At 37.8% G+C, this 72,089-nt stretch overlaps 1 protein-coding gene across 5 annotated transcripts; it reads left to right on the top strand.

The window, feature by feature from the left end:
* The first annotated feature begins 37,875 nt into the window (after positions 1-37,875).
* On the top strand, positions 37,876-63,647 carry LOC100712949 (phospholipid scramblase 1). Of its 5 annotated transcripts, XM_063249153.1 has the most exons (9): positions 37,906-38,043; positions 38,164-38,384; positions 48,049-48,129; positions 53,397-53,662; positions 55,010-55,052; positions 57,704-57,924; positions 58,043-58,204; positions 59,169-59,330; positions 62,512-63,647. In XM_063249153.1, exons 3-9 carry the CDS (start codon positions 48,057-48,059, stop codon positions 62,566-62,568), a joined length of 984 nt encoding a protein of 327 aa, XP_063105223.1. In that variant the 5' UTR covers positions 37,906-38,043; positions 38,164-38,384; positions 48,049-48,056; the 3' UTR covers positions 62,569-63,647. The 5 variants fall into 5 exon arrangements, with proteins under 5 accessions (XP_063105222.1, XP_063105225.1, XP_063105223.1 ...); XM_063249152.1 differs by lacking the exon at positions 38,164-38,384 and having other exon boundaries at positions 37,876-38,043; XM_063249154.1 differs by lacking the exons at positions 37,906-38,043; positions 38,164-38,384 and adding an exon at positions 46,841-47,039.
* Positions 63,648-72,089: the final 8,442 nt, after the last annotated feature.

Below are 72,089 nucleotides of genomic sequence, written 5' to 3'. Positions count from 1 at the left end.
CTTGCCTTTTCCGCACAACCTTCCATAAACCACATGTGCCACTGTAAATATTTTGGCTCCTTTAAAAGAATTTTGGCCAAGGCTTTCCAATCATAAGGAGCAAGATTACCATAGTGATCTGCTACCGATGTTATTAATTCTCTAGTGTAATGAGCCTGAGGGCCATAAAGGGTTACAGCCTTTTTTAATTTTGCTAAATCATCCATATTAAATGCTTCCCATCTAGGGGGAACTGCCTCTCCATCTATTGGCTGTGGCCTGATTACAGGGAAAGCAAAGGCAGGCTTTTTCTCATCAGAATCCCCTAATTTTGGTAGATCAGCCAAAGCTAGCTTGGCTTTACTCCAATTAGGGTTAGATGGAGGAGGTGCAGAGGGAGCTACAGGCGGGTTTTGCTTAACGGAGAGTTGTTTCACCTCTTGTGTTAAATGTTGTATAGCCTGTAAAATTGGGCGATTGTCATAATTTGATATTGTTGCGGCAGCTAAAGCTGAGTCGGCTGTAGTGGATTTTACTTTTAGTTTGGACGCCTTTTCACTACTTAAAGCGATAGCGTCATTTTGAACTACATTCTGCTCCTCCTCTGTGAGGGGCAATTCCTGAATAACTGGCTTAATTTCTAGTTGAAGATTTTCTATAATATGTTCATCTTCCATAGCTTTTAATAAAGAGTACACAACCGACCAAATAGCCCAAAAACATAAAGGAATCTTTTCCTCCTGTTGCATAGCCCTTTCTATACTAACCCTTGCCTTCCTCCATACTTCTACATCCAAAGTTCCTTCATCTGGAAACCAAGGATTATATTCTTTAATTGTATCAATACACATATCCAAGTCAGCTGACCTGAGCGATATGCCATATATAGATAATAAATGTTTAAGAATTTTTAAGAAAGGAGAAGAAGCAGATTGTCCCATTTCCCCGTAATAAAATTATACTTACCTTCCTAAGCGACCTTCGGAGTCCCTGAATTCGGGCGCCACTTGTCGTGAGTGTCTAGGGCACTCTGAACTCCGGGCAAGGTAAACACACACGCACGCCTTGTCGGGACACGGGGGGTACAGCGCTTGGAAAAGAAAGACAGGAGAGACACCTTTGCTGTCTGCACCGCGTTACACTGCACTGCACTGCACGCACAATCTTTATTTTAGGATTCATATATAGTAAACCCGATCAGTTCACAGAGCCCAGATAATTAAGTAGTGAAAAGGCATTCTTTGTGGCAAGCTACAACGTGACAGACTACAATGTTTATTCTAAAGCTATCTAAGTGAGGTAAATAATCACAACCAGTTCTCATAACCTCTCTAGCCCAGAAAGAAATTCATTAGCTCAAGAATGTTGTTAATTTGTCTGCTGTTAGTGTCACAAAGGGTGGCCAGCCACTTCCTCAAGACTTCTGCAAAACAAAGCCAGCTCACAGTATGGATTCCAGAGGGTGAGGGCTCACTAAAAACAGGCATTCCTATTCTACCTCCTTCTCGCATACCAGGGCGGCTATTGTAAATTACAGGTTAGAGGGGGTTGGGCCTACAAAGTGACACCTCATCCCCCACAGTTTTGTGAACCCAAAGATCTACATTTGGAGCCAGCAGCTCCAAGATATTTGAGGAGTTTTTTTCTTATAATCAGTTTCTTCCAGATATTGCAGGGCTTTTGTGCCTTTCCAGCAAGGAGCGTGGATTAATTCATTAGAAGTGCAGTGTTATTTTGTACTGGGAAACTAGCAAGGTCAGCTATGAGGACTTCTTCAAAGAGGGTAAACAAGTTTTTGAACCTCTGGGAGACTGGTCCAAGTCGGTTAACTTTTGAGTCTATCTTGGTTACTTTTCTTCACTGATGACACAAAATACCCAACACCCAAATGAAAGAAGAGATTTATTTAGCTCATGGTTTGTAGAGGTTTCAGTCGGTAATCAATTGGCTGCAAGGCAGATTGGCATGGCAGCAAGACAACACTTCAAGGCAGCAACCAGCAAAAGCAGCCAGAGCAAAAGGGGGAAGGGGGGAGCCTTTCGTCCCTTATATAGGAAGCAGGGTATCACCCTCAAAGGGCAGTTTTAACAATCACAAAATCTCCATGCCCTCCTCTTGCACTGGCTGAGGATCTTTACAAAGCAAGGTTCCTGGCTCCCTGCTGAGTCTCTTAGTTAAATTTCTAGACTTCTCAAGCTGACACAATGTATCAACCATAACAAGTCTAGAATTGGGATCTTCACAAAGAAGGATTGGCTGACCAGTCAACAAAAATTGGAAGAAAACATTCCTTAAGTCCAAGAAGGTTTATCAGCAGGCTATGAGTGGCAGAAGACTGAGACACCATATACAAAGGGCAGTAGCAGTGGCATTGGCAGCTCAGAGATCTTGAACTGGCTTTAAAGGCAGGAGGGTTTTATTTCAGCACTTTGACAATCTATTAAGATTTTGTAGTTTTGAAGCCTCATTTTTGCTGTCAGGAGGCCTGATGGAGTTGGAAAGCACAGAATAATGGGCTGTCTTGGACCCAAATCTGTTTTTTTTTTTTTTTTCCCAAATCTGTTGTTAAAACCTCCCCCAAAATAGTGTGATAGCTACCAAACCACTGTAGCAATTGAGTTACAGTCCAAAAAGGGTGTTTTAATTGGGAAACACAGAATGTAAGGTGGCTGCATTGTTCATGGAACAAAGATCTCGCCCAAGTTGATTATCAGTTAACCAGGCTGATGTTAGCTGGATGCCTGTTTGTATTTCCTGTGACATTTGAGGGTAATGGGGGTTGTGGTGAGGCAGTATTGTTGATGGCCACAGTCATGTTTGTACCTCTTGGAGAAGAGTTTTCAGAACTTTGAGATTGTGGTCATCTATCTCAGTCTGATGCAGGCATCATCTCCCTCTTGGGAAACAATCAAAGTTGAAAGTGCAAGATTAACAAAAAGGAGGTTGACTAGCTTGGTAAAAATGAGATAATTGCTTCTAACTTGAAAAGGTCACTTTCCAGAAGCAGCATCAGGACTGGCTTACATAGGAGATGTCCTCCCAGGTTCCTTACTTGTTTTGGACAGAAGGAACAAAAGGCAAGACTCCTAGCTTCCCAAATTATGGTACTATGGGCTCCTGGTGACCCAAGTGAAAAAGGGAGTCTAGTCTGGCCTACTCTAAGTCAGTCAGCCTGATGAAAAAAATTATCATTTGGTCCAGGCTAAAGCTTTTGAGAGTTCTTATCTTTTAATCTGAATGGGCATTTGTATTTTAGTGGCCATAGTCCTTGTAACTTATAACTAAAGAGTATAGTCATGAGATTAGATTTTGTTACAGACATCATGTGCTTTGGTATGAGGTTTCTGGGTAACAGTAGTAACTTTTGACATATTGTTGGACTTTTTGTCCCCTCTTTGATGTATCAGGGTAGGTGCATTGTGTGGGGGAGGTTCACTCTATAGCACAATGCAGGTGATGACTGACCAAAGTGAATCCAGTTCAACTGGCTGGAAGTGGAAGCAGATGAGTTAAGATCAGGGGATGAAACTATTGGTAACAACTGTGATGGCCAACAAGGGTGCCAAGGCAGTATTTTCAAGAGGAGGAGTGCTCTTTTTTTAAAAAACTGGTTTGGTTCATTTTTAACTCTGAAATTTCAGAAAAATCACTTTCTCTGCCATCAGAGACCATTGGTTTGGGCTACTTAGTTCCCATCTCTGACTTCTTAAACGTGCACTGTGTATCCTTGACGTATCATGCAAGAGACAAAAGGTGAGTTCCCCTCAGAGAGAGACCATTCAGATACCCACTTGACTTCACCCCTTATAAGCATTTAGGTGTGACTTAGCTAAGGAGAGTTCAAGGCCTCTATTATGCCATATGTTGATTATCATGGAACTGCATGTGAGGGCCAAATCAGCCACCATGAGTGGTACTCCCCAGTCTTCATGCACAAACAGAACAGCCTATTGCTTACATTGTTTCCATTCACTCATAGATTCATTTGACAGGCACTCAGAGGTTAAAAATTCCAAACACCTCCCCTTGAGGGTAGTCCTAACTAACAAGACTTGGTCAGATTCCCCTTTTTCTTGAACTGGACCAGAATCAGTCAGTTAGGCAGGCAGACAGATTGCATCCTCCTTTCTTTGGGGTCTGACGTGAGCTGCTTGAATGGGGAGCCAGAATTTCTCCTACAGATCTCTGAGGGGACTTGAGGAATCTCAAGGGTATGCCTTCCCAACAGGACCTGGAGAGGTTCCTGCTTTGTCCACAAGGTCCATGACAGGTGACCAGAGAGGTCAGAATGGTCAGTTTTCTTGCCAGAAACACGAGATGTAATAAGAAGTAGAAACACCAAAAAACATCCAGGATTTGGAGGCAGATTTATTTTATGTCAATGGACACTGATTGGAATCATTCCCAAAATATCAGGCCCATTTGATATCTGGTGGTTGAGGGTTTGTATGGGATGTAAGCAAGCAGGACATACAGAGGCAGACTGGCTTGTCAGTTGGCACTAGTTCTTAAATATGAATCATATTAACCAACCATGCATTACAGTGACCAGCCATTTCTAGGAGACAGAAGCAAGCAGAACTACAACAGGAATTATTACCTGAGTGACTAAGAAACAAGTACAGTGGCTGAGGGAGCATTTTCTGTTACAGTATAAGAAGATTAAATGATATGCATTTACTAATTTGGTAATATTTCTAGGGGACGAGACTAGGATCGTGATTGTCCTCTTAAGCAAATGAGCAGAATAACTTAATAATCTATTTTTCTCCCAGTAGGTGGAGTAAACATAATTGTTTTGAACCATCACTTACCAATGTGTTTCTTTACTTTATTATCTACCTTACCCTCAGGAAAATAAGTTATGAAACTTTGAACATCTTTATGATTAAAACTGTCATAGATACATACAAATAACCTTCAATATAATCTAGATTGATGTAAATTATTCTGATCTGTATTTTAAAAACCTAGCTTGAAGATGAGAGAAAAACTTTGCAAATACTTCTTGAACAAACCTCAGTTGCACAAAAATAATACAAAGAAGTGACAAGTGGGATTACACTAAGTGAAAATTTTGCACAGTAAAAAATATCACCAACAAAGAGACAACCTACAGAATGGAACAAAACTTTCACCAGCTATTACTCAGACAGAAGATTAATATCTTGAATACACATACAACTCAAAAATATACAACCCCAAAACTAACAGGTCAATCCAAAAAATGGACAATCAAAATTATAAGACACTTCATAAAAGTAAAACACAAATGACTAATAAATACATCTTCAGTCACTAGCAAAATACAAATTAAAACACAGAGCCTACATGTTTGCAGTAAGAGTGGCCATTATTAAGGAATCAAACACAACTCAGTAGATAAAGTTGTGAAGAAAAAGAATTCTTATATATTGTAGGAAGAAATGTAAGCAAATACAAACACTTTAGAAATCAATACAAAAATTTCTTTTAAAAAAAAACCCTAAAAACAGATATTCATTTTGACCAAGTTACTATATCTTTCCTAAGTATCTTCTCAGATGAGCTAAAATTGTCCTACTACAGTGTTATATGCATACTCATCACAACACAGTTCACAATAACTAAATCATGGAGGCAGTCTATATGCCCATCAACAGACAAATGGATTTTTTAAAAGTATATATGCATAATAGAGTACTTATCAGTATTAAAAAGGAAATTTTTAGTCACTGGTAAAAAAAAAGAAAAATGAATGAATCTTGAGACCATAATGCTATGTAAAATAAATTAGTCACAGGGCTGGGGATTTAGCTCAGCGGCATAAGCACCTGCCTTGCAAGCAGGCAGTCGTGAGTTTGATCCCTGGTACCGATAAAAATGAAAAAGACAAAAATAAATAAATAAATAAATAAAGTAGTCACAAAAGATTAAATATCACATGGTATATCTAATATGAGATACACAAAATACAAATACTTTTAAGTACAAGATAAAGAACCATGTGAAAAAATGGGGAGATATTATTGGCATAGATGGGGAAGGAGGTCTGTGGAAGGAAAAAGAGAGGAGTTGGTATCCAAGCTCAAGTGGGGGGAGGATAGTGATTAGGGAAAGGTAGCATAGGGCGGTGTTGAACTCAGCAGGTTGGAAGGAAGTGAATCCTTCAGTCCTCAGTATCTAACCTGCACAGTAAACCCCTGACTTACAAATGAGTTCTGTTCCAGAAGAAAATTCATAAATCAGATTAATTAATCAATCTGACAAAATGACACAAGGTGACCTTTGACACACTACACAAAGTACATCGCTTTGCACTTCCTATCAGTCTCCACATTACCATTACTTTTTCTCTTTCTTTTAGGCATCCTGGGTTCTAATTAAGCACTGTAACATCACACAGTAATTCACTGTACAGAAAACACACAGCAACACAACTGAGACAGTGTACAGCAGATGTGAACTATTTCTGCAATTTTTCCACGTCTATGAATGCCTGTGATAATGTGAGGTCCATTTTTATCTGTAAAAATTCACAACTCAAAGGTTCATGTATCATGGACTTACTGTACCAGTATGGCCATTTCCAAGATACTTATTCTCCCTATCCATATACTTTGAAGGTTTTTCCATTTTGTATTGTTTTGATTACTTTGTTGAGTGCTTTATAATTTTCACTGCAGAAAGCTCTCAACTTCATGGTTAGATTTATCCTTTTTTTTCAGAATTTTTTGTTAGCTTGTTTGAAGGTATTGCAAATGAAATAATTTTGCTAATTTTTGGCTCAGAATTTATTGTTAATGCATAAGGAAACTGTTGATTCTTTGTATGTTAAGTGTTTTTTTTAACATGATATTTTGTGAATTTGGTTAGCATTTCAAGAAGTCATTTTGTGGCACATTAGAGTTCTCCAAATAAAAATAATAATACTTATTAAAAAATAATACTTATAATAAAAATATATTATAAGTATTAGCATGAGTATTGGGTTCATACTTTCACTAAACAAAGGAGCAAGTTATGAGAGATTTTATTGGAAATAAGGAGAAGAAGAAAAGTTTTTGGATTTTTAGGAAAAATCCTGGTTGGAGTGACTGCAGAGCCAGGAATTTTAGACGTGCTTATATGCAAATCAGGACACAAGCATTGCTTAAAAGTTTAGTGCTCACATTTTATGGGCGGCCCTGTGAAATTAAAAGACCAATTGAAACTTGGGTAACTATCTGACTTCTTTTTACGTAGTGTTTACAGTAAACTGGGATCATGCAAAGACCTGATATTTTACACTGTAATTTTCTCAGAAGTCAAAATTTAGAGGGTGACCTTTTAGAATGGAGAGACTATATGCCATATTGCCTGAGGAATGTTTATTCTTGGACCAAAGTCCTAATTCCTTATATAGGTTTAAGGTTCCATTATCATGGCTGACTAACTAATCCTATCTTGCCCTTCCCCCATTTAATTTACTGATAAGCTAACTAAATAAACTACCCTCCACATGAACAAATAGGGATAATTTGTTTGCCTCATTTTTATTCTTACTCCTTTTATTTCTTTATCTTGCTGGATTGCATCTAGTGAAGGTGTAGGGCCAATTGCATATGTGACAACTCGCCACTTCTCACTAGTGTATGAAGTAAATGGCATCTTTCTGTGACTGAGCCCTTTATCTGTAGGATCTGACACCCACTCCAGTTAGATTATATCAGTGAATTGGTCAGCATCTCCACTCTTGTCCAAAATACTTAACTCCTACAACTTAAAATATTAAAGGATTCCTCTGGTTTTTAATTTCAGAAGGTTTTCTCTGTTTGGTTAGATACACAGTAGAAAGATTATGGTGGAAGGACACCATGGGGCAAGGCTGATGTTTGTAGTTACTGAGAAGCACAACAGGGAAACAATAAAGAAGAAGGGGCCAGGGACATGGCATAGACTCCAAAGCCACATCTCCATGGCCCATCCAGATACACACAGAAGCACATTTTACTAATTCCCTAGGCAGCTCCCAAACCAGTCAAATTGATAATTATGTTTAATGATCACAATCAGAACTGAATTGAATTACATGACCCCTGGATTTTATCCAATGGAGAACTGTTCAGTGTATACAGAAATATGCACACACAATACATGCATATAACACATACACATACCTCCATTTCCTAGTATGTAATGACTCAAGTTTTTTTGTTGTTTTTTCAGGTTCCATATATTACAGAAAGAATCCAGTAATTATGTCTGGCTTACTTTGCTTAGCATGATGTATTTTATTTTGTTGTGACAGTGATATTTCTAGAAAAGTTTATATTTCCAATTAACAAATGTTTACTTCAAAAATTATGATGAAATTATAATACTTCTTGGGTTTTCATTATATCTTCAAAGCTAGTGATCTTAATATTTAGTGACAGTCAATTTTAAGTAAGCTTGTTTAGTAGTAATTATGGTTAGTTTTTGTCTTAGTTACTTTTCTTGCTGCTCAGCCAAAATACATGATATCCAAAGCTAAAGGTGGAAAGGTTTATTTAGCTCACAGTTTGTAGCAGTTTTAGTCTATCGTCAGCTGGCTCCAAGGTAGGGTGGCTTGGCAGATGGGCACTGCTCAGGAGAAATAATTTACGGCAGACAGAAGACAACAAAGGACCTTAACACCATCTTTCTGCCCCTTTTATAGTATATCCAGACTACTGAGATTAAGGTGGTACCAAACTCATCAGTGAAGTGATTTAGTAATCACACAACCTTAATGCCAGCATAACAAACTCTAGATTCAGCTTCTCAGAAATGGCTCCACCTATGACTGTGTGAGACTTTGAGGGGACATGTAGACACAAGCCAGTTTTTTTTAAATATATTCTGAATTTATTACCTTATTTCATTATTCCCCCTTTGCACTGAAAAGCACTACAATATAACTCCCTCTTGCTTTCTAGTAAAATTGTCCTTCTTAAGGGTAATAAAGGCCTTTTAACTTTTAGAGTTCATGAAAATTTTAACCCTTTAATTATAAACAGCTAATTTAGGTAGAAAAACTAGAGGCAGTCAGACAGAGTTAAGCCCTTGAAAGAGCCAGTGCAGAAGATAGGATACACTGCAACTGTGGGACACAAAGACATATCTGACAAAAGATGAAATGAATGAAATATACATTCCCTAAAGTTAACAACAGGAATTGATCATGTAAACAGGTATTCATTACTTTGAGAAAGCCAAGAAAAACCACTAAGTCACCCTCTACAGGAAGAGCTCCTGTTCTGTTTCTTGCCTGCTTGATATGTGACTTGCTTTCCCCATTTCATCCTGATTTAATAAACTTTGCCTGAGTAATTATGCTTGTAATCTTATTGGTCAACTGTAGTTCTGTCCCTTCTCATTTCCACCTTGTTATTTCCCATTTTTTCTACCTTGGACCCACTTCACTTTGTGGTTTTGCTCTATAAAAATTCCTAAAAAGGGCAGTCTCTGTCAACTCACCCTGGACTCTTTTGTCTCTCTCAGACAGAAACTTTCTTTCCCCAGTAAATATTTGGCTCATCATCACCATTGTTCCTGATATAGGGGAAAGAAACTCTCAACCTGCTATACGAGTGTTTATTCACTAACATAGAAGAACAAATTAAAGGAACAACAGAGGTTAAGAGCAGAATATATTTGTTGGAGAAAAGAAAGCTTCTGTCTGAGTCAGACACGGAAGGAGTCCCAAGTGGGATGCCAAGGTCCTTGCCCTTTCTGGGGATTTTATAGAGCAAAACCATGAGGTGAGGCAGGTCCAAGGGGCGGGGGAATAGAAAATCATAAGCTAGACATAGACATGAGATGAGACAAAAGATTATGAATATAATTGCTCAGGTAAAATTGATTAAATTGCAATCAAATAAGAAGTCGTGTAGAAAGTGGGTATGAATACAGAACAGGAGCTCTTCATTTTGGGCTTGAGTCCATGGCTCTTCTTGGCTTCCTTCCCTTGATGACTTGATGAATATCTGTACAGGATACCAGTCCCTCATGTTTATCTTTAGGAAGTATATAGGTGCATTTGTTTTATCTTTATCTTAAGGTGTGACCTACAGTTGAGGTGTCTGTCTCCCCTGCAGTTGTAAGGTATCATGTCTTCTGCACTGGCTTCTTTGAGAGCTTAGTCATATCAGACTGCCCATAGTATTTCTGTCTAACTTAGCTGCTTAGAACATTCCCCATTCTAAAGAAGCCCTCAAACAGCCATGAAGGAGTAATACATGATCCAACTTCTTCAGGCTGAAGGAGATCGGAGTTGTTGATCAGCAGTCAAAATACTCTACAGAGGGTCTGGAGGGGACAAACCCAAAGAAACAATTAAATATGTATAAGTCAAATAATAAGATCAACAGGATAATTATGAATACAGTCAATAAAGATTTCAACCAAGAGGCACCAGTGACAGTTTCCCATAAAGAGGATAAGAATAAGGTTCAGGGAATTTTAGAGTCGGACATTCCATTGATTTGGCATCTAATATCTTGAATAACTATCGAGATTTTAGCAGAAGGATCAAGAATGTACACACAATTTTCAGGTTTTACAATTGCACAAGTACCTTCTATGAGGCTTTTAGAAGTCTAACATCACCCAGTTTTGGAGGATGGTCTGTCTCATTAATTTCACTTCTTCATTTAGGAGCAAGAGACCAGCTGCAATGTCATTTAAGGCCCACTGATTACAATTAGTTAAGCCCTCAATATACTGCCTGATGTCTTCTAACCCTAGGGAAGGGATAAAATTATAAGAAAAATGATTATACCAGTGAAACATGTTTCTGGACCATTGATATTGTAGGTGTGATAAATCTGCAGGTTTGTCAATATTTTTGACACTCCTGCCTTGTAACCACACAAATCCTAATGTGCATCTTCTATTCATCCAGGGGATAACCAAGGTTACAAATGGGTTCCACAAGACCAATGAGGGAGTTCTCATCTAAGTGCAGGGCAATTAAACCAGTGTGATAGCCCATAAAGGTATTGTGTGTATATTGTTCCAGTGGGGGAAGAAGTGTGCATCACAATTATTTAGTGAAGTTAGGCCAATGAGAATAGCAGTGAATTTTTTTGTGTGTGTGCCCAACATAGGGAGGCCTTTCTATAGAGATGTCCTCTACAGAGGTTTATCATATATATTTATCCTAAATTTGAAAACAGCAATCTTGATAGCTATGGTTGTTGGTCTTCAGGATAGGATCTTCACTTTTATTTAGTAAGCACCTCACTAATGGCTGTAGAGGAGTTTCAGTGGCATTGTTAGAAAAAATTCAATTAAGTCCAGGATCATTAAGTATAATTTATAGGCCATTCAACTACTTTGTAATGGTAGGGTAAGCAATTATTATTGAACTCTTTTATGTATCATTAATATAGTCTTGTAAATTATTCCAATCATCTGTTTGAAGTGGGATACCTACCAATGAAGCCCTGATATATCCAACAAAAGGAGTAGGCCACCTATCAAGCAAAAGGTTTGTTGTAATGATTTTTCATATTTCTGTATCCATGTTAGAAAGGAATTGCACCCTTCTTTAAGTGGTAAAGTGATTGTGATTAGTAAAAGGGCTAACAATAATATCACTAATCTGAAGGCTTTGCTTTCTTCTTGAACAAGAATCTTAAGTCAATGAGTTCATAGAATATTTAGGTGGTTGTTCATCTTCAATGACAATCTCTGGTTCCCAAAACTTAAGCCTGGGGGCTGGGGATTTAGCTCAGCAGCATAAGCGCCTGCCTTGCAAGCAGGCAGTCGTGAGTTCGATCCCTGGTACCGATAAAAATGAAAAAGATGAAGAAAAAAAAAAGAGCCAAAACTTAAGCCTGGTGTGATATATCCAAGAGTCCAATCCAGCTGCTTTGACAGCTGATGGAGTTGACAGGATCATAGTGTATGACCTTTCTCAAGCTTGTCCCAGGGAAGGAGATGATGAGAGAGGAGACTTTAGCAGTACTAAATCTCCAGAGTAGAATATGAAATTTCCCTTTTCTTTGGGTTGAACATCTATTAGATGTTGAAAAGTTTGTTAGAATTTAACCAATGAAGTAATGTCTGTTAGTAAGGTATCTTTTTCTCTATAAAAGAGAAAGTCATTAGTGAGGAGAGTGTGATAATTCGGACCCTGGAATAAAACCCATGGAAGCAAGAGATTGAAATTTGGGGAGCAAAGGCTTTATTTCCAGGCCTGGCGGCACAGTCTCTCCAAGATCAACCCAAAGACTGCATGCCCCAGAGACTGAAAAAGGGAATTTTTAAAAGCGGGGGGGGGGGGGAGCAAAACCCCCAGAGCTGTTAAGCTGTTGATTCAAGTCTGGAAACTGTAAAGCTGTCCACTTAGTTCTGATAACATTGGAAGCCTGGCGCCTTTCAAGTTACTCCCATTCTGCAGATAAGCATTATCTCGGAATAGCACATCTGCAATAACATTTGGAGAGGAAGGTAGAAAGTTAATTATTTTGGGACAGTTTGTTAACAATGACATGTGGAAGGGGGGAGGCAGCTAATTATCTCGGGACAGCTCGTTAGCACTAACATGTGAGAAGGGATCGAAAGTTACAAGAAGCTGAAACTTAAGTTTTTACAAGGATTTGGAACTTAACCCTTTCAGAGTTTACAGAACAAGAAGAGGCACATTGGTTAGGGTTAAGCTATAACATTCTTCCTGTAATTTCTTTGAAGTTAAGCATTTCTTAAGAACAGCGTAATTAGCACATTTTATGACAGACCACCACCGGGTAGGGAAGGGGGTTACCAGAAACTGAACCCTAAGGCCTTTATGGCTTTTCAGGAAATCGAAACTTACCTAGATAGATAGGGAGGGGGAAGAGTGAGGGGGAGGCAGTACAGCACATTACAGAACAGAAATACCGTGAGATTACTTTTTTTTGGGGGGGAAGAACAAGGTCAGATAAGGATTGTGCTAACAAGCAAGTCTCCCTGCATACAAGCAAGTTTAGATTAGGCAGAAATCCTGTTTTCCTCAGCAGAGAATAGAGAAGTCAAGCAGTAATTAACATCCCCTGTTAGCTTATCTTAGCATGACATCTGTTATTTGTAGAGGGCAACAATGGTTAACATATCAATTAGGTAAGATTTTACAATTCTTTACAGAGGAGAGCATTGATTAACATATCAATTAGGTCACCCAGAGGGAAAAGAAAAACACAAATATAGTAAGGCCACTTTACAGGTATTTTGCTATGATACAAATATAATGAAGCTATTTTTCTTAGAGTACAACAGAGAGGGCATTCATAAAACATTTCAAGTGGGCTGAGGTCTAGGATTTGAGTCATATTTCTTATTTTGATAAATGCTAAAGGTAGTAAGTGAGGCCACTGAAGGTGGATCTCCTGAGCCATTTTGTGAAGGTATAAATCTGGGTCTCATTTACATTTTTTTAACTTTTCTGATGATCACGGATTCCGTGCACAATGGAGGTGTTAGAGAATGCCAAATGCCTGAGAGACACCCTGTGTGACTGTTGTTTTAAAGTAAGGTCCATTATCACCCGAAAAGCCCTTAGGAAGTCCAAATTTGGGGATGATTTCTGAGGACCAAAACTTCTATCACCTCTTGTGCTTTTTGTGTTTACAAGGGAAGATCTTAATCCAGTTTGTAAAAGTATCTACCCACACCAGTAAGTACCAAAGTTGCTTACTCTTTGGCATATAAGTAAAATCATGCTGCCAATCTCCTCTGGGCTGCTTACCATGCCTCTGTATACCTGGAGAAACTATGGTTTTGTTAGGAAGAGTGTTTTATTGGCAGAGCTCATATGTTTTAATTATCTGTTGTGTTGTATGGAAAAGTCCTTTTCCTATGAATAACTTTGAGGCCATCTGTTGGGGCTTGTCTCTCCCCAAATAAAAGCTTTGGCATAAAGACTTAATAACTTTTTCATTGATTAACACCAGCAAGGAATAATTTACCATCATTTGTTTGTAACTATCCTGATAGAAGGAACTGACACCCATGGCAGAGAGCCCATTTGATTTCTCACTAAGAATATTTGGGTCAAGTATGGTGGAGGGACTCTCCCCAGGTCAGGGGAGCCCTGGAGTAGTGCTTTTAGCTGCTACATCACCCAGTTGACTATTTTGGGATATTTTGTCGATTGCCTTTTGGTGTCCTCCACAGTGAATTACTGCCCCTTTGGAGAACATATAGCAGATAATAAAAGATCACCTACCTCTTTATGGTATTTTATGGTATATCTATTGACTGTTAGATAATTTTTTCTACATATTCATACAGGCATATAATATTGGGAAAGCATATCTCAAAACTGGTGTAAAAATTAACCTTTTGTCCTGTGCTGAGCTGTAGGTCCCTAGTCAGAGTGATACATTTTGCTAGCTAGGCACTTGTCTCAGGTGTGAGTGATGAACTTCCAAGAAGTTACCACTGCACAGCATGCCTTTCTTTGTCCCATCTTCCATGAAGGAGCTTTCATCAAAGAAGAGGGTCAAATCAAGGTCTATAAGGGATATGCTAATAAGTCTTCTTGACTGCATGGAGAATTACCATCTGTTCACCATCTGTCAGCCTCAATTTCCTCTTTTTCTGGCAAAAATGTGGCAGGGTTTAAGGAGTAGCATGTCTTTATTTGAATGGCTAGTCTTTCTAGTAGAGCCTGGTTTGTTTTTACAAAGTCAGTTGTCTAATAGCTATCTGCTCTCTTTAGAAGAAAGAAGTCCTGCCACATTATGAGACATATATAAAATGAGATATTTGCCTAAAATCAATTTGAATATCTCTGGCACTAAGAAAGCCACAGCTGCCAAAGCTCTAAGGCAAACAGGGTATCCCTTTGCTACAATGTCTAACTCATAGCTCAGATACCATATAGGCTGTTGAGTGGGTCCCCAATTCTGTGTAAGTATCCCTCACCTCTCATTGACATATAAATTGAAATGGTGTCCCATGGGTAGACTCATAGCTGAGATATTTAGAACCACTTTTTAAAGCTTCTAGTATGCAGCTTGGGAATCAGATTCCTGGTTAAAATATGAGTACCTGCCTTTTTGACCTCTTTTATAAATTCACAGAGGAATCATGCAATCTCCTCACATCATAGAATCCAAAGATAACTGTAATTCCTAGGAATTCCCATATCTGTTTTAGAGTCTTGGGGTGTGGGAAAGAAATAAATGGTATCATTTTATTTCCCTAGCCTTTGAGTTCTACTGGAAATCATAAGGTCTAAATATTTAACTTCAAGACTCCAAAGTTTTGTTTTAGATTTAGAAACCTTATAATCTCTGTCTGCTTGAAAACTGAGCAAAGGACAGGTGCCTGGCTGCAGAGCTTTTCTGAGGTGGCACTTAATAGTATGTCATCTACATATTTTAAGACCATAAACTGGAAAAACTCAAAACATATCAAGTCATGGGAAAGCACTTGTCCAAAAAGATGTGGACATGTGGACAATTCCTGAACCCTTGGGGAAGCACTGTCCACTGAGAAGCCTGGTCATGAGGATTTTCAAAATCAAAAAGAAACAGAATTTATAGGTAAAGTAATACAAAAGAAGGCATCTTTTATATCCAAAAAGAACTGATATTTTCTGGGACCTGAGAAAGGGGAGTGTATGGGTTAGGTAGTAGAGAGTGAATTGGCACTACTTCCTCATTTATCAATCTAAGGTCCTGTATCAACCTCCACTCAACACTGAGTTTCTTAATTCCCAAGATTGGAATATTGCACAGGTTGTTTCAAGGTTCAAGTAAACCTTGTGCCGTTAGGTTATCAAATACAGGTAATAATCAACTCTTACTTTGGGTTTTAAAGGACACTGCCTCTGTGAGGAAAAAGAGTAGACTCTCTGATATATATCTGTACTGGACAAGCTCTTACTGCCCTACCTATTTTATCTTTAGTTGCTCATGCTTTAGGATTTATTTCTGCCTCCATAAGGGGAAGACAGCATATCTGCCCTGGGTGCAAATATATTACATCACTGAAACAAGATAAAATATCTCTCCATAAGAGAGGAACTGTACTTTCAGGCATAATCGAAAAGGAATGTGTAAAAGGAAAGACATCCCACTTACAGCCTAAGGATTGTGAAAAATAATAAATTCCCTCCTCTCCAGTGACTCCTTTCATTGAGGTAAAATGACTGGAAGGAAGTCCAAAATTGAAAGCATGACCAAGAGACATACACCAGTGTATAGCAATAGATTGGTTTCTTTTCCCTTTATATCTATGATTACCTGGGACTCCTCTGTAATCATGACAGTCCAGCCAGAGGGAGAGGCAGAGAGTATCTTTCTAGACTGACTGGTAGAATGAGTCTGAACTCTTGGCCTTTCCCTCAGAGGGCATTCTTATCTCCAGTGGTGCCCTTTGAAGGTAGAGCATGGCCCAGGGAGGTTGTCAGAGCAGTCCCTCTTAAGATGGCCTTGCTTTTTGCAGCAGTAGTAAGTACAGTCATTGAGCTCTTCTTGGTGCCCCAAGAATCAGACTTAGGATCTGTTTCTCCTAACAGTGCAACAAAAGCAGCTGCTTTCTCATAGTCTCTTTGATTTCTGTCTTTGACTTCCTCATCATCATGGTTATAAATCCTGAGGAGGCAACTTTTACTAAAGTATAAGGTAACTATCTGAAGCAAAAGCCATCTTTTATAGCTTTTTTCTAATATCTGAGACTGGACTGGATAGTAAACTTATCTTCAAGAATAATTTGTCCTTCTATTAAATCAGGATCTAGATAAGTATTGATATAAGGGAATGAAACTCTCAACCTACTATGTCCGTGAATTCACGTCTCTAAAATTGAAGAATGAATTTTAGGAACAATGGAGGTTAAGAATAGAATATATTTATTGAGAGAAAGAAAGATTCTGTCTGAAGAGAGACAGTAGAGGTCCTGAGCAAGTTGCCAAGGACTCTGTCTTTTCTAGGGACTTTTCCAGAGCAAAATTATGGGGCAAGATGGCCATGTTCAAGGTAGAAGAAAATGGGGAACTCACAAGGCAGATGGGCATAAAGTGGGACATAACTACAGTTAGCCAATAAGGTTAGTAGTATCAGGTAACATTGATTAAACTGGGGACAAATGGGGAAGTCAGTCACATAGAAAGAGGGCGGTTTTTAAGGAGCAGTGACTCTTCCCTAGGGGGATGAAATGGAACTCCTGGCTTCCTCAAGGTGATAGGGAACTATTTAGAATATCAATTCTCAGGATATGGGTGCATTTGTTTTGTCTTTTGTCTTGAGGCCTGGCCCACAGCAGGAGACGTGTGTCTCCCCCAAAGTTGCCAGAATCTGGGTTTATACACTGGCTCCTTTGAGGACCTAGGCCTGTCTCACTGCCTATAATATTTGTAACTAATTCAGCTGCCTGCAACAGTATGTTTTATCGATGCCTCTTGTAAATGATCTAAAAAGTCAGAGAACTTCACCTTTTTCTCTTGTCAAATAGCTGACAATTTAAAATACTTGCCTGACTTAGTTTTTACACTTCTTAGATCTTTAAGAATCCATGTCTGGAAAGGTCTCCTGTTCCAATTTCACATCTGGCTACTAAGCCAGAAAGGGTCTTGAATAGGGACTGCTTGACCCCAGTGGGAACTGATAGTTCCTCTTGTCTCTTTTCTGGTCTTCTAAATTTAATGATATGGTATTTATCTTTAAATGCAGTAGCATATTTTTATGCTGCTTATCTCTCACTAGATGTTAACATTTGATTTAAGAGTAACATTACATCTTTCCAATATAGCTCATAGATCTGAGTCATGCCTCTAAAGACCTCAATATACTTTTCAGGGTCATCTGAAAAATTTTTGAGATCTAACTTTATCTGTTTTAGGTCACTGAGATAAAAACTCTGGAAATTTCCATTTGTCCATTTAATTGCAGTAAAGGATATTGTCTTTGAGTTGCTTTTATAAACTCAGCTAAGGATAGCTATATCCCTGTAGAAGCCTGGATTATGGCTGATCTAGACACCCTTCCTCAAGTCTGTAAGGGCAAGTATGGGAAACCTCAGATTCAGTAATGGTGGCCTTGATTAAGGCTGTTTTGTCCTCAGGTTCCAAAGGTTGGGGAGGAGTAGTCTCAAGTTCTGGGACAGTAAATGCCTTAGGAAAGTAACCTTGTGACTCACAATTAAATTTTGAACATAAATAAGGACTACTTGGTGATAGAACTGTGGGGGACTGGCGGTGGCTGAAAAGATAAGAAGTATGAAATATAAATGACCTTTATTTTGAGAATTCGAGGAGAGACCCCCCCCAACCCCCTTAGGGGCACAGCATCTCCACCCTGGGGTCGGAGATCTCTCCGAGGAACACGTGGAGTCAGGCACATAAGTAGCCTCGGTTTGGGGTGGAAACTAAGGGGGGCATTAGGGATGCACAGGTAGCCCATTGGTCTTTGTTTGGCACCAGAGGTAGATTCCTAAGGGTGGGGGAGATAGGAGCTCCTTCACTTTACCGGCTACCGTGTCCGGCCTGGGCCAAAACCCTTTCACTTGGTAATACTGAAGAGACGAAGAAAGCTCGTTCCATCTGCTGCTTCCCCTCCCCTTCTCCCTTCAAATCCAACTAGGTTAAGTTTTAACTTCCTAAAGGCCATAAAACAAAGGCCTGAGGTACTAGCTCCTGACATCCTGGGTCTTCGCTATCCGGTAGCCCCGTCACAAATTGTGTTAATTGCATCAGATTGTATTAGATTGTACATTCTTCACAGAAATAGCTTCGTTTATATCATAGTAATACCTGTAACTGTAAATGTGTGTCTTCCTTTTCCCCTGGGTAAAAGATTGATATGTTAATCAATGCTCTCTTCTGTAAAGAATTGTAAAATCTTACCCAATTGATATGTTAACCATTGTTGCCCTCTACAAATAGAAAGGTTGTGGTGCTAAAGTAAGGTAATTATGTCAGGAAACTCAGAGATAAAGTCTGCTGACTATGCTAATCAAGATTGGGAAGTATGTCAGAACCAAGCCACACAGGAGCTAGGTGACCTAAAAATAAGCTGTGCAAAACAAGACAGTTAATCAACTCTGACCCACTGGTCGCCCCTCATGATCTGACCAATCACAAATGGACAAATCACCAACTGTTCTGCTCTAACTGCTATGATTGGCTTCTGTAACAATGCTTGCTTGCTTTGCGGTTTTCATCCTTAAAAACACCAGCCTTGCCCCAACTCAGGGTTCTCCGTTTCCACCTGTTTGGAGGACCCCGTGTACACGGAATAATAAAAAACGCATTGTTTTTACATGAGAGCGAGGCCCTTGGAGTCTTCCTCGCGACACCGGTCTAACAATGCAAAGAAAGCCTGCACATAAGACAATTCTGACCATTTCCTCTCTTTTTTACAGTATGTTTCTTGTTGTAAAATAGCATCATCATTAATACTTCCCTCTGCATTCTGTTTTGGCTCTAGAGGGTATGTTGGCCACACCTATGTGCAGAAAAATATCAAATGATTCTTTTACAATATGTAAGGATTGCTGCACCAACTTCCCAGCTTCCTGCCGTGCTTGGCTGGCTCTGGGGATCTTGGACCAGCCTGCGCCCTCAATTCTGGAGACTGGGCAACCTGAGGTGAGTGTCCCCACAACATCCCAGGCCCCAGGAGTTTAAGATCATTGCTCCTGGGAGTTTAAGATCATTGCTCCTGCCAGCCAGGGAACTTCAAGGCTTCCTGCCCACACTTGACCAGCTCTGCTCTGCAGGTCTTGGGCCTGCCTGCACCAACTTCATGGCTTCCTGCCGTGCTCAACTGGCTCTGAGAATTTGGACCTGCACCCTCAATTCTGGAAACTGGTGGCCGGAGGTGAGTGTCCCTGCACCATCCTGAGCCCCGGGAGTTTGGGATCATTGTTCCCACCAGCCAAGGAACTTCACAGCTTCCTGTCACACTGGACCAGCCCTGCAGGGTTTGGGCCGGCCTGCCCCACCCCCAGTGACCCTCTCTCAATCTGGGAGACTGGGCAGCCAGAGTCCCAGGAGCCGAGGGCATAGAAGAGGACCTCCAACAGGCCCAGGGGAAGCCTTGGAATAACACTTGAAACACGGAAATATAGGAAAATGACAAAATGAAAGACCAAAATACAGCTCAAACCTCAATATGTAAGGATCATACATCTTTTAGTGCTTAAGAATGCATTCTAAAAGAGTATGAGACTTAGACCAGAGAACAGCCACAGCCATCACCCATTAGTTGCTCTCAGTGTTTATTGGTCCACAACTAGAGATGGGTCTCCAGAAAGGAATTCACCTGTCTGTCTGGTCAACATTCTATTGGCCATTGACTTCAATGGGGATGCACCAGAAAGATGTTGAAGAAATTTGTCCTCTGCTTTTGTTATAAGCTATATATATATATATATATATATATATATATATATATATATATTATATATAACCCCTCATAAGTTTCCTTGGAGGCAAGACAAAGATCAAAGGTTCTCTAAGAACAGAACAGGATGCCTTCCTAATCTAAACTTGCTTGTTTGCAGGGAAACTTGCTTGTTTGCAGGGTAAGTTGCTTGTTTGCAGGATGTGCCTTCCCCCAGAGGGTGTTTGCCTAATCTAAATTTGCTTGTTAGCCCAACCTTTACCTGAACCTTGCTCTTCCCAAGAAATGTAATCGCCATGTTCCTGTTTTGTAGTGTGCCACAAACCCACCCCCGCTCCTTGCATTATGAGACCAGCAGCTGTTTGCCATTTTACAAGATAAAATCCCTGCCCTTTAGCTATTAGGTGCGCAGTCATCCATATTGGCCATATTGGCTACCAGAGGCTGCGTCACCAGGCCTGGCCTAAAAAAAGCCTTTGCTCCAAAATTTTAATTTCTTGCTTCTTTGGATTTTATTCCCAAGTCTGAGCTATCACATTTGGGGGCACATCCGGGATGGAAGCAAGACTCCCGACTCAATTCTGAACACCTAAAAGTAAGTACTCTGTAGGGTTTATTTGGACCACGGTCAGTTTATACTTTTGGAGGAGATGCCCTCAATTTTGGGAGTGAGGACCTCCTGAGGACAGAGTCAATTGGTTTTGGGGGATAAATCTCATCCATTTGTGTAGTTTTGGGGATGAATTTTGTCCATTTGTGACTCTGCCCCAGGTGGGGAACTGCTCCGTTGGGAGGGGACACCCTCAATTTGGGGAGTGAAAACTTCCTGAGGACAGAGTCAATTGGTTTTTGGGACTAATCTCGTCCGTTTGGGTAGTTTTGGGGACAAATTTCGTCCATGTGTGACTCTCCCCAGGTGGGGAACTGCTCTGTTGTTTAATTTGTTAATTCCTCCAGATCCAAAAATTTGACCAATTTTGAGCAAAGGCCATTTTGCTGCAGCTTGTCTTGTCTTGTATGTCTGTCTGTGTGTCTATTTGGCCTAACTGTTCTCCTTTTGGTTACCCAAATCTAACAGAACATTCTCTCCTAGGAACCCCTTCTATAAGCCCAAAATGGACAAAGGGATTTAGACCATTATTTTTGTCTCACTGTTATTCTGTCTCTTCCTCCTAATCTTATCTCTGTCTCTTAGGTTCTCCCACAGGAGAGAAGAACTGACATCTCTGCTGGCCATGGGACAAACTGAATCCAAATCCAGCATGCCCCTTAGCCTTGTGCTTGATCACTTCAAAGAATTTGACAGGTGGGCTGAGGGTTATGGGGAGCCTGTTTTCAAAGGAAGACAAATGATTTTTGCTTTTCAGGATGGCCCAATAGGGACAAATGGTGTCTGGCCCCCCTGACTGGATCCTTTGACATGCGCACTGCCCAGGTTGTCCTTTGGTATCTATTTTGGGACCCCTTCTCACCCAGACCAAATTCTTTACATTCAGATTTGGATAGATCTCATCTATGATTCTCCACTGTGGATTCATTATTCCCCGTAGGCAGAGGTGATAGCTACATTAAAAACAAAGCCAAAATCACCTGCGCCCGACTCCCAACCCTCTGCACCAGTTTTGCCATCAGTGGAGGACCCCCTGGAAGACATCCTCCTCCCTCCCCCGTATTCCCCTCTTAGAGACCCCTCACCTGACACCTCCCCCTGCCCTCCCAGTCTGATCTGGACCCGAAGCAGACTGAGGTCAAATTCACCTGACTCCACCATGGCGGCATCAGCACTCTACCCCCTTCGGGAGGTTCCCAATCCCCAGAAACCAGGAGACTTGATTTTTGTCTAACATCTGTAAGTATTTGGGGTTTTTTTTTTTTTTTTTCCTGTTTATAATTTGAGTGCACACATTTGTAACTACAGATAAAATGAGACAGCTTCTGGGGGCCCTTTCCCCCTTTTGTATTTTAGGGCTTTTGGGGCCCATTCATAACTTTGTTTGGGCTTCGGCCCATTTGGGGCTTCAGCCTGTTTGTGTGGCCCTGGCTCGTTTGGGGCTTAGGCTCGTTTGTGTGGCTCCAGCCCATTTGGGGCTTCAGCCTGTTCATAAATTTGGGGCTTTTTGCCTGTGTATATTTATGTTCAGTGTTTTTGTACTTTAGAATTGTCTGCCTGTTTGAATCTGTTACTAACTTTGGGGGGCGGGGGGTTGGCCCATTTGAACTTGTTGAATTTGTTACTAACTTAGGGGCCTGTTGCCCATTTCTGTTGCAGGATCCATATGGCTCATTAGACTCAAAGTTCATAATAAAAATTATTTCCTTTAGCTCACCAAACTGTGCACAAAACAACCTTTGTTTGTGTGTTTAATGTTGGTCTTGTCTTGTGGCACCTTGTTTAATGTTTTAGTCCTCAGTTAATTATTTGCAACCTCAGCATGCCTTTTTTTAAAAAAAAATCTTTTTCTTTCTTATTAAAGTGTGTGTGTGTGTGTGTGTGTGTGTGGATTTTAGAAATCATATTAACCTTACCAAGTGAAACCAAGCCATACTGTGTTTGAGCCAGTTAAGAAAATTACAGTTTTTTTTTAAAGTGTAGCATTTTAAGGTGGTGAAAATACATGAAATGATTCAATATATTTTAGACTATTGAAAGAAAATCACTTCAAGGGTTTTGTTGAAAGTTTTAATGTTGTCTGAAAAGCGAGAGGGAAGGTAATTGACTGGTAATAAGTAAAAAAAAAAAAAAAAGAGGGACAAAGAAAGTGGTTTTATCTTAAGGTAAAAATGTCTGGCTGTGCCAGAATGTGAAAGAAGATGGAAAAGCTCAACTTGAGGGTATATAGTAAGTTGTAGAAAGCTCGAGGGGATGTAAATTTTATTTGTCTTGGTTTATAGTACCTGCAAATAATAGGTTTGAAAAGAAGTAAATGTGTTTGGAATTTGACAATATTAGATCAGTTTTGGTAGATTTATTCATAAGATTGGTGAACCTTTACTACAAAATATTTCCATTAAAGTGAGATTATACTCCAAAAGGGGGAGGGCAGACTGAAGCCCTTTTTTGGCCTGCCACGTGGTACCCTGGGACAAAAAGCAGTATGCCATCCAGATGAACCCTGCTCTCTGATCTGGAATGTCAGAACTATGGTTTCGTTTTGTCCCACCCTGATTAAACAACCAGAGGTAAGGAGGTTCCCCAGTATTGCCAGTTGTTCTCAGTAGCCATTAGGGCACCCCAGAAAACCCACCAATTTGCCCAAGATAGCAAAGATGAGATGACTGGCTAATAATTTTCCCTTGGGGTTTTCTGAAGATTGCAAATGGCCTATCACATTTATATACTGGTAGCACTTAAAAATGCAACAGCCAATATTGCCTTTGTAACTCAGTCAGCCCCAGACATTAGATAAAAATCACAAAAGTTTGAGAGATTTGAGAAAATGTCCCTCAGCCAGTTAATAGAGATAGCACAAAGGTCTTTGAGAACTGAGAGAATTTACAAGAAGCTACCAACAAGAAGATAACCGAGGTGTTAGAATTGCTCTATGAGAGAGAAACTAAAAAAAAAAAAAAAAACAAAAAAAAAACAAGTACGGGAGTTTCTGGGGGCGGTTGGATACTGTAGGCTATGGATTCTAAATTTTACTGAAACAGCTCACCTCCATATGACTCCCTTAAGGGAGAAACTCAAAATTCACTGAACTGGACTGATGAACGTGAACAGGCCTTCCAGCAACTCAAGCGGGCCTTGACAGAGGCCCCAGCTCTGGGACTCCCTGACATTACCAAGCCATTCACCTTGTTCATAAATAAATTCAGGGGCATTGCCAAAGGAGTCCTAACCCAGGACATTGGCCTTTGGAAGAGGCCTATAGCCTACCTCTCCAAAAGACTTGATCTGGTGACAGGAGGATGGCCCCCCTGCCTGAGAAAGGCTGCTGTGGCAGTGTTACTTAAAGAGGCTAAGAAACTCACTTTTGGACAAAAGATTTCTGTGGTGACCTCCCAAGGTTTAGAGAATCTTATCAAAACCTGTCCTAAAAAGTGGCTCTCAACACCAGAATTCTACACTATCAGGCCCTGCTCCTAGACCCAGAATCAATGGTTTTCAAGGCCTCTAGAGCCTTAAACCCAGCCACCCTTTTGCCTGACAATGACCCTGAAGTTCAGAGTGTGCCTCTCCATGAGTGTGCTGATCTCCTTGAAACACAGCAGAATCTACAGGCTGATCTTACTGACCAGCCTTTAGGGAATGCTGATAACTACTTCACTGATGGGAGCAGTTTCATTCAGGACAGCAAAAGAGTGGCCAGAGTGTCAGTGACCACCAAAAAAGCGTTACTCTGGGTTAAACAGTTAGAGCTTGGCACCTCAGTCCAAAAGGCTGAGCTCATTGCTTTGACCAAAGCATTAAAGTTAGCCACCAGGGAAAAAAGTAAGTATCTATACTGACAGTAGATATGCTTTTGCTACTATACATGTGCATGGAGCCATCTATCAAGAGCAAGGTCTCTTAACCTCAGCCAGAACTAAGAGAAAAAATGCTCACCAAATTTTGAACTTATTGGCTGCCATCTGGATACCAAGGAGAGTGGCTATTATCCGCTGTATAGACCATCGGGCAGGATATAAAAAATAATTTAGCAGATGTCACCACCCAAAAGGCAGTCACAAAATCAGTGAGGACTGAGATAGCCCTGACCTTACTGTTGATCTCACCTACTTTGTCAGAGCCTATTTGCACTTGAAAAGGCTTGCATTTGACAGCTCAACTTCCGAGTGATCCCTGGGGGTTAATATCGAAGCTAGCCCAGTCTGTGAGCCTCAGATCCTCTCAGTGCCAACTGATGAACCCAAAACAACTGCAACACATAAAAACCGCTTGCTATGTGAGACCAGGCCTAGAAAACATTAAGCCTAGACTTCAAAAAATAATAAGTACTTATAAATAATGATAGATGGATTAAACTTTGCCTACTAAGTATGAGTCAGCCCTGATAACAGCTTCCCAATTTGGCCTCCCTTTTATCCGTGGGGTCTGAAAATGGCCCGGCTTTTATAGCCCAGATAACTCAAAAATTAACCAAGCTTTGCAGATCAATTGGAAACTCCATTGTGCTTACAGGCCTCAAAGTTCAAGACAAGTAAAAAAGATAAGTCAGATTTTAAAGACAATAATTACTAATGGCCTTAAAAACTGGTGAGAAGTGGGTGAGTCTCCTTCCTTTTGCTCTTTTATTTCCCCTTTCAAGGCTTTATATGAGAGACCTCTTCCTCTTATCCTTAAGATTTCTAAAGAAAAATTAGCTGATTTGGCTAATCAAGATGTTATTAAGTGTCTCCCCGCGCACCCCCCCCACCCCCCCACCCCCCTCCGCACAGACTTTTCAGCCAGTTCTGACTTCTATCCACTGGTTGCTGCCCTCTGCAAGGACAAACACCCTGCTGTAGAGCCTGGACACTGGTCCTTATCAAGAGGTGTCACCGTGAATCTCTTGAGCTACAGTAGACTATCAAAGTAGCCAAAAAGCCTGCCTGGATTCATCATTTCCACTGCAAGCAGGTCCCGGCTTCCAAAGGCGATCAGCCTGCGGATAAGAGGACTGTCGTTCCCTCCAAGGACTCTTTAAAGCTTAAAATTGCCAAATGTAACTGATATTCTTGTGTTCTCCCTTGTAGAGACCCTAAGGAGGCCTCTGTCTGACTTTAAAAATATTGTTACTTATATGATAAAATAGAGTAAATTTAAATGGTGATTTTCTTTCTCTTTATGGTTAACAGCTTTAATAATGACAGCTGCAAGATCTTTGTTAATCCTCCTATTGGGCCTTATATTGTAAACAAGTTGATTATATCAAAGATCTTAAAAGCTTATGATTTTAAAGATGCACACAAGGTTATAAACAGATACCTGAGTCAATGATTTGACTCACTAAAATCAGTGGGGAATGTTATAACCTATATATAAAAAAACCCCTCATAAGTCTCCTTGGAGGCAAGAAAAAGATCAAAGGTTCTCTAAGAACAGAACAGGATGCCTTCCTAATCTAAACTTGTTTGTTGCAGGGAAATTTGCTTGTTTGCAGGGTAACTTGCTTGTTTGCAGACGTGCCTTCCCCCAGAAGATGTTTGCCTAATCTAAACTTGCTTGTTAGCCCAACCCTTACCTGAACCTTGCTCTTCCCAAGAAATGTAATCGCTATGTTCCTGTTCTGTAGTGCACCACAAATCCACCCCCTTCCTTGCTTGTGAGGCCAGCAGCTGTTTGTGGTTTTACAAGATAAAACCCCTGCCCTTTTGCTGTTAGGTGCGCAATCTTCCAAATTGGCTAGCCAGAGACTGCGTCACCAGGCCTGGCCTAAAATAAAGCCTTTGCTCCAAATTTCTTAATTTCTTGCTTCCTTGAATTTTATTCTGGGGTCCGAACTATCACACTTTAAGAGCATTTAACTACCTGGCAGAGTGTTTTTTCAAAATTCTGGAAAAGATAGTTAAAAGCCTAAGCAAGATCATTACTTAGTGTTTTTTAAGTTTATAGTAAAATATTTAAAGTCCATAATATTGCCAGGTGTGGTGGCTCACAGATGTAATCTCAGCACTTGGGAGGCTGAGGCAGGAGGGTCGTTGTGAGTTTGAGACCAGCCTGGGTTACAAGGTGAGCTCAAGACCTGCCCAAACTGAATGGAGATCCTGTCTCAAAAAGACAAAAAAAAGTCCATAATATCATTAAAGAATTTTTCTCCTATTGATAATTAGCCTGAGAAGGGAAAGAGGAAAGGTTGGAGATATTACTTTAGGCTAAATGTCTTTTGGTATGATAAGTGTGGTGCTTTGGAAATGAAAGCTTCTTGCCCTAGAATAAATTACTGTATGGTTATAGTGGTGTTCTAACACAGTGGAAGGTCAAAGCGGAACGCCTACCACTTCCTGCTTTTTCCTCAGTCTTAATTGCAACTCCCCTTCCTGTTTGCGTGCAAAGAAAATTCCAATCAGCTCCTCAGGCCTCATCAATGCCTGCCCTAAGCACTATCCCTGGTCAGAGCTTACATGTATATCCCATGCCTTGTGTTCCAGTCCGAGAAAGTCAGGCTGCTGGTGGTCATGGAGTTCTCTCCATATCCTTGGAATAAAGGCTGTTTTACTTTATATTCTCTCTTTTATCATGCCCAAAACTCTTTTAGGAAAGAGCTTCTTCTGATTTCACCCAGAAGTCAATTCTCCCCACTCTCAGGTTTCCCCTCATCCCCCTGCAAGGGAGACCTTCCCAGAACACTAAGCAGGGACATAGATTTATGTGTGTTCTCCTGTATGGGTAAAATTCCAATGTCTCATCTGATTCAGAGATGGAGTATGTGTCCCTAATCTATATGACTTCCCTGTCTTTGACACTAGCAAATATTTATTTTTCTATAAGCTTAACTTTGTTGAATAGGAGGAAATGTTTGAAACAGTCTAGAGTTTTCCCTACTGTGTCTCTACAAAGGAAAGTACAAAGCAGCTTAAAAAGATTAAGAATAAGGCCAGGGAAAGGGAACAAAATCTGAAGAAGCTTGACATTTCCTCTAGAGTATAGTAGAGGATCAGAGCCAGTTCAGTGAAAGCTGTCCTCCAAGTGTTAAGAACAGTTATCAACCTAGTATCTTTTAACTGATGGAAGGAGCTCCATGGTTTATTATACAAGAATGTATATTTTTCTAAGTCCTAGATTTTATTTTAAAAGACCCATTTTACAGAAGTTTATACTAAAATCCACTAGGGAACATTCTAACGTTACTCTCATGCTATTGTCTAGCCAACAAGGAATGCAATAAATTTAATAACTAGTTTAAATCCAACATGTACAAGGAAAAAATGGGAATAATAAACATCCAATTAAGAAGTATGATAATCATATAACCTTCACATTTTAACAGATTTACAATCATTTTAACAAAACTATATGAGACAAAGCTCAAATAATTATAAGCAATGCATAAAGACATAAAAATCCAGAGTCTGTGAAACAAAAGCAAACTCATACCTGTGTCCCTTTCCTAGGGACAGATCATTGCCTTTTCTAGAATTTATTCTTCAGTTTTAGAGAACATGAACGTGCACCGACATTTAAAAGGTTGGAGTTTCTTTCCCTTATATCACTTTGAAATTGGACACAGCATGCACAATTTAATCATGGCTACTTTGGAAAATGAACAAAGAGGATTTCAAGTTTGAGGTTTTACCAAGTTTTTGTTTCACAATAATTTTTTTTTTTAAATGCCAGGGGTGCAAATTAATGTTGGAGTTCTTTCCTAGCATATTAGAGACCTTAGATTCAATCTTCAGTACAGGGAAAAAAAAAAAAAAACCTTGAAGGGAAAGAATCTTTTTAGTCTTTTTCATGCTTCACTTTTTTGACTTTTTGTCTTGAACTTACTAATAATTATCTCTTTAGGTAGTATAAGACTTGAATGGGAACTGACTCTCCCTGCTCAAAAACTATGTGCCAGCAGAAGCACTGCCTGCTGCTGGGATTTCAGCTCAGTACCCAAGTTGTCATTGCCAAGCACAGAATGTAGTGGAGGAGATAAGACAAGGAATTTTCAGGTCTTGGGGCTATCCGGGGACCCAGAGAATTTACATCAGACACTTTCCACTGAGGGGCAAGACTGCCAGAGAACTTTGACAACAGATGTTTTTAAAAATCTTCCTACCTAGGCCATTTGTGAACTGTGGGGTAAGAGAAAAGATGCAAGAAGCAAGCCCTCCTTGTGAACCAGCACCATGGCAGGTTGCTTGGGAGACAGCTAGACCCCAGCCTTTTTCCATTAGTCAGTGCTATTCATGGACAGCAGAGAAAAGAATTAGAAGTCATCAAGAGCAAGCTTTCCGTATGAATCAGTGCCATGCCATTTCCTTCTGGTGCTCAGACTGGGAAACAAGAAGGGCCAACCCACTCCAACACCCCACCATAAGCGGCTGGCTGATCTGGAGCAATACAGGGTGTTAATGACAGCCATTGACGTAAAATATAATTTAATGCTTGTGGTGTTTAGTGCTTCACTGACTTCTCAGGTCTAAAGCCAGTGGTCTGATCATCTATTCAGAGCATAACAATACTCAACATAGCATCTATGAGGGATCTCCTGAAGGTGGTAGCCAATGTTAATACCTTATCATTCTGTTTTTAAGTCCTGTATCATTTTTGTTTTGTTGGGCTGGGTTTTACTCTGTTTTGTTTAATTTTATTATATCCAGTGGCATGCACAGCTGTATCAAAAATAATAGGATATATTATAGTTTCCATTTAGGATTTACTATTCTCTTGTTTTGAAGTCCTTTACTGAATTCATTTGTTTTTATTGGTTCTATTCTGTCCTGTTTTGTTTGACTATGTCTGAAGATATCTGCAGCTATTTTGAAGACAACAAGAGGCACTATGGTTTATTATTAACTTCCTATTGTTTTGAAGTCTGGTGTTGCTTACATTGGCTAGTTTTGATTTGGTTTTATTCTGCTTTATTTTGCTTGGCTTTATTCTCTTTAAAATAATAAAATAAAATAAAAAACCTTCCTATTTAATGTACTCTGCCTCTCTCCATCCTTATAGAAAGGACACATTTCTTCTATTTGGGGCAGATGGGCTCATTGGGCTCTCTGCCTGTCTGCACCCAGGCACAATAAATTCCACTCCATGTTGCCCTAACAAAAGCCTGGTGATCTCTGCTGGTTCCCCTCCCCAACTGTATGTCACATAAAAGTAGTCAGATTGAAACACATAAACTGAACAGGAATTTTACATTTGAAAGGTCAGCTATTTCTCCTTCTTTCTCAAGCTGAGTGAGAAGGAAACTTGCACTGCTCCTCAAGCCTTTGGGGCCAGAATATTTCAATACAAATGTATTTTCAGCATTTTTTTCTGGGCCTGATGATGATCCCATAGCTGGTTGAATATGGACATTTTTTGGCTTTTTTTCTATCCCTGCTTTAACTTGAAGTGCTTTTGTGTGTTCCAGGAGGTAGACTAGCTTTCTTCTTGATTTGGCCAAATTGTACATAAACTCATTCTTCCTTTTTTGGTCATTGTTTGCTTTTTGTTTTATTTTGTTTTCCTCTTCTTGATGGTGTAGACAAATGAATATAATTTGTTGAAGCCCAGATTAAGGTGTCTGGTAACAATTTGACAATTCTCCAAATAAGTAGAAACACTGCACCATCCATCCATTGTGTTTGACTTTGTTCACTTGAATTTTTAATAATATAAGTAGTTTGACTTACGCAAAATGAAGAACTAAAATAATCAAGTTCATCAGGTAGTGTCAGCATGGAATGGGTCTCTTGTAATCCACAAACGAGCCCCTAAACTCAAGTTTTAAAAAAATGTGGCAAAACATATTTAAAAAGCAGTGGTGATTTATTTTACCCTGAGCCCAGCAACACAGTGCAGTTGGAGGCTGCAAAAGCTGTGTGTGTGTGTGTGTGTGTGTGTGTGTGTGTGTGTGTTGCTCCCCTATATTTGCCATGTTTAAGTATATATCACAATTTACAAAGTAAGGGGGTTTGGGTGGATCAGGAAATAGGCTAATGGGAAGATCCTGTTTTCCTCCGCAGAGAACAGAGGAGTCTAGCAGCAATTAACAACCTTATGTTACCTCATTGTAGCACCACATCTATTATTTGTAGAGGGCAGCAATGGTTAACATATCAATTAGGTCACCCAGAGGGAGAAGGGAGAAGAAAAACATATACAGAACAATAGGTCACATTACAGGTATACAAATATAACGAAGCTCTTTTTTCTAGTGTACAACAGGTCAACATAATCCATGTTGTTTTGTATGAGACAAATGAAGAACTGCAAGCATACAATCCAAATGGTAAGCAAAAAGCAGCTACATTTATTGAATATCATGGAAAGCTGTGTTCAGTGCGAGTCCATACCAGTAAAAGATATGGCAGAGATAGAAAAGGTGCCAGAGTAACAGAAGAGGCTCAGCATATGGCAGAAATAGCAGAACATATGCTTAAATCATGTTTTTGGAATTTAAAGGTTAAGTACCTCCATTTAGGTGCCTCCTCTTGAATCTCTAGGTGTGACTGAGAGGAAGAATTTGTGTTACCCCAGGGGCTCTCACAATACATGCTCATTCCAGAATTCACTCTGATTGTAATTATAGTAGTATATACTTATGGATTCTTAATGAGATGGGAGTGGGGTGAAGGTGCTTGAAGTTCAGGCTAGGAGATCCAAAGTATACTTGCTCTTGCCTGGCAGACAAGAGTATCTCCAGAGTTTTTGTGATTTTATTTTCTACATCCCTTAGGACAGTGGAAGGCAGAAGGACCCTAGGATGCTATTCAAATGTAAACAGCTCCATTGTTTCTAAGGATTCTAGTGGTGCCTGGTAAAACTAGAGCTACATCTTGGTCTGAAAAAAGATTCAGCTCTGCACCTTCTGAGGGTAACTTCACTGAGCAGAATGCCACTCTCTGCTGTCATGGAAGTAATTGCTATCACTCTACTTACTGCCTGAAGAAAAAGTGAGAACTGTATCAGTGGGACCTGAAACAACACAATAGGATTATACCTTCTTTCCATCCTAATGTCAACCATCCTGCTGTGCTTCAAATTGTGGCATTAAAATTGTGTGGTATGTCTTCTGCTTAGTGACCATGTTCCCTTCATAGAACTAAGGGCATGGAGGGCAGCATCAATTGGACATTGTGTTTAGCAGCAAGGCACTGTGTGGTCTTTTTCACTATTAGGTACAAGCAAAAGCATGTGACACTGTGACCTGAAAAGGAACATGTGATTATCAGAGTCACAAGCCCTGTAACTTCCTTTCAGCTTGGAATCTCATGATCATTTCCTCAGTGGAAATCTCTCATACCTTAGCTTCTACAAAAAAATGTTTTGTTTTTATCAGGAAAATGGAGGCATGAGGCAACACCCAGCAACTGCGGCTGTGGGAAAGGCCAGATTTTATTTACCTAAATTCAGGCAGACTGACATCAGAGTGATAACTGATATGGGGAATGGAACTCCCAACCAGTATCAATTCATGGTATCTAAAACCAAAGAATGAATTTCAGGAACAATGGAGGTTAATAGAAGAATACATTTATTGCGAGAAAGAAAGCTTCTGTCTGAGAGAGAAAGAGAGAGGCCAAAAGAGTTCTGAGTGGGTTGCAAAAAGACTGTCTTTTTTAGGGACTTTTATAGAGCAAAATAAAAAAGTGAGGCAGGTCTAAGGTGGGGGAAACATGGGAACTCAAGGCAGGTGGGCATGAGGTGGGACAGAACTATGGTCAACCAGCAAGATTAATTGCTCAGGTAAAACTTACTAAATTGGGGCATGCTTTAGAGCAGTGATTCTTTCTGTAGGAGTTGGTGTGACAGGCAGATGAGCTAGTTAGAAATATTATAGGCAGTCAGACAGGCGTAGGCCCTCAAGGAGCTGACACAGGAGACCAGATGTCTGATGACCTTGGAGAAGACCCACACCTCTTGCTGTGGGCCAGATCTCAGGATAGAAGGCAAAATGAATGCAACCACAGTCTTAAATATAATCCTTAGGGATTAAGTCTGGATCACTTTGAAAAGCCAGGAGTCACTATCCCAACCTCCTATAGGAAAACCACTGATCCATAAAGAATGCTCCCTTGCAAACTGACTGGCTTCCCCATTTGTCTCTGATTTGGTCAATTTTACCTAAAGAATTAAACTTATTGGTTGACCATAGTTCTGTCCCACCTCATGCCCGTTTACTTTGCAAATTACCAGTTTTCCCCAATTTTACACCTGCTTCACCTCATAGTTTTACTCTATAAAAATGCCTACAAAAAAAAGAGGCAACCCAGTAGGGGGACCCTTTCTGTTTCTCTCTCTGACAGAAGCTTGCTTTCTCTCAATAAATATTTCTGCTTTTAACCTCCATTGTTCCTAAAATTCATTCTTTGATTTTAGATAACACGAACTTGTTCTGGACTTGTAGGTCAGGAGTTACATTCTGTATATCATTGGGATGGTGACTCTTGGTTTTCTCAGGATAATAGAGAACTATTTAAAATATCAGTCTTTAGGTTATTGGGTGTATTTGTTTGATCCTTTGTCTTTAGGCCTGGCCCCAAACAAAAGTATGTTTCCTCAACAGTTGCAAGATATCTGGCCTTCCACACTGGCTCCTTTGATGGCCTAGCCCTGTCTGACTGCCAATAATATTTTTATACCAGCAGGGATCTGGAGGGGAGAATAACTATATACAGAATTTGGAGTTGGGGGTCACAGTGTCAAAGAATCTGGATGAAATGTTTGAAGTCAAACTTGCAGAGACAATCAGTCCAGATATGTAGATAGAACTGGTGTCATGATGATTTCAAATCCAGTTCTAAATTCCTGTATGGCATTTGATTGTTATTTGCAGAGGGAAAGTCATTGTCAGCCATGAAGAATCTATTGTTTGTATGAACAGTCCAGGTCACCCTCAGGCCAGGCCTCCCTTTCCTTCTTCTTTAAGCAAAGGATAAAGAACTCTAGCTCTGGGGCTGGGGATTTAGCTCAGCGGCATTAAGTGCCTGCCTTACAAGCAGGCAGTCGTGAATTGGATCCCCGGTACTGATAAAAATGAAAAAGACAAAAAAAAAAAACAAAAAAAAACAACAAAAAAAAACCTCTAGCTCTTTAAACATGAGTGTGTCCTAAATTTGCATGCATTACCTAGTCCTCACACAGTGACATTTCAATAGTGTAGATCTGTTATTAGGGTTTCAAGTACATACCCTGCATATTGCTTGTTTAACTCTTAAAATGTGGGCAGACAGTCTTAACAATCTCATAAGCTGTTCCTGCTTTGAAGTCTGATAGCCAATTAATGTAACTGCATTCCAAATTTCCTTCCAAATATGTGCACTATGGTTATGATTTAGATCTAAAATACTCTCCCTCCTCCCCACAAAGTTTCCTGTTGTAACAACTTCTGCGTAGTTCTCAAGTTCTTGCGTCAGGTTCCCCACAACAAACACAGGAAATGACCAAGAGTATCTTTAAAAGGAAGAATAAAAATGAATAAATAAATGAAAGAATAAAAGTAACAACTCCCTACTGTTGGGGGGCTTCTATCAGGTGGATACCATAGACTTTTAAACCCAGAGGCCTTTACAGTTTCTGACACTCAAGAACCTGAGGAAATACAGGCATGTTCCTGGTTGCAAGCAGACCTCTGGTCTGATTTGCAAGCTGCTCCGTTTGCATTTCTCTTCCTCCAAATTCTCACCCACTAGTTTAGTGACCACTCCCCCTTAGTCCTTAGGCCCTGATTGCTTAATTACTTGAGGCCTTCTTTATGTTAACTAATGTAAGCCCGGATTTAGTTCATTTGACTTTAGGTTAACCATTCAGGACCAACCCGGTCCTAGCTACCTAATTTCCTCTATATCAGAGGTGGAGCTTTTTGAAACTAATTGGATCACAAAAGCACTATACTTATTAGTAGATTAATCCATTGGTGAGTTCACTGTTGAAAGTACTGCTAGGAGGTGGAGCCTGGATGGAAGTAGCTAACTGGGGATGTAACCTGGAAGGATATATTCTTGTTTCCTTTTCCTCCCTTTTCTCTGCTTCCTGGTGGCCTTAAGGTGAACAGATGCCTTCTGTCATGCTGTTTGGCTTGCTGCCAGCAACCATAGCCTGAACTCCCTGAACTATGACCTAAATGAACTCTTCCTCTTTTAAATCCTGGGCAATGGCTCTTTTGTCCCAGCAACAGAGGAAGTCAACTATTAATAGTCCAAGATGGAAATATTCTTAAAATAATCCCATTCTTTTATCCCTCTAGCATCTCTGTAGTAATCAAACACTACCTAATATTTTTTTTAATCTTCAAGAAAAACTTCTTTTAATTTTACTAAGCAATATTACAGTATGTTACTTGAAGATTGCATTATTTTAATTTTGAATTCACTAAAATAATTTCTCTGCCTGTTTCTCCAATATTCAAGTCACTCTTTAAATTATCATAGTTTCTCTAAAATGAGAACCTTATAGTGTCTTTCACATACTTTACATTATATCTTACTCTATTTCATCCTCCATTGTATAATCTAGAATCTTCTTCATGGTATATAGCCTTATATCAATGACTGTTTTTAACCATTCTAGGTGTAGTCAGTTTGGTTAATGCTAGTTACCATAACATATTTTCCACCAGAAAATGATTTGGCCTTATATTCATTCTCAAACTGGTATTACTAAGGACCTAACCAGAGGTCTGAATTTGGGTCTTGGATATCTGTATTTGTTCACTTGTCTGCCACAAAAGGCAAAAGAAAAGTCTATAAAAATGGAAAAATAAATTTATTCACAACTTTGCTAAATAAGGAAACTAGCTACTACTTTACCATATAAATGCAGATTCTGAGTTTGTGGTAAGCCAAACCTACACAGTTTCTAAATATAGACAGTACTTTTTCTAGACTATAATAAAATTAAAGTGAAAATAAGTAACATAATGATATAGGAGAATGCAAATCCCAACCTGCTATGTCTGGTACGAGTTCATGTTCTCTAAAATTGAATAATGAATTCTAGGAACAACAGAGGTCAGGAGCAGAATACATTTATTGAGAGAAAAAGAGCTTCTATCTGAGAGACAGAAGGGGTTCCAGCAGGTTGCCAAAGATTCTGTCTTTTCTAGGGACCTGTACAGTGCAAAATCATGGGGTGAGAGGGGTTCAAGGTGGGGAAATATGGGAACTCAGAAGGTAGTCATAATGTGGGGCAGAACTGCGATCAAACAGTAAGATTAACTGCTCAGGTAAAATTGATTAAATCAGGAACCAATGGGAAAGCCACTGCAGTAAGCAGGCATGCTTAAAAGCAGTGACTCTCCCAGTAGAGGGTTTGAATGGAGATACCTCACTTCCTATAGTATATAGAACTATTTGGATTATCAATCCTTACAATGTGGTCTTTTTTGCTTTGCCTTTTGTCTTGAGGTCTGGCCCACAGCAGGAGGTGATTGCCTCTTCAAAGGCCTCAAGGTATCTGAATTTTTGCACCAGCTCCTTCGAAGGCCCAGCCCTGATTGACAGCCTATATAATATTTCTAACTAACTTAGCTGGCTGTAACATTAACAACAAGTAAAAGTCGTAAAAAGTCTCAAAGGCCATGCGAAATTATGCTGTACAACAATTAAGATTTGAACAAACCTGAGAAAGTGTAAGGGGTAGATGTGAACTGATTTTGCAAGATATAGGAAGTGTGTAAAGAGAAATATCACATTAAGGAGATCCAGTACGTCCTACAATTTCAAGGAGAATAGGAATTTTGTCGTGTCAAATAAAGGTAATAAAATGACAATTAAAATTAAAATGTAGGATATTGAATATCTACACGTGGAAGCCAATGAATTTGCCTTCAGTCACTACCCCCATGGGAACCATTCTAAGAAAATGATGGGAAATTTCTTGTATGTAAAATGATCAGAAAAGTCTTTGAATTAAACACAAAATAACAACAACAAATAGCACATAGTGTTCATTTAGGAAGGATAAATTGTAAACTAATTTTGATAATTGAAAATGAAAGCTATTGGATTTCCAGTGTTTCTGTTTTTCCTGAAACAGATCAGGAAGCTAAACCCAGAAGCAAAAGTTCACGGTTAGGCAGGCGCCATACTAAACATGTGATTCATTTCCCTAAGCTTCATAAAAACCACCTGATACTATTACGACTCTCATTTAAAAAAAACAAACCTACAGAGACCGTGGGGTAACTTAACTTTCACAAGGTCACAGGCAGGGTAGGTTAAAGAGAAAGTATCCAAAACTGGCTTGGTATTCCTCTCTTTATTTCTTGTTTACTCTGCTTTCTTCTCTAACCTCCATCCTCTCCTATTCCCTTTAATCGCCGTCCCTGTCCCTCAACTGGCTAAGTACACTTCTAAATGTCTGTAACGCTGATGAGCAGGACAATGCGGAGAGACTAGGAAGTGAAAAGCAAATTTCGTTTCTTTTCAGCATGCATAAGAATACTGTTTGGAAGGTCACTTAAATGAATATCTGCTGAATGGTTCTGCGCCATTCTAAATAAATGTGGTCCGTAAAACTTCTAAAACACGGAGCTGGGGATTTGGCTCAGCGGCATAAGCGCCTGCCTTGCAAGCAGGCGGTCGTGAGTTCGATCCCCGGTACCGATAAAAATCAAAAAGACAAAAAAAAAAAAAAGTTTCAAAAAAAAAAAAAACTTCTAAAACACACTTAAACATCGGGTGATGGAAAGAGGCAGACAGCAAGAAATAAAAGGAATCATGAAGAAAAATTACCTCCTGGAGGATTAGTCATTTGTTATCTGAGTCACATGAATCTGAGGTCTTGGAGGTCAAGACCAGAGTTAACTGAGTTCCTTGAGAAGGCTCCTCTCCAGTTGACGAATCCCAGTTCAGGTGCAGCCACACCAATGGGACGCCTTTCACTGCAGGACAGAGGTTTCTGGTTCCTTTCCCAGGAACAGAAAGGGACAGAAGCTCCTCCCCGGTAAAGTGAAAGCCACCGAGACCCCAGGCGTCCGCGCGCCTGCGGGGAAGGAAGTCCTGCCCTAGCCGGGACCCCGGAAGCGCCGCCGGTCACTGGGGGGCGCTTTTCCTGCTTTCCGCGGAGCAGGCTGCGAAGCTCGGTGCTTCCCCGCGCGGCTCAGGGGAGTGCAGCTCAGTCGGGCGGGCGGACTCCCGGACCTCGGGTCTCAGCGGTAGCGAGCGAGGACCGCGGCGGCAGCAGGTAAGCCAGCTGCGTTCTCCCCTCTCCGGGAAAGAACTGGGGGCTCCGTGGCTCCCCAGAAGGAAGCTGGGGATGCCCCAGCTGGTGAGCGGGAGCCTGAGGATCGTGTTTGCTTTGGAGGTGGCAGATGTGTGATGGAGACTGGGAAAGTGCCCTGTTGTGACACACGGGGAAACACCTAGCCCACCTGGTAACCATTCTAGTGACGAAGTGACAAGGTGTTGCCAGGGAAAATCTGGCTGACCTCTGCGTCCACTTAGCTGCACTGCTTCAGAGCTCAGAGGACAGCCTCAACGCCTGGCCGGAGGCTGAGTCCCCCCAGCTTCTGTCAACGTAATAAGGTATTAGTAACTAATAAGACTTACTAGATGCCATTGAAAGTTAAGTATTAATTGGGATTATGATTAGAATATAAGATTATGCTTGATATTCTAGAATACCAGCGGTATAGGAAAGGCAGAGAGGGAACATGTTAGAGTGATCGGCTGTGTTCAGGCCGCCTGAATTTGGACTCTGCCTCGACTACTTGCCAGTTTTGGACTCTCACCTGGTGTCTATATACATATTTCTTCAGTTTGCCTTTTCTCTGAACTTGTGTAATTATTACTAGAGATAGAAGAGTTAAGACCTATGTGTATTAATATATTAATGGAGTACCTGACCGGAGAGAGAAATTAACAAAAGTTAATTTTTCATATATCTGAGGGCTCCTTGTTGCTTTTAACTCACTATCTGGTTAATGGGTGGTTTTATTTATGAACTGTTGTTCCTGATAAAGTGAATGTGGCCTCTCTAGAGTTCCAGATCATCAAACAAGGCATTTTTAGTTTCAGTTTAGGGATTTGAGATAGCTGGTTAATACAAGGGAAACTTCCAGTGCCAAGTGATAGGAAAGCAGGGTGCTGTGTGTCTTTCCTCAACTATGAAACAGCACAGCATTCTTTTCAGACCACCCTTGGGATTCAGACAGTTGTAGGATCTGAACAACAACAACAACAAATCACAGGGAATTTTTAAATTATTGAAAGACAAACTGGATGGATTTCATAGAAAAAGGGCATGTAAAATGGGTGGGTTGTAAAAGACTTGCAAAAGTACTTAGCTAAGAGGTGGAGAGACATTAAGATGTGGGAGCTGGCTCTCCTATATCTCTCCATCTTTATGTCTAAGGACTTCTCTTTCCTGTGCTCTGTAATCTCCACATCTTTCATTTTCTTAACTGCATCAAAATATTTTTAATCTCAGACTTTTACTTGTAAGATTCCCATGTTTACACTGCACATCACAACACATCCACCTCACTCTGATCTTGTTGACTTTACACATTTTTCTGTTCAGATATGAATATCCTGACAGTGACACTGCCCTTACTGTCTAAATCGCTGTTCTCAAAGCCCTTTGTTATTGCATAATTATTTTTACTCATAGTACTTAAGTGTGTTTTCAGAAACATATTTCACTGTTTGTCTCCGGGAGTGTCTTGCATGATAGAATGCTGCAGTATGTGATACGAGCCGTATCTGTTTGTATCTTCACTCCTTGAAAACCACACATGTTATCCTAAGTGAATATTTATGCATGAAATATTTCCACGGATGTGCATGTGTGTTCACACACACACACACACACACACACACACACACGCACACTACAGTTCTACACTAAAAGATTCTCAATCAAAATCTGGCACCCTAGCTAAGTATAGACACTTCTCATTTAATGACTGAGTTCTGTTTCATTAAATGAATTGGTTACTAAATGAATTTGATATAGTATGTACATTATAATATTCAGAACAAAGAAATGGTCCAAGAATGCTCCAATTTGATGACTTTGCTTTTATTTGTGTGACTCTTACATGCAGTACTGTAATGCATCATGGAACATAAAGTGCTAGTACTGTACTGTACAATAGAATCAGCAAAAATTACAATATTATGTAAACAAGATGTACTGTACCAAAAAAGATACTGAGGCTTTATAAACAAGATCTATAGAACTGTACCCCCAAAAAAATGACAGGTGATAAATCCAAGGACTAGGTCATTAAGCAAGGAATATGTGTAGTAATATTTTTTCTTTCAATTTTCCAAGTTTTGTCTTAATAAATGCTGGAAAAATCTTACCTGTCTTAGTAAGAATTATGAGATCAGAGAGTAAATTGGAATTCAGTGCTTTTTTGTTTTCCATGAAGCAGATACCATAAAGATTCCCTCTAGAATATATTTCTGAAAGTTATTAGTCTTTTTTCCCCCCACTGGAATAGGGACATGAGTGTAAATGATACGAATCATGAATCATCTTAATTCAGCTAATTAGTAACCTGTGTGGAATTAAGTACCCATTTTATCTCTATGCAGTACTTTCTTCATTTGTAAGCAGAAAAGGAAACAGCTCAAAGTTGTGAAGAACCATTAGGTTGTCCATAAAGGCTTTTTAGAATAGAACATTAGGGCTGGGGATATGGTTCAGCCGCAGAGTACCTCTGCCTAGCAAGCGCGAGTCCTCATTTCAATTCCTGGTACCAAACATAAAGAAAGTTTAAAAAAGAATAGAATAGGACATCAGTCAAATTAGAACAACTAATTTTCTTTTTTTTTTTTTTTTTTTTTGTCTTTTTCGTTTTTATCGGTACCAGGGATCGAACTCACGACTGCCTGCTTGCAAAGCAGGCGCTTATGCCGCTGAGCTAAATCCCCAACCCCTAGAGCAACTAATTTTCAAAGATCAGTTTTACAACTTTGGTCTCTTTGGTTTATTCGTTTATGAAATACTTGATCACTACTACTTCAGTTTATTGTAGTTGATGTATGATCAATACTTTTCAAGGTTCACTGTCCCATCCCAAGTTGATTCTAAGCACATTTGCTTTTATTTCTTAAGCCTAAAATACAGAAGTGTGTGGTAATAGAAACTTCCTGTTATAAGATGCATTGCCTTTCCGTTCAACCTCAGAGCATTTCTAACTCATATACTACGGATATACACACTGGTCTAGTCAAAAGCTCGCACACTCTGCTGCATCCATTTGTGTAAATGCAAATATTTTTATTAAACTTTCTTTCTTTAGATAATAACTAACCCTTTGTAAGTGCACACAATTTACTAAAAACAATTAGAAATGTAGGAAAATTTCTTGGTGACTTAACACATATTTTCTTCTTGCCTTGACTTATTTAAAATTGTTCTCTTTCAAAGTGTCTCATTTTACTTATTAGTGGACAATTAGAGACCTAGCATTCTGGTGATTGTTTTTAAAGTGGTAGTGTGTTGCTAAAATAGTTCAGAGCATATATTTCCATTTTGGGAGTTGTGAGGAGTATAAACACTAGTCTTTTGTTTTGGATGAGTAGGTAGAGAAGTGTGATTTGTTCTTAGGAAATTAATAAACTCCCATAAACAATGCAGATCTAGATAATGCTTCTTTAACATATAGAACACTCTGACCTCCAAGGAATACCTTTTGAAAGCAATAAACAAAATCTTAGGCTCTAGAGAGATGGACCAAAAATTTTTACAGTAGTATGAATTGTGAAGATGTAACTGGAAATGACCACACTGTTTTTCCCTTAATAAGAGTATTTTGCAATTATTGAATAGCCTTTGCCAGCAATTTAGTATTATTGAAAGAATAACTTTAACAGATATACTTTTGTAGTATATGCCTCAATTTTCTCCAAAGTTCTTATGTAACACTGAAAGAAAGGTGTACGATGTAGATCATATTTTCTAGTTCCATGGTTCCAGTGCTATGACTATATTACAGACTATTTTAGTTCCTTTCTTCCCTCTAAGAAAATATTCAGTACCCAAAGTTAGAAGAGGGAAGTTCAGATCACCGTTAGTGGAGGTTCCCATCCCTCATCAGTTAGATCCAAGGCAAAGAAGCATCATGGAGTAGAAACAGTTCATGGTGGAACATAGAAAAGCAACAAGGGACACCATAGCTCTTCTTATCTAGGGCACTTAGAAAAGGTAGCACTCATACCCTTAATCATAGTGCCCTTGATTATGTTACACCATAAATCAATTCATTCATCACACATTGTAGATCCAGTAACCTCTAAAAACACTCCAACTATGGCCACATGAGGCTTTGGGTGAATATCTAAACACAAGCCATAACATTCTGTCCCTCATCCCCCAAAGACTCATGCATATTGCTTTCTGAAAGAGACATTTAGTCCATTTCCAAGAGTTGCCAAAGTTCTGAGTTTCAGCATTGCTGAAAAGTCCAAGACCAAAGTCTGCTCTGAGATTTAAGATACACTCTTAGCTGCAAGCTCTTGTATAAATTAAAAGAAAGTTAAACACTTCCAATATTCAATAGGACAAGATGGACATATCCATTCCAAAAGTTACAAATAGAGGTATAGCAAGGAATGAGAAAAAAGTAAGACCAAAGTCCAGCAGCATAAACATTAAATCCCACTGTTCCACTTCCAGCATCCCTGGCAATCTGTGGCAAGTTGTGAACTCCAAAGGACTGGAATGGCTCCACTTCTATGCCACGTGTGGTGGTGGAAGCTCCCATAGCTTCTTTCTGGGGCCAGCTGTGCTCCCTCTTTGCAGTTTTCCCCAAACAGCTGACAATTCATATTTCTAGCTTCTCCAACCTTCTGAGGTCTCCATTGGCTCCTTCAGCTTTATATCCACAGCTTCACACACTGCCCTCTCGGGGGAACACTGCTTGGCCTTCATCTGAAAGCCTAGTGGAAGGCTTCCTGACCCAGTAACTCTTGCATTACGTGTACTCCTAAAACCAGCACCACATGGATGACACCACGGTCTCTCACCAGCTGGAGCAGTAGGCTTTCTGTTCTCTTAGCTATAGGGATTTGGTGTCTATGAAGCAAATCCTGAGGAATAACTTCCCTAGACCACAGCCATTCTCGTACATGGTATTCTGGGGCTCTCCTCTTAAAGCAAAGTCTTTGCAACTCTGAGGCTGGAAATACTAGGGCCCAGCTGGTTCTTGTGTTCTCAGATCACCATTTCTGTTGTCTTCTTCTGAAACATTTAGGTCTTTTCTTGCTCATATTTTTAATGACCAGTCTCTACTCTGTTCCATCTTTTTATTTTTTTAAGGCAAAAAGGTTTATTTCAAGTCACAGTTCCCAAAAGTTTGAGTCCGTATCTGGATGGATCCAAGACAGGGTGGCATGGCAGAGGGGTAGACAGGAGAAATAGTCCTTGGAAAGCAGAGCACGCAGAAGATAGCCAGCAGTGAAGTAGCAAGCAGCAAATCCTCTGTTCCATCTTCCTAGGCTGAAACTTTACTGGAGCTTCCTTTATGACCAAACTCAAAACATTTTGAATCATTCTACTGGGTGCTTTCGTCCTTGACTCTTAACATAATTCTGGCTAAAAGCTCCAGCAGTAGTCATGCCACCACTCCAGCATTAGACCACCTTGAAATTTCTTCTGCCAGATTAATGCATCTGCCACCTTTAATGTCAGTCTCAGACAAAGTCTAAGGAAGCAAAATGCAGACAAACTTTCTGCCAAGGAATAACACACATTGTTGGAGTCTAGCAGCCATTGCAGTCCTTCTAGAAGAAACCCCTTGAGCCCAATGTTTACTGGCAGAATTTTTATCACCTTCTTGTCTTCTGTGCTGTAACTGGAATCACCCATCAAGTACACCCTAAGGCATTCCAGCTCTACTTTTTCAGTCAGCATCTCCAAATCTTTCCTGATTGTTTCCCTTCCCACAACTCAGTTTCAAAAACTCTTGCGCCACATGGTTAGGTAATGTCATAGCAATGACTTCACTTCTCTGTTACCAAACACTGTCTTAGTTACTTTTCTCATTGCTGAGATAAAGTACTCCATGCCCAAAATTAGAAGAGGGAAAATTTATTTGACTCACTGTTAGTGAAGGTTTCCATCCATTATCACCTGGATCCAAGGAGGGCATCACAGAGGAGTAGTTCATGGTGAGCAGAAGATAGCAATGCAGCAAGGGACAACCACAGCTCTTTCTATCCCTTGTATTTTATCCAGGGCACTTAGCATGCACACTTTTATTCCTAGTGCTCTTGATCCTACCATTGCACCTTGAATCAATTCTAGTGCCACCCACTTTAGAACCAGCTTCCTCTGAAAAAGCCCCATGTGTGAACACATGAAACTTGGGGGAACCTTTAAATACAAGCCATATCACAAATATTTTGTTTTTCTTTGGGTCATAACTGTGATTTTCTGTTTTCCAAAGAAAGTCTTTGTGGAATTTTTAACAGTTCTCATGTTAAATTTATTGACTAATTGGTACAATAAGAGATAGACTTAATTATTTCCAAAACTGAGTCTTACATATCTTGGGATAGATCTGTTAAGGTTTTGAAAACCTTAATTTTACTGAATTATGTAGGGAACTTTATGTGCAAAATTGACAATGTTGAATAATTTTGAAATTGAAAAATAGGAACTGGTTTCTCTGGGAAACTGTTCACATAATTAGTCATGTGGAAATCCAGCAATGTTACAATTACATTTAGAAGGAGTTAGTTAAACGAGAACCCTTTGGAGGGGGGATGGGAATAGAAAGGACCTATTCAGTTTAGTCTGTGGGACCAAGATAAAGCTTTGGGGCAACAGAATTTTTGCATGTACATCGGTTGTAGTTAATAGGCACAAAATGGGTTAAGGTTTATAGTAGAAAAATTAGGGACTAAAATGGGATCAAAGTACCAGAAAACAGAGGTAGTGAGTAGGACATTTTGTTGCTATTCATGTTTCTGTAGAAATAATCAAATGCAAAAGTGCACTAAGATTGTCAGAGTTGCTGCAGTCATGACAAACGAAAAGGTCTTCATCAACAGAGTAGAGTGTTAGGCCTTCTCAGATTTGCCACTCACACTGGGCAGAATAGGACCTGGCATGCTAGATATATTTACAGTGACATAACCTGGGAGTTAATCTTTCTTGTCCACCTTCTAGAATATTCCTGGATCTGAGATAGAAAGGCTGGAAAGTGGACCACATACTTTCTGTAGGTGTATGAGTCCTGAAAGCTGAAAATTTTTGGGTCTTTCCCCAAGAAGTATTCCTTTATGACTTTGCTCACTATATATCATTGTTTCTTTTCTCCAAAGGCCTTCAGGAAGTGTTAGTCATCGTGGCCTTTCCAACAACTTTAAATTACTTCTCAGAAACATGGCACAGGGAACGGGCTCAAGTCCAAAAGGTTTAAATGACTGGAAGGCTGGATGAGATAAATAAAGAGGACTGTCCCAGAAGTGTGACCATATAGTTCAAGAATATCTTATATCACCTGTCATATTTGCCTTGTAAATTTGTAGACACTGAGCTAATAATATCAGATCTTTTTTTTCAGAACTATGTAAACTATAGTCCAGCAGAGTATTATTTAAAGCATTTAGTTTTCTTCCCTACAATATGACATGTGTTTACTTGTTATTTGCTGCAATGTTTTATTCATTCTATGAACTTTTCATTGATTTTGTGCTATTTATGCTTCAGAATTCAGTGCTGAATTTAGTGATTCAGGTATAGACAGTATGTATGCAAATATCCATTGCCACTGACTTTTCATTAATATTTAATAAAAAACTGTAGGGGAAGCTAAACATAAGCCTTGCTAGTAAATAATATTGTACAGTGTGTCCTATTGTCAGCAAGAGTGTTTTTCTGTTTTTGTTGTGCATAATATATTCATGAAGGCTACTCAAGTCACATTAACATAATAAATTTAATATGCCAATTCATTGAAACAAATTCTTCAGATATATTCCCTAATATTTATTCCATAACATACATGTGTGTGTGTGTCTGTATGCTGAAATATATAACAATCAAAATATTCTCACTTTTTCCCTGAAGGCTCTAAATTGGACATTTAATAATGTAATGAAAGATTTTGCCTATTTAACATTTAAGGTTCCAAAGGAAAAAATAATAAACATCAAGGAAAATACCAAAAACCAAATAGTATGTTTCTGAGTAATATTTTCTTCTTTTTTCTTTTTCATGATAACCCCCAAGTGATTCATTTCTCACTAAAATGTCAGTCTTGATCGTAATATTAGATAATTTTCAGCACCAGACCCTTTCTTTTTTTAAATTTATTTTTAATTTTTATTAATGCCTTGCTGTATGTAATGATTACATTGAGTGTGGAAGGTGGTACATGCACATAACACATCTGAATTGTTTTTACTTCCCCTATTCCTCCTCTCACTCCCACCTCATCCATCACTTGGCCTCCTTCTCATTTGCAAAAGGTCTATTTTCCTGTTTTTTTATTTTTTACCTTTTATTCTGCCCTGTAAATTATTAATACTTGGCGCACACCTATAATCTCAGCATTTGGGAGACTGAGACTGGAGGATCCCTGAGATTTCATGGCCAGCCTGAACTACCTAGTGAGAGACTCTGTCTCAACAAGAAAAATAAAGACAAAAGACCAAAAAGTATTTATACTTTGGATTTGTCATGTAAGAGAAGTCATATAGTATTTAAACTTGTGTAGACCCCTTATTGTCTACACACTGAGTTTTGTGATTTTGGAGAATGCTCTATTTACTTGATCTTATTTTTAAAACTCAGTGACTTTAACATGCCATTCCCATCCCAGAATCCACTCTGATTAAATTAAACCCATATAATTTAGTCCTAAACAGGGTTCAGATGAGGAAAAGGTTACAGGAGGCAGTAAGGTCTGACACAGATGAATGCTGGCCTGAAACTTTAGCGATTTCCTGAGTTTGCTATTTTACTTTCGCTTTTCTTAGGACAATGAAATGAAAATTGTCCCCAGTTCAGATGAGTGGAGGAGTGGCATTCCGGCCTCATTTGTATTACCAGTACTGACAGGAAAGTTATGAGTCAAACTTGAAGTCACACTTGGAGTTTGTTTCCTTGGATCTCTTCTTTTAAATTTAATCTTGAATTTTGCACCCCTGCCTGAGAGTTTGGCTTCAAGCAAGAGCTTAACATCCAGAGAACTAAGGAGCTGAGCTGCTCATCTGCAGGTAGAAAATAGAAGGAAATGGTGTGGATGGAGTAAACTTTGAAATTTCAGAGATTTGTGGTAATTCAGGCTATGTTGTAATGCTTGTCCAAGTGAAGGACCCAGTTTTAGGAAGGGGATTCTTTGTTGCCTGAATTTCTACAGTTCATGTGGACTGCATTCTGTTGGTGTTACTATAAAACTGATTGCGGAGGAGAGGGAGACTGCCACCCAGGCTTCCTGATAAGCCCATGAGATTAAATGAGTTTATTGTCTTTGAAAGTTTATTCTAGCAGCACATACCGAAAATGTTAGATTGAAAGATGAATACTGAAGTGCATGTATTATTTTAAATGTTAAAATAATGTTTACAGCAATTATTATAGCTACCTTTAAAATTATCCATACTCCTACTATTACCATCATCACACATAAACTTTGTTTATTGCTTTCTTTACAATTTATGGTGTACCTTATTTTATTTTTTGGTTTTTTGAGACGAGATCTTGCTGTATAGTTCAGGTTGGCCTTGAACTCATGCAGTGTACACGACCACAGCCCCTGTGTGTGTGTGTGTGTGTGTGTGTGTGTGTGTGTGTGTGTATGTGTGTGTGTGTGTGTGTGTGTGCGCATGTGTGTGTTTTGGTACTGGGGATTGAACTCATGACCTTGTGCTTGCCACACCAGCACTTATACTACTTAGCTAAATCCCTGGCCCTGTATGTGTGTTTTTAAAACTCTGTCTTGTTTTGAATATCATAAAACTGAAGTCTGTAACTGAACACTCATAAGCATATTTGAAAATTAGGAATTCAGCCTCAGTAACTCAGCTGTCTCACAGTATCTAAAAGAGAAGCAGGGTTCTTTGAAGGGGATTTTACTGAAAATTAACTCTGATAACATACAATTTATGTTGATTGAATTTACTTTGTTTCAAAGAGCATAAGAATACACAGTGAAAATTATTTACACTTCTTTGTAATGTTTATTATATTTAAGCAGTCATAAATTTACTTTTCTTTGAATTACAGACATCCAAATGGATTCTTCTCATCCAGAAAATAAATTTGCAACAGGGTATAATCCACAGTTTCCACCAGCAGCATTTCAAGGTAAAATAAGTGATTAAAAAGAAAAATAATCGATTGATAGTCCCAAAATAGAGAAGGAAATGAAGAGGGAGAAAATAAGTATCTTTAGGTTGGTAATTCCTTCTCTTGATCTCACATGAAAGAAATTTTGACAATCTAGCCATTCCCAATTTTCTTTTGGAGTACGTATTTTCCATAGAAGTAATCTTTTATTTATGGAAGACAGGAAAAAGTGTGAAGGAGAACTAGCAAAATTGATAGTGAATTTACATTAAGAAAATTAAATACAAGGCTGCAGGTAAATTAAACCCCCAAATACATAAAGTAAGTACAATATGTTATTGATTGTTGCTCTTTTCTGAAAGTTCTGATACTGTAATGTTACTTAACAGATTTATCCTTCTGGGTTTGAAAAATGCCATATTTGGGATTTGCTTTGTTCAATTAGTACAATAGAACAATGATCAGACTACTTAAAACTAGAAGCTATAATCAGGAGAAATGTTAGCCATGGTTGGGTATGGTGGCACACACCTCTAATTCCAGCACTCAGGAGGTCAAAGCAGAAAGTTTGCCATGAATTTAAGGTTAACCTGAACTACATAGCAAGATCCTGTCTCAAAAACCCAGACAGGAGAGAGAGAGAAAGTCAGAGAGCAACGTTAGCTACCTTGGAATAATTTACATTTTTATTTCGTAACAAATATGGAAGCTTTATTTCTACTTGTTAATTCATGCTTTTCTTTTTAAAAAATTTTTTATTTTATTTAAAGAAAGAAAGAAAAGAAAATTTAAAAAAATAGAAAACAAGAAAAAAAGTAGAATAGAGAATTCAAAAAATAGAAAATTAACATCATAACATTGCTAGTTGATATATTACCTATTGTCATCTTAACAATAGTTGTTAAACTTATAAAATCAAAGCATAAAATGTTGCTAGACACTCAAACATTGACAGCACAAACTCTTCTGTTAATGATCTAACAGAAATTTAGTAATATGGTCATCTATCTTACACACTATACATACTGTTATATACTTTAGAGCACTTTCCTTCCCTTTCACTTTTACAATATCTGTGATACTTTTTGGATCCTATTATTGTCAGATCTTATTATTTTTTAAACTAGAAAGAATGTGATACTTACTAATGTGAGTCTTGTTTATTTCACTAATGAGGATATTCTCAAGTTGCCTCCAATTACCTGTAAAGGCCTCAAGATCATCCTTTTTATAGCTGAGTAATAGTCCATTGTAAAAAAATACCACATCTTTTTCATCCACTTTGCAGTTGATGGGCATCTTGATTGTTTCCAAGATTTAGCTATCACAAACTGGGCTGCTATGAACACGGGTACACATATATCACTATGGCATGACCTTTTCAATTTTTCTGGGAAAATACCCAGGAGGAGAATAGCTGGATGGAATGGAACTTCCAATCCTAGTTTTTTTTGAGGATAATTAATTCTTTTCATTTTTATGAAAAATGATTTAGTTACATCACTATGTTGTATGGAGTACAGATTCATAAAAGAAACAGATTATCATTTAGACAGATGCAGTTACTGATACTAATATATTTAGAAATGTCAAAGTTCATAGTGTGCATGGATTTACAAGTATGCCGAATACTCACATCTTGTAAGACATTGAAGGGACTTAGGATCAAAGCTGATCTGGCTGGCATAGAAATATGTTCCCATTTTGTTCTTTTCTCTGAGCAAACAAATTTTCTTGGCAACTAACTAGCCTGTTTCATTGTCCTTAGAAATCTCCACATATGTCCTAGATTTTATCCAAATCTTTACAATTAAGAGTGTGATTTAGATAAGCACTAAGGTCTGAGGTAGTGGTTCTTAACCATGGTTGTTCTCAAGTATCATCTAACTAACATATAACATCTAACACCGTCCCAGGAAAATTGAACAAGATTTCTAACTCAAGGATTGCTTATTTTTAATATTTCAAGTGGTTCTGATACGAAACCAGAGTTGAGAATTCTGCTGTAAATTTTTTCATGGTTTTGAAGAATTATTTCAAAAACTATGATATTTATTCAAGACATTTACAGAATAGTTTAATTTGCTGCATAGCTAGCTAAAACTAGAAATAAATAATTAAATTCAGATATAACCAGACTTGAGAGTTTGTTAGAAAAATACCTTTGTTTTAATTCCCGACACCAAGGCTGCATATATTATAGGTCTTGAAATACCATTGATGTCAAAAATAATTATAGCTGAAAAATGAGAGCTTACTGTGCCATAGGCATTATTTTAAATGAAGTTCATGTGGGTTAGATCTTTTAATCTCAGAACATTTGTAGTTTGTAAATATTGTCAGTCCTATGTATATATGCCCTTAGAGTCAACCAACTGTAGAATGAAAATATTCAAATATTAAATTACATCTTTAATGAATATGTATGAACCATTTCCTCACCATTATTCAGCTATATACATAGCATTTACATTGTATTAGATATTCTAAGTGATCTTGAAAGTATATAGGAAGATGTGTAATGAGTCATGAACCAATCCCTGTAGGTGTCAAGAGCCATTCTACTATTAATTACCCCTTTATTCATCAGATAACTAATGCGTAGAGACTTTGGATGAGGTTTCCATTCTGCTCTTAGTAGTTGTGTGGTGCTTCTTAAGGCTGGCTGTCTGCCACTACTCTACTGGCCATTTTTAAAGATTAATAAACACCTCGGTTTGTCATTAATCCGGAAGTTTTCCTTAAATGTTCTTTATATTTAACTCTCACGAATCTTCAGATCTTACATAAAAGATGATACCTCAGGGAAGCTTTTCCTATTCCCCTTTGCCCTCCTGTGTTGGTCAGCATACAGTCCCTGTGATGAAACATCTCAAAAAGTCAGTTTAAGCTACAAAAGGTTTATTTTGGCTCACAGTTTTCAATCTTTGGTTCACTGGCTGCATGACTTCAGGTTTGAGGGAGGCTAAAACATCACAGCAGCAGGACCATGGCGGTGGAGAGTCACATACATCAAGGCAGCCAAGAAGCAAAGAATGTCAGGGGCAGAGGCCAAGATATATCCTAGCAAGTTACATCTCTAGTGACCTACTTTGTCAAACTAGGCGCCAACTATTTATTAACCACCCTTTCAGCTGTGAAGTCATGAATGATTTATTTCATTGATATGGTTAGTACTTTCATGCTCTGATCACTTGCCCACAAACATATGAGCCTTTTGGGGAGTTTTTTTTTTTTTAATCGAAACAGTAAAACTTTACCTCTTTTCATTTCAACAGCTAACCTTAGCAATCTGCCTTCATAAAATTTTGGCCCCTTACTTTAAAATGTTTGTCTCTCTAACTCTAATTAATAAATTTCACTAGTACCTCTCTAGAATAAAGATGAATATAGAGTTGTCTCTCCTGCTAGGTAATGAGCACTGGGATTGCTTCTGTGTTTCTCACTGTAAATCCTAATGCTCAGAACTGTTAAAAACTTTGTGAGCTACAATGACATCATGGAAATCACTCTTCTGCTCAGAATCCTCCAACAGCTGCCACTTAGAGGATTTGCACAGATTAACTGTTTTCCTTTGCTTTGCTCACAGCCATTCCTAATCTTCCTCTTACAATGATCCTCTCTGTTGATAAACAGGACAATTTTATTCCCCAAGCCAGAGTTTTTACATTTGCTCTTCCTTCTTCCTGAAAAATTTCTCACCAGATTTAACATTAAGTTTTTCTTTGTCATCTTTTAGAATTCAGTTTCACGTCTAGCTATCTAAAATGATTGCCTCATATCCTGTCATCACCCCACTATATTTTTATTCATCACATCAATATAAAATGTTTTTGTTTTTGTTTCCCAGAGATTGGCTTATAAGCCTACTGAGAGCAGTTTCCCTTGTTGAAAGCTGTGTACTGTGATTCTACAGTGGAACCACCAACATACTTGTTCCCTATAAATATTTATTCATCGTAAACATGCTAAAGTATAAAAGTTATATTTAAAAGCCTTATTAGTTTAGCCTGTTGTTAGCCTTAGTATTCAGTGTTATGAATTTTGTCAGAAATGTTATTTGTAAAAGTATTTATATTCTAAGTATTCTAAATGTTAAATTTTTCATGGTTTTTAATTTTATTGAATATAGTCCTTTAAATATATTTCATGTATATGGCTACAACTCTGTAAATAAGTTTATTTATTTAAAGTGTTATTATAATCGCACTCACAGAGAATATACACTACACACTAAATTTATCTTCTCTGCTTATTAACTATTTAGCTTCTTGGAACTTTTGTCTTGCTTGTTCCTCCCACTGTATTTTCCAAAGAGCTTAGAGTATTACATTGTGAAGTTTGGATTTCTAACCTAAATATGTTTGGTTTTTAATGGATTAGTGGTATAGGAGAGCAATACAATTTGGATTAAAACTCCAAACAATGGTTTACACCAGCAATACCAGCAACTTGGGAAAATGAGGCAGAAAGATCAGAAGTTCAAGGGCAGCCTGGGAAGTTTAGAAAGACTTTGCCCCCAAAATACCAAAAAAATAAATAAATAAATAAATAAATAAAAGATTGAGAGTATAACTCAAGGATATAGTTGCTGTTACAGTAAATATCAATTATATGAAAAGAACACCAGAATAGAACAGAACAAGTCCAGGCAAATTATTAACCCAGATAAGTACTTGAAACCTACAAGGAAGAAATGTTACTTCTATGCCAGAGTTTCTCAACAGTAACACTATGATACCAGCACCACACATTTTTGAAATTCTAATGAAAAAAAAATATTCTCCAGATCTTTCTAAATATCCTCTGGGTAAAGCAGGAAAAAATTCACTTCCAGGTCTGTAGATACGGGAAGTATGTTAGGTACAATCCCCGAATTATCATGGGGTTGCTTTCTTTGGTCTTTGAAGTACTGACCCAAAGTTTTTATTTTGTATCTTTGACCCAGTGCCATTCCTCTTGTTTTAATGTAATCATGCCCAAATGTTTATATTATCGATGCCAGATCATACAGTAGCAGACTTTGTTATAAAAGCATATTTTTTCCAGGTTTGAAAAAAGAGGGCTATATGCTACCTTTATTCACAGCTATCATCCTCAAAATAGAAGTGTAAAGTGAACACATACTGCATTAAAAATCTCTGAAAGACAAAACTGTAAATTAAATGTCACAGATACAGGTTTCCTAAATAAAGAGGATAATTTGAGGATGGCTGTGCTAACTCAAGATGAGTTGACAATTCCTATTCTGTGCAGAGATGTTATTTTACTTGTTCCTATTTCAGGACCTCCTGGGCAAACTGACTACCCTGGTCCCCAGGGTGGCTACCTAGGTCCCCAGGCTGGCTACCCTGGGCCCTATGTTGCGTATCCGGGTCCCTACGCTGGAGCTCCAATCCCACCAGGCAGCTTTGCAGGTCCTGGCCAGCCTGGGTTTCCTGTACAGAATCAGCCAGGATATAATCAGCCGGGTGCACCTGCAGGGGTGCCATGGATGCCAGCACCACCACCTCCATTGAACTGCCCACCTGGGCTGGAATACTTAAGTCAGGTAATTTCAAATATATACAGATTTACAAAAGTCACAACTGGGCACCCGGTTTACTTAAATAATTTAAGAAAATCTGAAATGGTAAATCAGTAGTTCTTATTAACAGATTACTCTTAATTCTTATAGGTCACATTTTAAGCAAAATACAAATACATGAGGTAATTGTGTTTTCTGTGTGCATGACTAAAATGTGTTAACAGTCAATAGCAAATATTCATTAAGCAGTATGGTCTAGCTTTTGTTGTGAGCATAGTTACATGTATTTTCTCACTTAGTCTTTCCAAAAAACTTATGATGTATTTGTCCCATAATGATCATTTTTCAGAAGAGGAATCTGAGGTCAGAAGAAGTTATCTACCTTGGTCAGAATTAGAAACTTTAGACAGTAAGAGTAGTTCTTTAATCTAGACCTTTGTACTGAACTCACTGCCCTATTATCCCAACACTGAATAGTTTTCTTGGGAACAGAAAAAGAACTTTGAATAAAGTCTATTCCTTAGAATTAATAATGAGGATCAAACAAAGGGTTAATATGTTGTGCTTGCTATGACTCACCTTTTACAACCAATAGAACTGTGTGTTTATAATGTTGTTTTCATTCCTTGGAAGATCCAGTATTATAAATACAGCATAAGTGAAAGGAGAGAGGAACCCAGTATTTTGCTCTACTACAGGGTGATGACTGTTGGCATGTGAGGGTTAACATTTATTTGGTGTGAGAAATCAGATAGGTAAAACAAGAGTAGAAGTTCTGTAAACAAAAGGTGGGTTTTTTTTTGTTTTGTTTTTTTGTACCAGGGATTGAACTCACGACCTCGCACTTGCCAGGGCAGGCACTTATGCCATAAACAAAGGATTTATGATATCCACACAGTATACAGTAAGTCAGATGTGTCTCTGGCACAATCTACTCACTTAATTTTCCACAATACACTCAAGCAGGATATATAATAAGAATTTTAGTCATAAATATATTCTGGGAGAAATACTCAGAAATGCACATTTTCAAAAAGAGTGTCCCATAAAATACTTAGAAGAAATTGTCACCTACTATAATTGCTGAAGCCAAGTGCACTTAAAATTGAAAATGGTAGGACAGAAATCTTTTTAACTGAATAAAAAAGGTTATGAATGTTTTTTGTGCCTCTTCTAGAAAGAACATTGTTGTGGGAATTCCAGTTTAAATTAGTTTCATTTGACATAAAGCTTTTTACATTAAGTGAAAAATTTCAACAGATATTTTACCTATTAAAAGCATTAAAGTTAGTTTTAGATTATCATGTAAATTTAAATATTGATAATTACATGTGCTTGATTTTTTTGTTTTGTTTTGTTTTGTTTTAATAGATAGATCAGATTCTGGTTCACCAGCAAATTGAACTTCTGGAAGGTATGTATTCACTAGATTGGTACTATTTCTAGAGAGAGAAGTTTACGCAAACAAAGGCTTATCAGTCACCACAAGTACAGTGCTGCAGCTCATTTGGGACAGTTAACCATGTGACTGACAAGTGTCTATCTTCACAAGAATGAAAGTGTAAACCTTATCCATGTTTTACTTTTGAAAATTAGGAGTCAAATGCTAAAATACTTGTTTTACTGAGCAACTATTTTCACGATACTGACATTAGATTAGAAGGAAGACAATCAAAGGTTACATTTGCTTTCCTCCCTATCTACAAATCAAGTTATTCTATCACAGTACTTGGTTCCTACCACTTCAGCGGTGGATTTGTCATTTATCCTTACCTTGAAAATGCACAGAACTACATGCAAATGTTTAGTCACCTTAGTAACTTTCCAAAGAGATTGATCTTACTTAATTTGGCTATAATATTCTGGAAAATTATTGTTTGTGTCCATAGTTTCTCCTGGGACTTTAGATGAATCCTATATTAAATGCTCCTACAAGAACAGTCCTGCTCCTCTGAGCAAGCCTAATGTGACCAGATGGCTCCCTGGGGTCAGTGCTTACCAGATACAAGAAGAAATATAGGAAATCAGTAGACTTTTCAGGAAGCTGCCAGGGAGTGAGACTTAGTAGAATTATGCACTGTAGTGTTTTCTTTTTTGATGTAAGTGTGTAGTGAAAATTGCTGGTTTATAGATATTTAAATCCATCTTTTTTTAAAAATCCATCTTTTAAGGCTTTTAAGTCCATCTTAACCTGTTTACAAAAATCCTGTTACTGGTACAAATTAAACCATGAATTGTATAAGTATAGAAATGGAATTTTATTAAACTATATAATCACCTGTTACATTGAAATTATTTATAATGCATATTGTTGGATATAAATAATATTCTTGATTTTGTTCAGTGTCTGTAATGGTTTTTTTGGAATACAGCTCATTGATGATTATCTGCATTTTTGAGTATAGTTTATTCTGTAATATATGCTATGTATTACATAAAATCCAAATAGGGTGATACCATATATAATACATCATATATGTCTTTGTAGATTTGTAGATACCGATTTATATATAAATAGATTGATAACTATTTGTGAAATGCATAATTTGATTGTGAAATATCTAATAATTTTCAAATTTAATTTGAAGTTTTTAAAAAAGATATCCTAGGACTGAGGGTTCAGCTGCATAAGCACCTGGCAAGCACAAGATCATGAGTTCGATCCCCTGTACCAAAAATAAGATATCCTTAATGATCTTTTACCCTCCAATTGAAAGTCTATATCATTTTCTCATGCTGTGAACAGTATAAAGAAGATGATTACCCTAGTTTTTATATTATCTGTGCAATAACACATTTTTCTCATTTTTCTCAATCTTAAAAGACCTAAAAACATAAACATGAGACTTTTTTCCACATTCTCAAGTAACCAGTAACATTGCATAAACCAATGTTTTTTTAAAATAAAAAAACTAAAATTAAAATTTTCTGAGATTATGCTGCTTAGTGAACTACACTGTGAATATCAGTTTAATATTTTTTCCTCACCAAACTTTTGACTGTGAGACATGTTGAGGTCAAGGATCATACTTATTATTATATGCAGGTAGTGTGTCTCCCACACACACTTTAGGATGTAGTTTGAGCCTTCATATATTTCTTTTAAACATACTGTGATCCCAGTATCTGAGGACTATGGACAAGTGGGAACATTAACTGCTCCTCTCTGCCTCTGAGAATGGAGTCTTTTCGAAGGTGTTGATTCCTATGGGAAGTCCTTAGTAAGATACCACATATGCATCAGCATTTAACATTACTCCACTTTCTTCGCAAAGAGATAGGCCCCTAGAATGTGCAGAAATCTCTTTGTATTCCCATAGTCTGTGCAGCCTATGAGTTAAAGTGATGATTGTCAAATATGTTTGTTCCCCACTGCCTAATACCCATCTCCCACTTCCAGCTAGTGATGACCTAAAAACAAGGGTGTCCTGGACACAATGTGATGTTCTAATTAATTACCCTTCCATTTTCACACTGCATTTTACCTGTATGAATTGGGAGTAAACCTTCATTACCTTTGTTCAAACATGATACAAAAAATGAGTCAATAATTTCTAAAATGTCTCGAGCCAATTTCTTTAACACAGTGTTACTACCTATGTAATTCCTTTATACCATATTAAAACTGTACCATAAAAGTGGACATTTATCCACATACCAGGACAGCTCCATCCATCTACATCATGGTACCAATCTTCTGCAGAAAAGTTCCGCTTTGCAGCAGTCTGTGGAATTCAGAGACACAACTTGTTTTTTTGTTTTTGTTTTTGTCTTTGTCTTTTTTTCTTTTTTTATTGGTACCGGGATCCCTGCTTGCAAGGCAGGCACTTATGCTGCTGAGCTAAATCCCCAGCTCCCACAACTTGTTTTTACCAGAGTAGTTTCTCCTTATTTAACTTTTTTCTCAATGTTGATCACTTCCAAAACAAAAAGACCTTTTATTTCCCTTTCATGTGATGCTTGGAGTATCATCCAAAACTGGTATAACTAGATGTTACATACCATAGAAAAGATTCATTTTTATTAACAAAACGGTGATTATTGATTCCCCTTTTATGTTTCCAGTCTTAGTCGGCTTTGAAACTAATAATAAATATGAAATTAAGAACAGCCTTGGACAGAGGGTTTACTTTGCAGTGGAAGACAATGATTGCTGCACTCGCAACTGCTGTGGACCAGCGAGGCCCTTCACCTTGAAAATTCTTGATAATTTGGGCCGAGAAGTTGTAACTATGGAGAGGCCACTGAGATGTAGCAGCTGTTTTTTCCCCTGCTGCCTCCAGGAGGTCAGTGTGCAGTTACCATGGCAATTTCTAAAGTAGTTCAGGAAGAGCTTTCACCTTTTTGTTGAACATAAACATTATAATTATTGTTATGCTTATTTATGTTCTTTTGCTATTATAGATAGAAATCCAGGCTCCTCCTGGTGTTCCAATAGGCTATGTTAGTCAGAAGTGGCACCCCTGTCTGCCTAAATTTACTGTTCAAAATGAGAGGAGAGAGGATGTACTAAAAATAATTGGTCCATGTATCGTGTGTAGCTGTTGTTCGGATATTGATTTTGAGGTAAGAAATATCATAATGTTTATAAGATTTGCTTTCTTGTACTTTTTTTTTTGGTGTGGAGGGGTACCAGGAATTGAACTCAGACCTTGCGCTTGCAAGGTAGATGCTTATGCCACTGAGCTAAATCCTCAGCCCAAGATTTGCTTTCTTATAGTCCAAAAAATAAAATATTATAGTGTGTTACACATATACTAAGTGTTTTTCATTTATGTTTCAAAGAGAGATAATGTACTCAAGTATTTAACTTAAGTCATTAATCTCATTAAAGTTCAGTATTGATTTTGCTAAATGCAAAAAGTAAAGAAAACTATGTAGTCATAGATTTAAAAAAAAGAAAAAGAAAACAAAAATATGTGGGAGTTAAACATCATACTTCCAGTGAAACTATGGAACACCAACACTCAGGAGATCAAAGCACGCTAAATCACAAGTACAAAGCCGGCCTTGTATTGTTATACTTATTTATGTTCTTTTGCTATTGTAGATAGAAATCCAGGCTCCTCCTGGTGTTCCAATAGGCTATGTTAGTCAGAAGTGGCCTGGGTTACAAACTAACTCTGTGCAATGATAATATCACAATAATATAAAAACAACATGATAGAATGCTGGCTTTATCTAAATCTCATGCTTCATCTCGTGTATCCTTCCTTAATCTGCATTGTAAGCATTGATCTAGACCACGTTCAGAAGGTCTGACTGCTTTACTTCCTTCAAAGAGAACAATTACACTAAGACAGTATTAATAAAGTTAATACAAAAGTACCTTCTTTTCCTCAGTTTCACTCTTTATAACTTCAGTTAACCAAATTCAACTATATTCTAAAAATACTTAATGGAAGCAGAGAGATTATTGGTCATAGATACAGATGGGCATAATTGAATGCAATGTTTATTTCACACCAGTTTTGACAGTAGTTTTGGTGTAAGTTTTCTACAAATCTTTATGATTACTTTTCCAATGTAGGTTAAATCTCTTGATGAGCAATCTGTAGTTGGCAAGATTTCCAAACAGTGGTCGGGTTTTGTGAGAGAGGCATTCACGGATGCTGACAACTTTGGGATTCAGTTTCCTTTAGACCTGGATGTGAAAATGAAAACTGTGATGCTTGGTGCATGTTTCCTCATTGTAAGTTCACTCTTATTTGTCTTGGTCACATATTGTTGCTCTGTTATCATTCTGAAATGAACCAATAGTTTGTGTATTGCAAAATGGCCTTCTTTAATTAATGGATTTTGTAGAAAATTCCTTTTAATCCTGGTTCTGAAGTGCCACTTGATTCTGACACTCTGGATACACAGGTAACCAGTTTCTGTCTGAAGAATATGCATTTTCACAAGAAAAGGATTTTATTTATTATGCTTATCTTAAAGTATTTATTTGAAAACACAGAATTGGTGCTTTGGGAAAGATTTTGAATCTGGGCATATGTGGAATGTCAGTGAAAGAAGGAAATTCTGTTCTGATTTACTGTTATCTAATGTATAAATAAAACTAAGACACCTATCAAGTCCTCAGGTCTCTTAGTTTAAGACAAATAGTCAAAGAGAGCCAAGATTCTAAATTCTTTTTGGTTTTTTTTTTTTTTTTTTTTTTTTTTTTTTTTAGTCTTTTTCGTTTTTATCGGTACCAGGAATTGAACTCACGAGTGCCTGCTTCCAAGGCAGGTACTTATGCCGCTGAGCTAAATCCCCAGCCCCAAGATTCTAAACTCTTAAACCCCCAAGTACCAAAAAAGAACAAAATCATGTAATTTTAAAGAAAATGGAAAAAATGGAGACCAGAATGTTAAGTGAAATCAGCTAGATTCAGAATGTCAAATATCCTGTTTTCTCTCTTGAAGAATATAGGAGAAGGAGGACAGAGAGGAGAGGAATGGGTGATAGAGTGAGATAACGAAGTATAAAGGAAACTGACAGAAAAGGAAAGAAATGGGAGAGGGAGGAGTTAGGGACAAGAGATAATGAGATGGAAAATGACCAAAGAATATTATATGCATGTACAAATATACCAAAATGAAACACACGAAGTTTTATAATCAAGATGTAACTAATAAAAAAAAATAGAACTCTGAGTACCAGATATACTTCAACTAAGTCAGAAACTCAATTAGAAATTTATATAGCACCCTAGTTGGTAATAGTATTTAGCAAAGTTTGAGGACTTCAGTAACAGCAGAGGTCTTTGACATTAGCTGCACAATAGAAATACCTTTGTAGCTTTGCATACTCTCCTTGGCTGCTTTATACCCAAATCTGTCACATCAGAATCTGAATTATTGGAACTCAGCCTTGTATCCTTACAGAAATTATAGATAATTGCTTGCATTGTGCAGCCAAAGTCTAAAACAGTAGAGGAATGTGTCAAATATTAATTTGTGCATATAATTAGAAAAAGTAAGAATACACAGGAAATAAGAACCCATCCTACTTTCTTCATTAAGTGCCCAAGCAAATAAAACAACAAAGATAAACTGAAAGAGGTACAGTTTGTAGATCATGCTGGTATGACAATCAAACAAGGGTATTTATAGAGACATTTCTGAGCCATTCAGAGAGACTTGAGAACTGTCTGATAAAATGAATTCATGATTAATGATATAATGACAATATTATTAACATGAAAATCTGTATTTATTAGAGACACATACTGAAGTACTTTGCTATATGATGATTTCATTTCATGGATTTACTTTCAAATAATAGGAATAAGGACAACGAAATCTAGTGAACGGAATAATAGATGAAATAATAAATGAAATGTTTCATGCTTTATGCTATTCTAAATTGGTATATGCTTAATGTTGTCTGTAATAAAGTTTAAATATATTCAGAATTATATGTAAAAATTGGACCTTTAGTAAATGTTATTTTTACCTAAAGAGTAAATTTAATCCTACATTTTAGGAAACTGTTTAAACAAAGTCAAGATATGGGACGGATATTACATATTTAAGGAAAGAAAGCCATCTAGAATGTAAGATTGATGGAAAATGCAAGTGGCAGTAGGGGAAAGGGCTATACTTATGGTCTTCTTTGAAGAACTTTTAAAAGTACAATAAGAGGACACAAATGTGTTCTGATATCCTATCACACAGTAGAGTAACTGTACACACTAATAATGTAATGTGTATTACTAAAAAGCAAAAAAAGAATTTTGAATATTTTTATCCATAAAAACGATAAAAATTTGAGGAGACAAGTAGGTTTAAACTGATTGAAGCATGGCACAATGTATACCTGTATTAAAACAGCACATGGTAACACATAGTTGCATACAATTTTTATGTGTCAGTTAAAACAAAAAAAAATTTTTTTAATGTTTAAATATTATACACCTTTTTCTAGACACACATTAACTCATTGGAAATTTTTTAATTAATTGGTTTAAAACTAGGTAAAATAAAATAAGATTAAATTCGAATTTTAGTCAATTAAATCGTAGTGAGAATGCGGGAAATGGATTGGAGGAAGATTAAACTGACTAGTATAATGCAAGTTATTGGAGAAAAAGTTACATTATTACCTTTGTAGAGATTTAATAACATAATAAATGCAAAAGAAATAAGATGCATAGGATTTTTCCTTATGGCATAGAGGGAAGGCAGGGTCTAGTTATATACAGTGATGGAGTGAAATACTGTGGTTACACTTGATAGGTTTGTGAAAGAATGGATGATCCTAAAACAAAAAGTTCTTTGGCTGTCATCATCCTGAAAAACTAGCTAAAGCTGTACCTGGAACTCCTGTCACTAGAGAAGCTGTATGACTAGAGAAGGTCCACCAAAAATTAAGGAAAAAGAATGGAAGAGAAAGATTTCAAAGTATATCAAAAAAGTGTTATTAGAGAAGTTAACAGGTGATTAAATTCCTACAAGATACAGTAATGAAACTTAATTGTTCTTATAATGAAAAGGTGATTGCATATGGTAGCACATGCCTGTAATAATAGCACGAGAGGCTGAGGCAAGAGGATCACGGTGACTTCAAGGCCATTCTGTCCTTAGTGAGTTCAAGGCCAGCCTGAGCTACATAATGAGACCCTGTCTCAGAAAAACAAAACAAAACAAAAATACCCAAAAAAATGAAAAAGAAAAGAAAAGAAAGGGGGAAAATATGAAAAGGGAGAAAAATGAAAAGGCAAAGCAAATTGCATAGATATAAACTTTTCCCAGATTTGCCTATCATATTTAATCTGTGTGTAACAGGTGTGTTGTTGTGTGTCCTCTGTACTATTTGCTTTCTTTATCTGAGAATTGCTCTCTATTTTACTGGAAAAATTTATTTCTGTACTTTTTTTTTCTAACCAGGACTTCATGTTTTTTGAACATACTGACAACCAGAACCAAAGATCAGGAGTATGGTAGTAGATTCATGAACGTGTCCTCAGAAAATCTGAAGTATGCACATTGGATGAGACTATAAAAAGTAAATCTTTTCTTCTTGTGTTGGTGTCTGTATGATTTAAAGTGTGACGCTGGTAGATCCAGTTGTATGATTTCACTTTCATGTTATAGTCTGTTTTCTGTATCTGTGTCATATAAATATTATATATTTTTACATTTTTAGATATTCACTGTGAATCTGAGATAAGGTGTATATGAGATTTTATATTTAGAAAGGAAAATTTCCAGGGGCTGGGGATTTAGCCCAGTGGCATAAGCGTCTGCCTTGCAAGAGGGCAGTGATGAGTTCGATCCCCAGTACCAATAAAAAGGAAAAAGAAAAAAGAAAAAAAAAAAAAAGAAAGGAAAATTTCCTATAAAAATTGTTTGTATTTAATCAGTGTGCTATTTTCTATTTCATACCACAACCAAAGCTTTATTAAACTTTAATAAACAACTAAATGACTGAATTTCTTTTGATAAAGTTTATTTCATATTAAAAACAAAATGCTATTTTAAAAAATACTATCTATTCAGAAGCTTTCACAAAACCAGTTTCTATTTCCTTTGCTATTATTGTCTAATATTACTGAATATGGATATTATTAAGGAAAAGTAAAAGGTATTTACCTCTTTAAGAAATCATAGTGCATTTAAATATTTCTGTTAACTAATCTACAACTCAAAGTAATTTTCATAAAAAACAATAAATATCCTATTTTAAATGTTTTCAGTGAACAAAGGTATGATTTATTGCTAAGAAAACACTAAAAAGACTCACTTTCTCTTCAACTAGGGAGATCTTTTTCAAATGGATGGGGGAGGCGGTTTATTGAGAGAATGGAGGGAAAGGGATGGGAAAAAAATTGAAAGGGGAAAATCGTGATGAAAATAGAGCTTTTGCAAATGGGTATGGAACCAAGAGTTGGAGGGAGCCAAAGGGAGGAGAGGAGTAGAAAATTTTAAAAAAGAAAGATGTATACATGTACCAACTCTTCATGACAAATGTAATCATTATGTACTGCACACATGTACTAATAAATAAATGTTATAAAGACTCATTTTCTCTAAAATCTTATTATTGATATGATTTTTGAAATTATTATTTACACATGAACTATTTTGTTCCTGTATTCTAATAATTCTAGAAAATCGTGAGGAAATTCTCAGATGTCAATTAATTGGAAAAGAAACATACTTGTTCATATTATAGACTTTAATACTGATTGATTAAGTTATAGCAATAAAGGGCAACCCAACTTCTGGGCCCCCTCCTGTCCCTCTCAGAAACTTTCTTTCACAGTAATTTCTTCTGCTCTTAAAAAAAGTAAAAAATGAAAGGCAATCCCATTTCTGATAACTATAAGATTATCAGAAATAAACACATAGTGAATAGTGTGTAAATATAGCATTGAGCAACCTCTTTCTTTATATATTACCATTCTTACTCAACCATACTTGTTTTAAAATACCAGTGAGAAGAATCCCTCAGAATGGAATAAATCTTTTTCAACTGCTAGTCAGCCTTAAAATATGACGCTTTGGTTAAATATACAGAGCTAGCTGGGCCAAGGTTCAATCCTTCCTCAATTTTATTAGGAAACTTTATCATCTGGTACAGGCCTCTAGAGTATAATTTTGTTCTGTTTAATGCAGAGTAATTTGGTTTTCAATTCAGAAAGACTAAGAACCCCAGGATAAATGTAAGCCTCTTTAAACAGATTAACCAAATAGGATGAAAGTCAGGATTCATTAACAATACAGCTGTTTGAAAGGGGAAATTCAAGCACTGGAACTGTAACTGAAAGATAAAGAATTGAAAAGATAATAGAATTAAAGCAATAGTAAAATAACAGTTTTTCGAAGTTGTTTTAAGTCAGGATTCATGAACCACATATGGAAGCAGTTAACACTGAGCTAGCAGTAGCCAGGAGGGCCAGAAGGAGAACCAATAAGCCAACCCACACCATCATGTGAGTCAGTTAGCACAAGGGGTGGGAGACAGGAAGAGCACCCCCTCCCCACACCAGCAGTTGGCTGATTTAGAGAAACACAGGTTGAGATAATAGCAACAGAAATACAAAAACAATGCTTGTATTGTTTGACTTTGCAGGACTAAAGCTGGTAGTTGGAGCATCTATGTAGAAGACAACAATGTACAATATAACAACGATGGGCAATTTCTTTCTTGTTTTTGAAATCCAATATTGTTCTTGTGTTTTGTTCCTTTTGTTTTATTCCCTTTAAAAAAAAAAGAAAGCAGTTAACATTAACAGTTATTCAAGAAATTATTTTGTCTCCACTGTTTCACTTGTTTGGCTATGGAAAGATGTCACCAAGTTCAGTAACAATCTTTCTAAGAGTGAGAACATCGCTCAGTGATACAGCCCTTAGCCTACCATGCATGAGGCCCTGGGTTCAATCCTCAGTACCCCAAAAGAAATAATACTGTGTTAAACCAAAAGTTACATATTCTAGTTAAATACTCTTCAACAATTTTCAGATTTGATAGATACTGTCTGTGCAATGTTAGTTTTTTTTTTTTTTTTAACTTACCTAAATGTTCAGTTAATTTTAAAAATCTGCATTTTGACAAAGTTGAAACCTGGAGTATTTTCTTTTTCACCCTCAAGTATGTGCATGATTTTAACATTAAGTAATAAATGAAGCAAAACTGAACAAACAGTAAAAAATTTGAATGATTAAAAAATGTTAAAGTAAAAGACACCTTGTCACTAATCTCATCAAATTATTTCCTCTTGATTTGAACATATGTATTCCATTATTCTCACCATTTTTTGAAGCAGTCATGGAAGTTCTTTTCCGTGTATTTAGTTGCATTTCCAAGGCTGCCACAGTGTTCTCAATCAACTCAAAACATTTACTTTTTTGTGGTCATTTTGGCTTTGAGGATAGGCCAGGTATTTCGTGGGGCCAAATGTGGTGAATAAGATGGATGAACACATCAAAGTTTTTAAAGTCTGTCTTTACTTAGGTGGCAATCATCACCACCATTCACAGTATTTTTGATCAACTCTCATGATGATACAAAAGAGATTTCTAGCACTGCTTCAATAAAGTGGCAAAAATAGTAAACTAATTGTGTTTGAAAGTACAGTAAATTTCTTTTTGCCTTTTTCCTTTTTATCGGTACCAGGGATCGAACTCACGACTGCCTGCTTGCAAGGCAAGCACTTATGCCGCTGAGCTAAATCCCCAGCCCCTACAGTAAATATTTTGAGTGGAATTAATCGTCATATCATTTGGTAGAAAATACAATTTAAATATTCACATTTTGTGAAAGCCTTGTATGGATTACTCGTATTCTCTCTCTTCTGCATAGAATTATAGAACTGTGTTAAAGTAAAATCATCACAGATCTATACTGTTCCTACTTCCTTCAGTTTAGCAAAAATGATTTGAATCATGCTCATCTGGAGCTTTATTTTATTTTGTATTTTATTTTTGAGAAAGATGTTCAATGCAGGTTATCTGTGGTTAAGGGTGAGGAGGAGGGAAGAAATATAAAGTACCAAGAAGCCAGTGCTTTAAAGACTCTGATCTGAGGAAAGAATAAATGGAAGTAGAGACAAGGTTGTCTATACACACACACACACACACACACACACACACACACGAATTTAAATTGGGCAAAAAAAATCACTTTCTGGTTTCTGCTATCCAGTTAGCTACCCTCTGCAACCAAGCCATTAAGATTTTAACTGGATGTGCCCACAAAAATAAACAAAAAGTCTATAGTTCTGGAGTTCCTAGCAGGAGTAATTACTAATAACTCAATTAGAAAATCTTATCGTGAGTTGGGGAGATATGAGTGAAAATGTGTCAGGGTACAGTTAGATTTCTATGCTGCTGCAGTGTGCCAGAGGGTGCACACATGTTGCCTCCCCTCCTGCTAATCTACCGTTCATCCCCCACACACTATGAACTTATTCCTGGACTTTCTGAGAAGAACATTCTTGCACTTGACCTTGTTTCTTTTAGGAATGATCCTATGTGTGTTTTCATTTCCTCACTTGTCAGGAGTATAGTTTCAGCTAAGAATAGCATCAAATTTACAGGTTTGCTGTGAGGGTTGTGATCTAATCCAGGCCAATGAACACATGCACCATTTCCTACAATAGAATCATTGTAGAACATCAAAACAGCAAAAACTATGAGTTGACAATGATGAGTGCTTCCCAAATATAGGGAAGTGGTTCAAATTTTGACAAATTTAAATTTCTGTACTGTGATTTTGCATGACATAAAATTCCTTAAAATGAGGACTGATTCTCCCATTGGGGTAAGAAGATCAAACTTGCAAACTGAGATCATTCTAACTACAGAAGTTTGACGTACATCTGAGTATAGTGACAGTGATTTTTTGTTTTAGTTTTCTACTTTCGAATTGCAACAAGCTGCAGGAAAAAAAAGGTAGCAAAAATTTAGACCATGAATTCAGACTAAATAATATGGAACTTGTACTCACAGCTCAAGTTTTATTCTTAGAGAGCATAGGATGGTCATCCACAGAGCTAATCAGCCAGAGATCTCTGAAGTTATCTCCTCTACAATATATATTTGAGTTAACTTTCAATCTACTTTTAATATTTATATGGTCAGAAGTGTATTAAAATTTTACCGGCTTTGGAACCTGTCTAAATTTGGAAAACATACTTGATTTGAAGTCAACTTGCCTACAAATGGCAATTCATTCCTGACTGGATTCTGATTCTTTAGCATTAAGACATTGCATTTCATCTATCTTGTAGGGATATTTCAGAGCTGTACATATCTCTATGTTAGTCCCAGCATTTTCCTAACTGGGAGACCCTGTGGTGGTCCATTCCTGGTTGCATGTGCCTTCTTGGGCCCTGAGACTCTCCAGATCTTAAAAATCTAAATAGAAGTGTAATCCACATATCTACAGCTAAGCCTCTGCACACCTGCACAGTTAGCATACTTTGTGGCTATATCTTCAGGAGGAACAGCCCAAGTCTCACTTGAGCCCACATAAACCAGAGGTGAGGCAGCCAGGGAATGCTGCAAAGAACCTAGGTACTCTTATGCAAAAAGCCCCGTGTTATCACAGACCTTTTTCTTGAACATATTTTGCTCTAAAACACTTGGCACTTGGCCTGTGATGGGAATGGCAACCACAGAGCTCTGAGAAAAGCCTAATGGGTCATTATTCCAAAACTAAAGTTTTGACTCCTTTTGCTCATAAATTCTAGCTTTGATTTGTTTCTCTCTTTGCATATTTTTACCATAAGCAGGCAAGAGAAACCATGCTGCACCCTCAATACCTTGCTTAGATTTTTATAAGTACATTCTTAAATCTTACCTTCTATAAACATAACAGAGACACAATTTAGTTATTTTTTGTCACTTTGCAACAAATAATCTTTCCTTTACTTTCCTAGTTTCTCATTTTTTTCTAAGATCTCATTAAAAACTGCCGTTGTGATCCATATTTCTTCCAAAATAGTGATCATAAACACTCAAATAATCTTCAACAAATTTGACGTTTCCCTGCAGCACAGATGAAACAACACCGCAGTCCAGCCTCTACTTGTAACCTAGTTCCAAAGCCTTTCAGTATTTATCTGGTTGTTTCAGTACCATCTAGTTCGTTTGTGTTCATATGAGTGGAGCATAGCGAAGAGTGGGATCAGTGAAACAATGGTAGGTCATGCCATGTCTTGGTGGTCCCATAAAGAAGTTCAGGTAGTACTGTGGGAGCAACAGTGGAGGATTTTTAAAATGAAGAATGGAATATTACCTACTATTATGGTCAAATGTCTCCCAAATGAGGATTGATGTTCCAATATTTAGCAGAGAATTATTTTTGTATTATCTAAAAGGAAGGTCACCCAATGTCAAATTGATTAATAAAGCATACTGGGTGTGTGTCTATAGATCATGGAGGCATGACCATGAGTACTATGTAAATTATGCTTCCTGGCACCTTTCTCTCTCTCTCTGTTGTCCTTATCTGCTCTCCTGCCATCAATAAGAGAGCACTTTAACATATCCTTCTTCTGTGATGCTCCTGCCCTGGAGTCAGTTTACCATAGAACGAACCCTCTAAATCCGTGAGGTAAATTAAACTTTTATTTGTGTTTTAAAAGTTGTAGTACAAAAAGTTAATACTGAAAAGGGGGATAATTGCTATGACTGTATTTGACAATGTAATTTAGAAATCTTTGGCATTGGTTTGTAGGAGAAGCTTGGACAAATATGTACTAGAGAAGTCCTAGAATGCTGTAAATACAGTGTAAGGAAAATATGGTTGGGGACAAAAGACCAGAATGGTAACAGAAATGGAACAGTAAAATCCAGTTCATGATGTTTCATATGAGAGCCAGAAATCTGTTGGGAACTGTACTAGAGGCCATTTTGATCCATTTTGTCAAAGAACTTGTCCACATTTCCCCATTACTAACACTTCTTATGATGCTTACTTTAAAGGTAGTAGACTAAGTAAACTGGAAGGAATTTCAAGCCAGTTCAGCATTTAAACTGTGGGAATGTATTCTCCTGAATGTTTTTGCCAGATTTACAATAAGAATCAGGAGCAAAAAGCACAGCCAAAGGATTTGCAAATTTACAGTTTGAACAGAAAGGAAGCATGTGTAAACTTTGGGCCCAGAATGGCAAGGTTACTGAAGAGTTTAATATCACTAAAATGATAATAAGTACTTTAAAGTAATATAAGAAAGAAAATACTTTGAGGGCACTAGAAGATACAAGATACTTATTTTCCCAAGCAGAAAGGTGCAAATGTGTAAAGCTTTGATTTGAGACAGAACCTATAGGTTGCTTGCTGAAGAAACTCACCTAGAAGATTGATTCCCAGAGATTAACAGTGTTCTTAGCCAACCAGGTTGTCAAAGGCTGCTGCATCACAAACCAAGAGAACTTGTCTACCTCTCATATTGGTGGAATATCTAGGTGTGATTCGTATAATGCTGTCTTTACTAGCATGCAGGATACAGCACGTAAGGTATCTTGGATGCTTACATGCAGATCTCAGTGGAAGGACTTGGGAGCCCAGGTAAAGTGTCTCAGAGAGGTGCATGCATGAAGCTGTGTGAATGAAACTGAAAGAGGTGATGAGACCCCAAAAGCTCAGAAATCCAGATATGTGAGTGTTCCCCAAGGATTGCTGTAGGCAGCCAGTGGAACAGCCCAACAGAGAGGCCATGTGGGCTGAGAACAGGAAGGATATATGAGTGTAGGACAGCCCAAGCCCTTCAGAACTCAGAGTTCATTCAATGTGTCCCAGAAGCCAGAGATGCAGCTCTAGGATGTAATATTTCCCAGCTGGATTGGGTCTTTTGTTCAATTCCTTTCTATTACCCTATTCCTCCCTTTTGGAATGGGCATGCTTATCCCGTACCATGATGTCATAGAATTAAGTTACTTGCTTTTTAAATTTTTCAGGGATTTATAGTGAAGAATTTGCCTCGATTCTCAGAGGAAGCTTTTACTTGGGTTTTAAATTACTTATAATGGTCCAGATTTTGGGATGGCATTGACGTACTTTTTTATTATTCATGGAATGCTTATGTCATGTCAAATGTAATTATGATCTCATACTTATTAGTGATTAAGTGGGGCTTCAGGAGATTCATTTGAGTTTCATTGTGACAAGAGTTGGGATGTGACAGTTAAGCTGTCACATCATTAACTTTATTGACTTTAGGACTGCCTAGGATATTAGTAAAGCTTACATTTGGATGTGTCTGAAGGGGTTTATGGATATGTGATTTGGAGAAATGTATGTGTTCCCTGGTCTCTTCCCCCGTATCGTGATTTCTCTGTTTTGCTTTCCAGTCACTACGAAGTGAGCCGACTTACCCCACAATGCCTGCCATTCATGATGTTTCTACCATGAAGCCAGCCAATCATAAACCGTACCCTCTGAAATGAGTCAATGCCATCCTCTTGTGTGTTAAATTACAAGTATCTGGTATTTTGTCCAGGAAACTAAAAAGCTGACCAACACACTGACATAACATCATCAGTAAACACTTTATTAACATGCTAGTAACATGTTACTATGTGATTAATAATTACAGGAAGAATAGGGAATGTAAACCTGGTGAGTCAAATGAAAATTAGGCAGCTAGCCTTAAATTATTTTTTGATAATTATGCTCTGGTTATAAAAATGGTAGCATACTATAAAATCAAATAAGAAATAAGTATGATATAAAGAAGATGAAGGGAAGGAAAAAGGATATGTTTTCATCTGCAGAAACTAAGTAATAACTTAGAAGAAATAATGAAATCAGAAAATCATCCTTTAATAATAATCGTTATTTCATAATTTTTTATTCCAAGAAGGAAATATTAATGACTATAAAAATAACGATTGAAATTTAAAAGACCGGTTACAAGTCCCAAAGTAGCTCATCATATGATGCTTATTTTAATGCAAAGAGAATAAAGTAGATATACTTCAGTTACCACAGGACAAAATTCACTTCAGTTATCTAGCAATCTATGAAAAATATTCCCTTTGTATCAGTTTCCAGTAGCATGTTTTATTAATCTGAGACTTCTCCTGCAGTGCTATTAATGCTATATTTCTGTTATTGGTCTCTTCACAGTGATATAGATATTCTCTAATATGTTATCTATTTTCTCTGCCATTCTCTTCCTTCCTTTTATCAGCAGAATCTTTGACATTGTATTTCTTCAAATAGTCTTCTTGGAGTCAGCTTTGGCTACTATAATGAGATACCATAAACTATCTTAAACAACATTTAATTTTTATAATTATGGAAGCTTAGGTGTCTGAAATCAAGAGACTAGTACATTTGATTCCTTAAAAAGATCCTGTTCTTATTTTATAGAAGAATAAAAGTTCACACAATCACCACGTCATCACTTAGCAGAAAAATGAAGAATACTCATCTCATTTTCTCTTCTTCGAAGGACAGTCATCCACTCACAGAACCATATTTACCTTCCAAAGGCTTCTCCTACAAGGATATCACTTTGAAGTTAGGCCTCCAATCTACACATTTTTAGTAGAAAATAAGCATTCATATTATAACCTTTTTTGCCTATCTTCCTCTACTATTCATACCTTTCTTGCATATAAAATAAATTTATTTCATCTCAATAATCCTGCTGCTGTCCATCCCAACAACTTTTGATATTGCCAAGTTTTGTCCACTGTCCTTTTAATAAAGATTCTTATTTTCATTTGTATTTCCATTTCTGAGATGTTTAGTGAGGTTCAGCATCTTTTTCTTTCTTAAATATTCATGTTTCAGGGGCTGGGGGTTTAGCTCAGCAGCATAAGCGCCTGCCTTGAAAGCAGGCAGTCGTGAGTTTGATCCCTGGTACCAATAAAAAGGAAAAAGACAAAAAAAAAAATTCATGTTTCTTTCAGTGTGTTATCTTTTTATAATAAATATTGCTTTATATGAGTATTACATAAATTTTATTTTACAGAAAAATAAGTGGAGTCTTAAAATGTTATGTTAA

Source organism: Cavia porcellus, unplaced genomic scaffold, assembly GCF_034190915.1.
Source record: "Cavia porcellus strain 051 isolate PalLab524CR breed Dunkin Hartley unplaced genomic scaffold, mCavPor4.1 scaffold_5, whole genome shotgun sequence".
Lineage (NCBI taxonomy): Eukaryota > Metazoa > Chordata > Mammalia > Rodentia > Caviidae > Cavia > Cavia porcellus.
This window is presented reverse-complemented; position numbering and strand designations above follow the sequence as displayed.

What these genes read in the sequence shown, in the direction of transcription:
- LOC100712949 (XM_063249152.1), top strand. Translation starts at nt 48,057, where the DNA reads ATGGATTCTTCTCATCCAGAAAATAAATTTGCAACAGGGTATAATCCA. An exon ending in GTTCGGATATTGATTTTGAG is followed by an intron (nt 58,205 to 59,168) that starts GTAAGAAATATC and finishes TTTCCAATGTAG; the next exon opens with GTTAAATCTCTTGATGAGCA. An exon ending in TTGGTGCATGTTTCCTCATT is followed by an intron (nt 59,331 to 62,511) that starts GTAAGTTCACTC and finishes TTTTCTAACCAG; the next exon opens with GACTTCATGTTTTTTGAACA.